Here is a 69,823-nt window from a genome sequence, read left to right on the forward strand (position 1 = left end):
ATAGCTAATGTAACCCCAATATTTAAAAAGGGCTCCAGGGGCGATCCGGGAAACTACAGACCGGTTAGCCTGACTTCAGTGCCAGGAAAAATAGTGGAAAGTGTTCTAAACATCAAAATCATAGAACATATAGAAAGACATGGTTTAATGGAAGAAAGTCAGCATGGCTTTACCCAGGGCAAGTCTTGCCTCACAAATCTGCTTCACTTTTTTGAAGGAGTTAATAAACATGTGGATAAAGGTGAACCGGTAGATATAGTATACTTGGATTTTCAGAAGGCATTTGACAAAGTTCCTCATGAGAGGCTTCTAGGAAAAGTAAAAAGTCATGGGATAGGTGGCGATGTCCTTTCGTGAATTGCAAACTGGCTAAAAGACAGGAAACAGAGAGTAGGATTAAATGGACAATTTTCTCAGTGGAAGGGAGTGGGCAGTGGAGTGCCTCAGGGATCTGTATTGGGACCAGTACTTTTCAATATATGTATAAATGATCTGGAAAGGAATTCGATGAGTGAGGTAATCAAATTTGCAGATGATACAAAATTGTTCAGAGTAGTTAAATCACAAGCAGATTGTGATAAATTGCAGGAAGACCTTCTGAGACTGGTAAATTGGGCATCGAAATGGCAGATGAAATTTAATTTGGATAAGTACAATGTGTTGCATATAGGGAAAAATAACCCTTGCTATAGTTACACAATGCTAGGTTCCATATTAGGCGCTACAACCCAAGAAAGAGATCTAGGCGTCATAGTGGATAGCACATTGAACTCGTCGGTTCAGTGTGCTGCGGCAGTCAAAAAAGCAAACAGAATGTTGGGAATTATTAGGAAGGGAATGGTGAATAAAACGGAAAATGTCATAATGCCTCTGTATCGCTCCATGGTGAGACCGCACCTTGAATACTGTGTACAATTCTGGTCGCCGCATCTCAAAAAAGATATAATTGCGATGGAGAAGGTACAGAGAAGGGCTACCAAAATGATAAGGGGAATGGAACAGCTCTCCTATGAGGAAAGATTAAAGAGGTTAGGACGTTTCAGCTTGGAGAAGAGACGGCTGAGGGGGGATATGATAGAGCTGTTTAAAATCATGAGAGGTCTAGTACGGGTAAATGTGAATTGGTTATTTACTCTTTCGGATAATAGGACTAGGGGGCACTCCATGAAGTTAGCAAGTAGCACATTTAAAACTAATCGGAGAAAGTTCTTTTTCACTCAACGCACAATTAAACTCTGGAATTTGTTGCCAGAGGATGTGGTTAGTGCAGTTAGTGTAGCTGGGTTTAAAAAAGGATTGGATAAGTTCTTGGAGGAGAAGTCCATTACCTGCTATTAATTAAGTTGACTTAGAAAATAGACACTGCTATTACTAGCATCAGTAGCATGGGATAGACTTAGATTTTGGGAACTTGCCAGGTTCTTATGGCCTGGATTGGCCACTGTTGGAAACAGGATGCTGGGCTTGATAGACTCTTGTTCTGACCCAGTATGGCATGTTCTTATGCTCTTATGAGTTTGTGTTGCTGGGTGAGTGCTGGCAGTGCTGTTATGGTGGGGCAGGTTTGCTGTGCAGGTGCTGAGGGTGTTTTTTGCAGGGTTTTGTGTTGGGTCACAGAGTGTGTGTAGTGGAGAGAGTTTGTGTTGCTGGGTGAGTTCTGGCAGTTAGTGCTGTTATGGTGGGGCAGGTTTGCTGTGCAGGTGCTGAGGGTGTATTTTGCAGGGTTTTGTGTTGGGTCACAGAGTGTGTGTAGTGGAGAGAGTTTGTGTTGCTGGGTGAGTTCTGGCAGTTAGTGCTGTTATGGTGGGGCAGGTTTGCTGTGCAGGTGCTGAGGGTGTATTTTGCAGGGTTTTGTGTTGGGTCACAGAGTGTGTGTAGTGGAGAGAGTTTGTGTTGCTGGGTGAGTTCTGGCAGTTAGTGCTGTTATGGTGGGGCAGGTTTGCTCTGCAGGTGCTGAGGGTGTATTTTGCAGGGTTTTGTGTTGGGTCACAGAGTGTCTGGTAGTGGAGGGAGTTTGTGTTGTTGGGTGAGTGCTGGCAGATTTACTGAGGGTTTGTAACTGGTGGAGGTTTTCTTTATTGCATATAAGCCCTTCCAGTTTGTTTGTTTTTTGGTAGCATCTTGGTAGCATCTTTATGGCCAATTTAAAACTCCCAGATATGTCTTGCTCTCTTTCTCCCAGACACACATACAGTGCAGATCAGGCTCTCTCTCTCTTCTCCCTCTCTGTCGCGCGCTCACACACACACACTGACTGCAGATCAGTCTCTCCCCCTTTCCTCACTCTGCTGTTCACTCTCTCTCCCTCTCTGCAGATGTCTCTTTCCCTTTCTGCTGATCTCTCCCCCTCTCCCTCTCTGATCTCTCCCCCTCTCCCTTTCTTTCTCTTTGCTTTCCAGTCTGTCTTCCTCTCCTGCTGATCTCTCCCGCTGTTAATATCGCTCCCTCTCTGCTGTCTCTCCCCCTTTCTCTCTGCTCTCTCCCTCTGCTGATCAGTCTCTCTCCCTTTCCCTCTGCCGATCTCTCTCGCTCTCTCTGTTAATCTCTCTGCCTTTATGCTGATCAGTCTCTCTCCCTCTCCCTCTTTGCTGATCAGTCTCTCCCGCTCTCTGCTGATCAGTCTCTCTCCTTCTCTCTCTCTGTTAATCTCTCTGCCTTTCTGCTGATCAGTCTCTCTCCTGATCTCTCGCCCTCTTTGCTGATCAGTCTCTCCCTCTCACTCTCTCTGCTGATCGCTCTCCCTCTTTGTTGATCAGTCTCTCCCTCTCTCTGCTGATCTCTCGCCCTCTTTGCTGATCAGTCTCTGCCTCTCTCTGCTGATCTCTCTCCCTCTTTGCTGATCAGTCTCTGCCTCTCTCTGCTGATCTCTCTCCCTCTTTGCTGATCAGTCTCTCCCTCTCTCTCGTTTAGTCTGTCCCCAAACAGCTCTTGCCAGGTGACACATGCCGGGCCATGTGCTGCCAGCCCTCCCCCGGGCCGCGCCCTCCCCCTCCTTCTCGCCGCTCCATTGGCCGCCGGCGGGCCGAGCCCCTCCCGGCCCGCTCCCTATTGGCGGAATCTAGGTCAGGCCCCGCCCCCTGCCATGGCCCTGCCGCATGACTTCGCCACACGGGGCAGCTCCAGCCGCCCAGCCCAGGAGCATGCAGATGAGGGGGCGGGGCCGGCCGCTGATTGGCCCAGGCCGCAGCCCGCAGCAGCATCCGCGGCCCCTGGACCAGTGTGCGGCAGCACCATGGCGAGCCCCGGAGTTGGCCAGTGCCGTGCGGACCACCGGTAGCCCGCCGTATCCGGATCCTGCCTGGCATTTGGCACGTTAGGGGGGAGGGAGATACGTTCTTCTTGGGAGGTGGGGGGTCCCGAGATGGCCAGGCCGGGGGGCCAGCTGAGCGGAGGGGCCGGGGGAGAGCGGCCCCAGGGGCCGGGGCTGGTGAATCTGAAGAGCCTGCTGCAGGGGGGGGCCCTGAAGGGCCAGGAGCGCAGAGCCAAGGAGCTGGCTGCGGGTGAGTATGCGGGCGAGTGGCATGGGAGGGTGACAAGGAGGGCTGGCATGAGTGGGGAACAGGAAGGGGCACACACACAGGACGTTGACAAGGGCTGGCATGGGAGAGTGGCAGAGGAAAGTAATGGGGCTGAAAGGAGAGGGTGACATGGGGGCTGGTATGGGAAGGTGGTATAGGAGGGTGACACATGGGGCTGGCATGAGAGGGCATAGAAGGGAGACATGGAGTGGTGGTATGGGAGGGTGGCACATGTTGACACAGGGGGGCTGAGATGAGAGGGTGACAGAGTGCCACATGAGGGTGACATGGGATGCTGGTTTGGAATGGGAGAGGAAGCTGACACTGGTTGCTGGTATGGGAAGGTGGCACAGGAGTGACATGGGGCTGGCACAGGAGGGCGACACCGGGGGCTGTTATGGGAAGCTGGAACAGGAGGGAGACATAGGGGCCTGGCAGGAGAGGGTGACACAGGAGGGACTGTCAAGGATCGAGCTGCCTCCGTTTGTTAGTGCCTCCGTGGCTGCTGGCATGTCTGTCCCAGTATCCTGCCAGTCTGTCTAAGCATGGCCCTCTTTGCTTGCTCCCTTGTTCTGTGTTCCTGTAATCTCTCGTTCCTTTTCATATGCATGTCTCTGTTTCTGTCCTGTCCTTTTATTCTAGCCTCCTCTCCCTCCATGCACTGGAATCTCTCTGTCTGTCTCTCCCCATCTTTGTGACTGTCTTGCTGACTGCTTTCCACTGATCTGCCTGGCCTTTTCTCCTCCCAATAGTCTGTCTCGGTATGCCTCCTCGGAAGTGTCCTGTCTCTCTGTGTGTCTCTTCCATGTGGCCTGCCTCTTGCCAGGAGTTCGGCCTGTTTTCCCTCTGTGTATCTTCTGCTTCTGATCTGGGTTTCTCTCAGTCCAGGAAAGGGGGCTGTCTCTTCCCAGTGGTTTGTCTGTCTCTCTCTCTCAGCCTTAGCCACTGGCTTTCCAAGGGCATGCCCGGGTGTCTGTCTGACTCTGTTATGGGGGAGAGAGAGGACCATGGCTGTGAGGATTAGCCCAAAATCCTACGGCTTTACCTGGCCACAGCTGCTCTCCTAGTGCCAGGTTTGTGACTAGCACCAGGGGCCTCCATCAGGCCTGGCACAAGGATCCAGGAATGCTGGCAGATGTTGGCATGGCTGCCCCAGGCATTAATTAAATATTGCAGAGTTGCCACAGGTGCTGGGGGGCATTGCTGTAGCCTGTCACTTTTCCCCATTGTTCAGACCCTCCGCTCTACTGTGTCCCGGCCTTGCAATGTCCTCTGTGAGTCTTCTTCTTAATTCTCCTTTCTTCTCCTCCTCCTCCCCTTCATTCAGCGCCGCAGGCGGCAATCTCTTTTGCTAGACCTGCAGATGGATTCAGAGGCGCGTATTCAGCACCATTTGTCTGGCTAAGTTCGTGCACAGATGGCGAGCTTGGAAAATCCTGCCACACATTATTCGGCTTGCTAGGGGAGGTTTCAGGGCAGAGCTGGTTGTCAACCAAATTAATGTGGACTTTCGGCATTGTCCGGCTAACGTAGCCAACTAACTTCAGCACAGCTAACTTTAAAATAGCGCCAGAGAGCCATTGACTATCCCGACAAAGTTAATCAGATAAGTTTATCCAGCTAGTAAGCTGGACTGCGGCTGAAAATGGACCTCAGTATTTCTATGTTCTTTTAAAGGGGAGGGGGATAATAGATGTGCGGCTTTTATTCTGGCCACATCTTGTGTTTTTAAGACTTTCCGTCCCTGGGTTCGCTATTCAGCTGTCCATGCTGTATTCATGTTTTAGGTATATCAGTGTGACGCCTGCATGGGGCTCTGATGAAGATCTGCTCTTCAGCTGTCTGTGCTGTATTCATGCTGTATGTGTTTCAGTGTGACGCCTGCATGGAGCTCTGATAAAGATCTGCTCTTCTGCTGTCTGTGCTGTATTCATGCTTTACGTGTATCAGTGTGACACCTGCATGGTGCTATGATAAAGATCTGCTCTTCAGCTATCCGTGCTGTATTCATGCTTTACGTGTATCAGTGTGACGCCTGCATGGGGCTCTGATGAAGATCTGCTCTTCAGCTGTCCGTGCTGTATTCATGATTTACGTGTATCAGTGTGACATCTGCATGGGGCTGTGATGAAGATCTGCTCTTCAGCTGTCCGTGCTGTATTCATGCTTTACATGTATCAGTGTGACGCCTGCATGGGGCTCTGATGATCTGCTCTTCAGCTGTCCGTGCTGTATTCATGTGATGCCTGCATGGGGCTCTGAGGAAGATCTGCTCTTCAGCTGTCCGTGCTGTATTCATGCTTTACATGTATCAGTGTGACACCTGCATGATCTGCTCTTCAGCTGTCTGTGCTGTAATCACATGTATCACCATGAAAGCTGTACAGTCAGGGATGAGAGTGAGGGTCCATGATGAAGATCAACAGAATAGCATCCCTCCCTCCAACCCCCCCCCCCCCCCCCCCCCCCGCGATTTATATGTTGGTACCTGACAAAGCATTCCAAATAGACTGAATTTGAAATGAAATAAAGGTGAGGGCAGGGAGAATTCTCAGACTTACCAACGTTACGGAGGAAGGATTTTAAACATTTTCTTTTTAATATCAATGGAGTGAGGAGGCCTTTGGGAGCATAGGTGAAGCCTAGTGATGGGCCAGAGGCGGAGTGGGGGAAGCTCTCCCCAAGATCCGAGTGCCATAGCATCAGCTACCAGGCAGTCCGGCCGGCCACCCCTCTGTGTCTCTTTGGGAAAATCCCCAGGACTCAGAGTGTCTCGGGGTTTCGTGGGCGGTGAGTTGTTGCTTCTGCAGGGGGGAGGCGAGGTGGCTCAGCCACGTGTGGCGTGCCCTGCCACCGTGTGCCTGACTTACATAATTCGGGCGGTGCACGACTGGGCCTGGGAGGTGGAGGCGAATGCCAGGAAGGAGTTTTCACCAAAAATATTACAGCGCGGCGAGCAAGTTGCCAGGGCTGTTTGCCTAACCTTCTCGGGGAGGGAATGCAGCCGTAGGGATTCCGGTAACCCCAGGTGAACCTGGAGGGCCTGATCCAGTCCTGGCTTTCCCACTCCTGTTCGCAGTGTATTCAAGTCTTGGTGGTTCTTACATTCCTGCACCCTCACTCCGCTCTCTCTCTCTCTTACCCACCCCCTACCCCCTCTCCTCAGGTGTCACAAAGGATCGCAAAGCGGAGGAGGAGGCAGGAGGCCTGCGGCCCTTGCAGTGCGCCTTCCTGGGCTCGCTGCTCTGGGAGCGCACGTTGCCCTTCAACGAGATTGAATACGTGGACCTGGATGAGTTCCTGCTGGAGAACGGCTTGCCCCCGAGCCCGCCCCACCACCAGCCCTTCTCGTCCGCCAACCTCACGCCGCCCCCGTCCAACCAGTCGGCAGCAGAGCTGAGCCGGCCGGCTTCATGCGCATCTTCCATCTCAGCCTGCCCTTCACCGGTGCAGGGGCTGACAGGAGCTGAGGCAGAGCTTGGCGGCAGCAAAGCAGGTAATGCCTCATTCAGGCCGTGCACCAGGGGCTCAGCTGTAATCCCCGGCTCTGTCACTGACTCTCTGTGTGTGATCCTGGGGGGAGTTACTTTATCTCCCTGTGTCTGAGCTCTAATCCCCAGCTCTGTCACTGACTCTCTGTGTGTGACCCTGGGGAGTCACTTTATCTCCCTGTGCCTCAGCTCTAATCCCCCACTCTGTCACTGACTCTCTGTGTGTGACCCTGGGGAAGTCACTTTATCTCCCTGTGCCTCAGCTCTAATCCCCGGCTCTGTCACTGACTCTCTGTGTGTGACCCTGTGGGAGTCACTTTATCTCCCTGTGCTTCAGCTCTAATCCCCGGCTCTGTCACTGACTCTCTGTGTGTGACCCTAAGAGGGGGTCACCTTATCTCCCTGTGCCTCAGCTCTAATCCCCGGCTCTGTCACTGACTCTCTGTGTAACTTCTCACCAATGCGAAAAGTCCGGCTGACGAAATTATCATAGCTCAGAGGCAAGAGACACAGCAGGGCCCTGCAGTAGGACCAGGATCTGAAGAGAGAGTCCCGGGCTCCAGCTTTCAGACTTTGCTGTGAGAATCCCAATACTGTGAGTTTTCACAAGCCTCCGACCAGCACACGCAGATTTGAAATGGATAATAAGCTTCCCAATCTGCTCTTGGTAACACCAAGAACGATTGGAACTAAAACCTCGCCCCAGAAGTAGAGAGGCAACCCAGCCAGAAAACCGTTGTGGGTCATGTGAGGGGGATAGAGGCCATATGAGGCCTAAAGCAGAGGGGCAGAGCACAGGAATTCAGAGCAAAATGGAGGGTGCCCTGCAGGGGCAGTCATCAGGCAGTGTTAGTGCAATGTGGCACTGGTGGGGCAGTCATCAGGCTGTGATAGTGTGGGGTGGCACTGGTGGGGCAGTCATCAGGCTGTGATAGTGTGGGGTGGCACTGGTGGGGCAGTCAGGCAGTGTTAGTGCAGGGTGGTACTGTAGTGGGAGTCATCAGGCAGTGATAGTGCGGGGTGGCACTGGTGGGGTAGTCATCAGGCAGTGTTAGTGCAATGTGGCACTGGTGGGGTAGTCATCAGGCTGTGATAGTGTGGGGTGGCACTGGTGGGGTAGTCATCAGGCTGTGATAGTGTGGGGTGGCACTGGTGGGGCAGTCATCAGGCTGTGATAGTGTGGGGTGGCACTGGTGGGGTAGTCATCAGGCTGTGATAGTGTGGGGTGGCACTGGTGGGGTAGTCATCAGGCAGTGTTAGTGCAATGTGGCACTGGTGGGGTAGTCATCAGGCTGTGATAGTGTGGGGTGGCACTGGTGGGGTAGTCATCAGGCTGTGATAGTGTGGGGTGGCACTGGTGGGGCAGTCATCAGGCAGTGTTAGTGCAGGGTGGCACTGGTGGGGCAGTCATCAGGCTGTGATAGTGTGGGGTGGCACTGGTGGGGCAGTCAGGCAGTGTTAGTGCAGGGTGGTACTGTAGTGGGAGTCATCAGGCAGTGATAGTGCGGGGTGGCACTGGTGGGGTAGTCATCAGGCTGTGATAGTGTGGGGTGGCACTGGTGGGGTAGTCATCAGGCTGTGATAGTGTGGGGTGGCACTGGTGGGGTAGTCATCAGGCAGTGTTAGTGCAATGTGGCACTGGTGGGGTAGTCATCAGGCTGTGATAGTGTGGGGTGGCACTGGTGGGGTAGTCATCAGGCTGTGATAGTGTGGGGTGGCACTGGTGGGGCAGTCATCAGGCAGTGTTAGTGCAGGGTGGTACTGTAGTGGGAGTCATCAGGCAGTGTTAGTGCGGGGTGGTACTGTAGTGGGAGTCATCAGGCAGTGTTAGTGCGGGGTGGTACTGTAGTGGGAGTCATCAGGCAGTGTTAGTGCAGGGTGGTACTGGTGGGGTAGTCATCAGGCAGTGTTAGTGCAATGTGGCACTGGTGGGGCAGTCATCAGGCAGTGTTAGTGCAGGGTGGTACTGTAGTGGGAGTCATCAGGCAGTGTTAGTGCAATGTGGCACTGGTGGGGTAGTCATCAGGCAGTGTTAGTGCGGGGTGGTACTGTAGTGGGAGTCATCAGGCAGTGTTAGTGCAATGTGGCACTGGTGGGGTAGTCATCAGGCAGTGTTAATGCAGGGTGGTACTGTAGTGGGAGTCATCAGGCAGTGTTAGTGCAATGTGGCACTGGTGGGGCAGTCATCAGGCAGTGTTAGTGCGGGGTGGTACTGTAGTGGGAGTCATCAGGCAGTGTTAGTGCAATGTGGCACTGGTGGGGTAGTCATCAGGCAGTGTTAATGCAGGGTGGTACTGTAGTGGGAGTCATCAGGCAGTGTTAGTGCAATGTGGCACTGGTGGGGTAGTCATCAGGCAGTGTTAGTGCGGGGTGGTACTGTAGGGGGAGTCATCAGGCTGTGTTAATGCAGGGTGGCACTGGTGGGGGAGTCATCAGGCAGTGTCAGTGCGGGGTGGCACTGGTGGGGGAGTCATCAGGCAGTGTTAGTGCAGGGTGGTACTGTAGGGGGAGTCATCAGGCAGTGTTAGTGCGGGGTGGCACTGGTGGGGGAGTCATCAGGCAGTGTTAGTGCAGGGTGGTACTGTAGGGGGAGTCATCAGGCAGTGTTAGTGCGGGGTGGCACAGGTGGGGTAGTCATCAGGCAGTGTTAGTGCGGGGTGGCACTGGTGGGGTAGTCATCAGTGTGATTGCTCTTTGAATACACCCCAGCATGCTTTGAGCTCTTTTCTCTCACCTTAATATTCGCTGGTATTCCTTGGGTTTCTTTCTGGGTAGGGTAAGGTTTGCCCCATTGCAAGCACGTTGTTCCTGACTGCTCGTGCCCCCCCCAGTGATGCCACCCTGTACATATCTGGCCTTGATGTCAGCTGCAAACCTGGCACACCTGGTGCAGACTGCTCTCGGACCCCTGCCTTCGCCCCTCTTATTGCCATGAAGAATGGGGCGTTAATTCCTCCAGACCCCAGCCAGGCCCTCACCCCACGTGCAAATGTTCCCCCTTCAACCCTTGTCCCTCTGATGGGGAGGGGAGTAGCACATTGCAAGCTTTTCCTGAACCCCAGCAGGCCCATGCCGACTCTGAATCAGCATTCCCCCTCCGCTGGGGTGCAGCAGCAAGCGGGCAGGCTCCCCCCTCTGATGGACGGGGCGCGAACGCCTGGACCCCCCCCCCCCCGGTCCCCGTCCAGGCCTGGAACGGGAGGGCCGGCCTTCCCCCACCCGGGGATTGTGCGGCTGTCCACGTGCTGGTGCCGCCTGGGCTGTCATTTCCCTGCACGTGTCGGCGCTGTCGGAGGGCGGGGGATCAGCAGATGGTAAAAGGACTTAGCCCGTTGCCCCCTCCTGCCCTCAGCAGGAGGAAGGGTCCCTGGGGGGACGGGGGTGGGTTAGAGTCTCTAAGAAGGCCTCCTGCTTCTTTCTTTCTCCCCCCTCCCTCATTCCTCCATCTCCCCTTCCCCCCGTGCCTGCCCACCCCCGGTGGCACGGCAGGATCGGGCCATGGACAGTGAAGGGGAAAGCCACTTTTTGAGTAACCCTGAGGAAAGGCTCCCTTTCTCTGCTGTGCTTCTCCCTCCTCTGTATAGAAGACGGCTTGGTCACCCTACGCTGATAAAGGGTCCCTGGCACGGGGGTGGGAAGGGCTCCATGATTCGGCCTCACCCTAGCCCTCCCTTGGATCTGAACACTCCTCCTGTAACTCCGGTGCCTACAAGTGGAGGGGGTGGATGGGAGCTAAACGTAAATTATTGATATTAGCCCACTTACAGGTGACCAGAGCAGGGCCACAGGGAGAAGATGAGCTGGAGATGAGAACAGAGAGCAACTCCATCAGGGATCATTCACACAGAGCCAGGGATTAGAGCTCAGAAAGAAAGAGAAATAGAGACTCCCCCCCAGGGTCACACACAGAGAGTCAGTGACAGAGCCGGGGATTAGAGCTGAGGCACAGGGAGATAAAGTGACTCCCCCAGGGTCTCACACACAGAGACTCAGTGACAGAGCCGGGGATTAGAGCTGAGGCACAGGGAGATAAAGTGACTCCCCCCAGGGTCACACACACAGAGACTCAGCGACAGAGCCGGGGATTAGAGCTGAGGTACAGGGAGATAAAGTGACTCCCCCCAGGGTCACACAAAGAGTCAGTGACAGAGCTGGGGATTAGAGCTGAGATACAGGGAGATAAAGTGACTCCCCCAGGGTCACAGAGAGAGTCACTGCAGAGCCGGGGATTAGAGCTGAGGCACAAGGAGATAAAGTGACTCCCCCCAGGGTCACACACAGAGAGTCAGTGACAGAGCCAGGGACTAGAGTGAGGCACAGTGACTCCATCCCAGGGTCACACACAGAGACTCAGGGACAGAGCCGGGGATTAGAGCTGAGGCACAGGGAGATAAAGTGACTCCCCCCAGGGTCACACACACAGAGTCAGTGACAGAGCCGGGGATTAGAGCTGAGGCACAGGGAGATAAAGTGACTCCCCCAGGGTCTCATACACAGAGTCAGTGACAGAGCCAGGGATTAGAGCTGAGGCACAGGGAGATAAAGTGACTCCCCCAGGGTCTCATACACAGAGTCAGTGACAGAGCCGGGGATTAGAGCTGAGGCACAGGGAGATAAAGTGACTCCCCCCAGGGTCACACACAGAGAGTCAGTGACAGAGCCTGGGATTAGAGCTGAGGCACAGGGAGATAAAGTGACTCCTCCCAGGGTCTCATACACAGAGAGTCAGTGACAGAGCCTGGGATTACAGCTGAGGCACAGGGAGATAAAGTGACTCCCCCCCCCCAGGTTCACACACAGAGAGTGAGTGACAGAGCCAGGGATTAGAGCTGAGGCACAGGGAGATAAAGTGACTCCCCCAGGGTCTCATACACAGAGTCAGTGACAGAGCCTGGGATTACAGCTGAGGCACAGGGAGATAAAGTGACTCCCCCCCCCCCAGGTTCACACACAGAGAGTCAGTGACAGAGCCTGGGATTAGAGCTGAGGCACAGGGAGATAAAGTGACTCCCCCAGGGTCACAGAGAGAGTCACTGACAGAGCCTGGGATTAGAGCTGAGGCACAGGGAGATAAAGTGACTTCCCCCAGGGTCACACACAGAGACTCAGGGACAGAGCCGGGGATTAGAGCTGAGGCACAGGGAGATAAAGTGACTCCCCCAGCGTCACAGAGAGAGTCACTGACAGAGCCGGGGATTAGAGCTGAGGCACCGGGAGATAAAGAGACTCCCCCAGCGTCACAGAGAGAGTCACTGACAGAGCCGGGGATTAGAGCTGAGGCACAGGGAGATAAAGTGACTCCCCCCAGGGTCACACACAGAGAGTCAGTGACAGAGCCGGGGATTAGAGCTGAGGCACAGGGAGATAAAGTGACTCCCCCCAGGGTCACACACAGAGAGTCAGTGACAGAGCCGGGGATTAGAGCTGAGGCACAGGGAGATAAAGTGACTCCCCCAGGGTCACACACAGAGAGTCAGTGACAGAGCCTGGGATTAGAGCTGAGGCACAGGGAGATAAAGTGACTCCCCCCAGGGTCACACACAGAGAGTCAGTGACAGAGCCTGGGATTAGAGCTGAGGCACAGGGAGATAAAGTGACTCCCCCAGGGTCACACACAGAGACTCAGGGACAGAGCCGGGGATTAGAGCTGAGGCACAGGGAGATAAAGTGACTCCCCCAGCGTCACAGAGAGAGTCACTGACAGAGCCTGGGATTAGAGCTGAGGCACAGGGAGATAAAGTGACTTCCCCCAGGGTCACACACAGAGACTGAGGGACAGAGCCGGGGATTAGAGCTGAGGCACAGGGAGATAAAGTGACTCCCCCAGCGTCACAGAGAGAGTCACTGACAGAGCCGGGGATTAGAGCTGAGGCACCGGGAGATAAAGAGACTCCCCCAGCGTCACAGAGAGAGTCACTGACAGAGCCGGGGATTAGAGCTGAGGCCTAGAAAGACTGGGGAGGAGACTTGCACCGTCCACAACAATAGATGCTCTCCATTCGATGAAAGGACAACACTTCCCCCAGGGTGAGGCCCTTGTACAAACACATGGGAGACCTATAAATAAGACCAGAAGAGTTGTCAGTTATTAGGCTCAGGGTTATCTCTCTTGTATTAAAGGGGGGTGGAGGGAGCTTAGCCCAGGTAAATTGGTGCTCTGTGAGTCAACGTCTCGCTGCGCGAGCGAGCCAGCGTAAGCGCCGGTTACATCAGAGCTGGAGGCCCCTCCCGGGCCGAACTGGATTGCTGTGGGAGGGAAGCGGCTGTCTGCACGCTCAGGCCCACGTGCTGCCTTCCCTGGGCTGGCCAGGCAGGTGGATCCCGGGATTTCCAAACCGCACCAGCAGTTTCGGACACGTCACCCTGCCCCTCCCCTCCCCAAGGCTTGCAGTGCAGTTGTGGTGATGGGGCAGGAGGTCTCTTCTTTCCCGGAGGGGGGGGGGGGGGGGGGGCGTCCTTGTCCTGGAGGGATCCCAGTGGTTGTCCTGGCATGGTGCATGGCAGAGCGCTCTGGTAGGTGTGTCTGTGTGCACAGCGTTACCCAGGAGCTGGCACTCCCTCCTCCCCCACAGAATTTGGGACCTCACAGCAATTAGACCCATTCAGCTGATTCTCCCCCCCCCCCCCCACTCTGAACGTGCCCTCCCTCTCTCAGCTCCATCCAATTTCAGGTGCCTAGTCACAGCCCCCCCCCCCCCACCCCCAATCAGCTGCTGCTGCTCTGCAAATGGGCTCCCTACCCAACCTGATGAGAGGGGATGCAGACATGAGACTCTCAGCACAGGGGCCTGTGTGGGGGAGATGATAGGCTGGGAGGACTGCGAGGCTCCCAGCTCGGGGGATGGAGTAGAGAGGGTGACAGGCTGTCAGCTCAGAGGGCTTGGGGAAGAATGACAGGGGAAGCTGGAGGTTGACAGGCATTAGAGGCAGTCAGCTCAGGCTCCAGGGGCTGAGGGGTGGGATGAGAGTCTACAGGCTCTGGGTGCTCCTCCCTCACCTGATGCCATTACAGACATCACTGATGGCTGCTGAAGAGCTTTCTTTATTTACACCTAGAGATATACAGCTGCTGTGTATGCTAAGGATGGTTAGGGTGCATGTATATATGCGTGTATTTGTACTGCAGGAGTGTGTCTGTGCACACTTGGAAGTGTGAGCCTGCATATGTGTCTAGAAGTGTGTGTGCGCACGTGTGGCTAAGTGTGCCTGCATGTCTGACTATAAGTGTGAGCTTGTGTGTGTGCATGTATCTTTGAGCATGTGTCATTTTGCATGTATGTGTCTGCATGCGTGGCTGAAAGTGAGTGTCTGTGAGTGTGTCTGCCTGTATGTGTTTGTGGCTATAAGTGTGAGCATGTGTCTGTCTGTGTGGCGGTCTGCGTGCGTGGCTGTGTGAGTGTGTGTCTTTGAGTTCGGCTTTTTGCGTGTATGTGTCTGCGTGTGCGGCTGAAAATGTGCGTGTATGTCTCAGTGTATGTCTTTGCGTGTATATGTCTGTGTGTGTCTGTCAGTGTGTCTGCCTGTTTGCGTGCATGGCTGCGTGTATCTGAGCATGTGTCTTGTGTATATGTCTGCGTGCATGGCTGAAAGTGTATGTGTGTGTGGCTATAGGTATGAGCATGCGTGTGTCTGTATGTGTCTGTGTGCTTGGCTGTGTGAGTCTTTTTGTGTATGTATCTGTGTGAGAGCATGTGTCATTTTACGTGTATCTGGCTGAAAGTGTGTGTCTGTGAGTGTGTCTGCCTGTGTGTATCTGTGAGCATGTGTCATTTTGCGTATATGTCTGCGTGCATGGCTGAAAGTGTGCGTGTGTGCTATAGGTACGCGCATGCGTGTGTCTGTGTCTTTTTGTGCATGTTTATGTGTGTGAGAGCATGTGTCATTTTTACGTGGCTGGGGCTGAAAGTGTGTGTCTGTGAGCGTGTCCGCCTATGTGTGCATGTATCTTTTGGCACCTATGTGTCCGCGTGCATGGCTGTGCGCATGTGCCTGGGAGCGCGCGTGTGGCTGTCCGCGTGCGGCGCCCGGGAGCGCTCTGCTGACTGCACGTGCCGTCCCTGCCTCGCTCAGGAATGCGCTGGGCCCCCCGCCAGCTTTGCTGCCACATGTTCCAGTCTCTGTCCTCCCCACAGGCGCTCTTAGCCCTAGCCTAGCACTTCCCTCCCCCTCGCGCTGGCATGCCTTGCCTTCCCCGTCTTCGCCCTAGTGCCTGCTTATCAGCCGACGGCTTGGTCTGTTTCCAAAGTCCTTGGCGGGGGAATACATTTCTTGATGCAGTGACCCCTCTTCCCCTCGGTCTGACTCTTTCTGCACTGTTACTTTTGCAGTCCCAGAGATAATATCTCAGTGTATTTTATTTTATTTTATTTTTTAAGGAAGGAAGTCATATTTAGAAATAAAATAACCCCTCCCCAGCCCTATTGGCACATTGTGGGAGAAATGGCAATACCGACCCACTCTGCATTTTGCTGGTTCTCTCCCTCCCCCAAGGTCCGGTGACGCCGGTTTCCCGGGACTCCAGCAGCCCTGTCGACCCCCAGGCCATGGAGGTGATGATGACGTTTGACCCCGACCCGGCGGACCTGGCCTTGTCCAGCATCCCGGGCCACGAGACCTTCGACCCCAGGAAGCACCGGTTCACGGAGGAGGAGCTGAAGCCACAGCCTATCATGAAAAAGGCGCGGAAGATCCATGTGCCGGATAACCAGAAGGTGAGGGAGTCAGGTGCTCGCCTCTTAGGATCTGCTTCGTCTTTTCTTTTTACATCACTTGGGGCGTCTCAGGGTGGCAACCCGTGTCCAGCTCCTCAGGCCAAGATGATGTCCTGAATTTGAATCTGAGAGGCAGACACAGAGCAAGAGGGAGATGCAGAGAGCTGGAGAGAGAGAGGCGTAGCAAAGAGACAGAGAGGAAGGTCTGTGCTTTACAGTCACTGATTAATAAGAATGTAAAGAAAAGGAAACACGCCCGTGCTGGAGAACAATTGCATGCTTAATTGACTTTCCAGAAGCCTTTGATTGTATCTGACACCCTGGCCCCAACCTGAATTTACTGCAAGCTGAAACTGGGGGGGGGGGGGGGGGGAGGGGACCTACCATATCCTTAAATCCAGGTATTCATCCCTCAGCTGCACAGACAGACAGACAGCATCAGGCTGTAGCCTGAGGGCCGCCTCCCCCTTCCATTATTTCCATCAATGATCTCCCCACCCTACTGGAAAGATCCCTCAACCCCATGACAGAGACCTGCAGCAATTACTAGACCTGGAAAAGACAAAATCTGGCGAGTCTTCAGAAAAAGACAGAGAGTCTCCAAAACATTCAAATTTGACCTTAATAATTAAGTAGTAGAGCACATCCCAGCCCACACAGATCTTGACATCACAGCAAGTGCATCTGGAAATAAAGATGCAACAAGAAAAAGCTTTTAAGAACCTTACGCAGAACAAATACAACCCCCCCACTAAAACCACTATTCATATTATTCAGTAGCATCATTTAACCAAGACTTTTATAGGAGAGGGAAGTCGGGGGTCTATACAGAATAAGATGAAGCCCAGTAGGAACCTTGCACCTCCAGTTTTGTAACAGACCCTCCATGTCCACAGGAACTCCCCTATTAATGGGTGTAGAGCACAACGAGATTGTTTCCCTTATTACTCACCCTACAAAAAAAAAAGAATATTCACATTCTGGGGTCATTTCAGTAATAGGGACACAATCTCTCTGACACAACAGAAAACCGTACAAAAAAACACTCTCAGCTTCTGCAGCACAAACCTGCCCCACCATAACAGCACTAACTTCCAGCACTCACCCAGCACCAACCCTACCTAGGAAAAGGCAGCGCTAGGCCCTAGAACCCCAATACACCTCCTACTTGGAAGCAGAACCAGCCGGACTGTGACAGATCCCTGCACAGAAACTCCACACTAGCAGCTTCCCTCCCCTTGCTCACACATGCAGGACACGGACAGACCCTTACCCAACACAGAATAAGAATGAGAACGGTGCAGATAGAAAATGAGCAGGAAACCCCCAGAAGCCCAACTCTGCCTGCAGTGCAGCCCTGGGGAAAGAGAAGCAGAAGTGTATTTCCTCATGCACTGAGAAAAGAGAGAGAAAATCCAGGACTTCCCACCCAGGAAGGAGCAGGAAAAACTGCATCTGATCCTGGAGGAAAGAGGAGAAACAGCAGCCAGAGCCGCAGAATCTGTGGGGTCCTGCCACCGGGCAAGAACCGGGATCTGAGCAGGGACAATGCGGACCAGCAGCAGAACCTAGAAACTACTTATTAGGCTTTCTGCACTTTGTCATTTTCGATGACTGTTATTTATCACTACATTCATTTTTCTTTCTTTCTTTCTTTCTTTCTTTGGACTCTTTTATATACCAAAGTAATCACTTTCAGTCCTATTCACGAGCATTTTCATGCATTAATGCAGAATGCACCTTTTGATTAGGGACACGGATAAACTTTGAGGCCAAGAAAGTTTCTTGAATCTGATGGAGAGACAGCCGCAGAGATGCAGAGAGGCAAAGGAAGGTGGAGCTATACAGAGTGATAGGCATGTCAGAGATATTGCAGAAGGAGAATACCCGGTGGGACACCGTGATACCAGTGTGGCAAGGCAGATCAAATCGGTGGAGGGGAGTCACTCTGCAAAGGAGGCCAGTCAAGCGGGATAAAAGTCCTGCGGGCAGCAAAATGCACCGGGGAATCCTTATGGATAGAAACTCCATGGGTGATGGGTAAGAGGATAGCAGTGGGGGTATACTACCCTCCACCTGGGCAAGATGAAGAAACAGACTGTGAAATGCTAACTGAAATTACATTTGGAAACAGTAATAATGGGAGATATCAATTACCCACTTGTTGATTGGGCAATGTAGCACAGGGACATGCTAGAGATGTTAAACTTCTTGACTGCTTCATGGAGCAACTGGTCCTAATAGCAAATGGACCGATACAGTACAGCGTGCTCCGGCAGAGCGCACTGTTAACCCACATTTGGACGCGCGTTTTCTACGCGCTAGCTTTACCTCTTATTCAGTAAGGGGTAATAGCGCGTCCCCCCCCTTTCCCCCCCCCGAAGCTAATAGCGCCCGAAACATGCAAATGCACGTTGATGGCCCTATTAGTTATTCCCACGCGATTCAGTAAGTAAAATGTGCAGCCAAGCTGCACATTTTACTTTCAGAAATTAGCGCCTACCCAAAGGTAGGCGTTAATTTCTCTCGGCACCGGGAAAGTGCACAGAAAAGCAGCAAAAACTGCTTTTCTGTGCACCCTCCGACTTAATATCATGGTGATATTAAGTTGGCGGTCCCAAAAATTACAAATAGTTAAAAATTAAAAAAAAAAAATTAAAATGGGCCCGTGGCTCGAAAACTGGACACTCAATTTTGCCAGCGTCCGGTTTCCGAACTGATGGCTGTCAGTGGGTTTGAGAACAGACGCCGGCAAAATTGAGCGTCGGCTGTCCCTAGTGCCTCTTTTTACCGCGGGCCCTAATTTAAATAAATTAATTTACTGAATCGTGCGCACAGGAGAGTGGCCTGTGCACTGCGATTTTTACTGTATCGACCTGAAAGAGAGGGGCAGCTATTTTAGATCTAGTCCTCAGTGGAATGCCTGACCTGGTGCAAGGGGTTACACTGTGGTAGGACTGCTAAGCAATAGTGATCATAATGCAATCTAATTTGACATAATCACTGAAGGGAGGCCATTTAAGTAAAACAACTGTAATAGCATATAGCTTTAAAAAGGAAGATTGACAGAATGAAGAAATTAGTTAGTAAAAAACATAAAAGAAGTGGTTGCAAAGATTTCAAGTTTGCATGAAATGTGGACTTTTGTTTAAAAATTCCATCTTGGAAGCCCAGATAAAATGTATTCCATGCATTAAAAATAGTTGAAGGAAGACTGATTGACAGCCAGCAAAGCTTAATGGAGAGGTGAAAGAAAAGGTACAGGGGGGGTCTGACTCAAAATGACACATCTTATGTTCTTATGAGACACACACACATACAAGAGACAGACATGCAGAGAAGAGTGAGTTTACCAGGATGGGGTCCAGTTTTTGTTATCACCAATCAGAGAGTTTCCGCCGCTGGCACCGCTCAGAACTGACCCCTTCATCGCTATTTTTCTCTCCCTCCATCCCACAGGATGAAAAGTACTGGAACCGGCGATGCAAAAACAACGAGGCGGCCAAGAGGTCGAGGGATGCCCGGCGGCTGAAGGAGAACCAGATCAGCGTGCGGGCGGCCTTCCTCGAGAAGGAGAACGCGGTGCTGCGGCAGGAGGTGGCACACATCCGCCAGGAGCTCACGCGCTACCGTTCCATCCTCTCCAAGTACGAGACGCAGCACGGCGCCTTGTGAGAGGGGAGTGGGGGGGGTTGCCGCCCCCAGTGACTTTGGGAGAGGACACGTACACACGCACCCCCCCCTCCCCTCCCCCTCCCCCTCGCCACCACACTGCTGAAGACTTCACCAGTCTCTCGGCTTTGAGAACTTGGGGGACAGAGGAATGGGTATGAAAAGTGAAGGAAGGGGGTGCAACTGGAAAGAGATTGGGGGGGGGGGGGGGGGGGAGGGAGAGATTTTTTCTCTAATCAAGGCCTGTACTGACACCAGCATCCCCTTTATCCTCCTTCACAGCACGTCGGCTCTCTCACCACCCATTCCTTGTGCCCCATAGACGCTTCTCTTTCCCAGGAATGTGGGTGGCGGGGGTATACGGGGTGCACGTTGATACCCACCGCCTCGCTGGCATGCTTACAAGGACTCTGAACCCGGCGGGTGGTGGTCTGACGTACTCGGTGAACCCGTCTGCATGGCCACCTTCCCCCCCCCCCCCCCCCTCTGATCCTCTCCCCTCCACGTCCTGAGACCCTGTTGGCTGAAAAACGGAGAAGCAGCAGCCTGGGGAGATGCACCCCGAGAGTCGTGAGGCAAGCAGATGGGACTCGAGTGGTCCGTATTCAGAGGTGGTCCCGAGGGTGGGACCACCCCTCTCCCCAGTTGAGTTATGTATTGGACTGCCTCCCTGAATTCAGCGAGGGAAGTGTACTGGTTTACAATCCTCATCCAAACACGCCTGATGTTTTGGTTCTGGTCATCATCGGGGTGGGGAGGGGGAAGTGGGGGAGAGCGTGGGACCGCTCCAAACACAAAAACGCCAAACTTTCGTGAAACAATCGGAAGAGTTCCAAATTGCTCCAGCCCTTCGGCTCCCGCTGCCCTCCCCACCAAGCCTGGCTTTAACACGGTGGGTGGGGATCCCACCGCTACCCTCCAGAGCTGGAGAACAGCCGTTAACCTACGGCCATGCGTCACCCGCTTGCCGGGGAAAGTGCCCACGTGGGAGGGCGGTGGTGGCACCAAGCCCTGTCTGGGAAAGGAAGACCTGCACTTGTGACAAACCTGTTTAGGGTCCCCTTCTCCCCCATCCCTGCAGCTAGCAGGAACAGGTGTAGAAATGACCCCCATCTCCAGCCCATGGGGCATGAACTGGATCGAGGTGCTTTAACTGTACAAGACCTGGCCTTGGACCCTGAGCCAGACTAATCACAGGGGGTAGGGGAGAAGGGAGGGATGGAGGGTTGGCACGGCCAAGAGCTAGCAGCTGATTCCATGCCCTCGTGCCAGAACGATGCTGGTCCCGGTTCTACCCCAGCTGATCCAGTCCCAAGAAACCTGGACTGGATCAGCCCGTCCTGTGACATATGGAGCTAGAACCTGTTCTTGAACATGAGAAATTGCCATGCTAGGTCAGACCAAGGGTCCATCAAGCCCAGCGTCCTGTTTCCAACAGAGGCCAAACCAGGCCACAAGAACCTGGCAAGTACCCAAACACTAAGAAGATCCCCTGCTACTGATGCAATTAATAGCAGTGGCTATTCCCTAAGTCAACTTGATTAATAGCAGTTCTGTAAGCTGCCATACAAGTCCACATTCCTACCACGAGTGCCACCAAAGTGCTGGAGGCCACCGAGAATAAAGCATGGGCTAGCGACAGGACCACATGAGGGGGGGGGGGGGGGGGGGGGGGGGGAGAATGCAGACAGAAGCTCCCGCTGCATTGGGATTCACTTCTCCATGCCAGGGGTATTTATCAAAAGAACAAATTACCATCTCATTTGAAGGGAGGGGTCCAAGCAGCTGGTGCCTGCCAGATGTGTTATTGGAGGCATAATCCACACACCTCAGGGGTAACAGGCCCTGGAGAACAGTCACTTCCTCTCCGCCTGGATAGTCCCATGGTTGGGTCGGCATTGCTGCCCGTAGCAAGAAATCCAAGACTCTGGTTGCCCCAGTGACATTCGAAATTGGGTGGTTACAGGTTTGGCAGGTGAATTCTACACATCCAGGGTGGGGGGGGGGGGCATTCCCATTTCTGTGATGATGAAAACAGGCGCCCTTCCCTTCAAGCTATGTCATGTGCCATAAGAAAAGGTGGTAAAAGGCCACTGACCCCCCGTGTCCGAGCCTGGTGTGAGGGGATGCTCTTCCCTGCCAGCCCATACTGCCCCCAGCATGGCTGAGGTCCACTCCGCTGTTCAGAGAGGGCACATGCCATTTAAGAGCCCGGGGGCACTTTTCGAAGGCGCCACGCTGACATCCCACATGGGTTTCCGATACACACGCGTGCCCACCCTTCGTAACCAGGACGTCAGACCGGTAAGGCCTGGGAAGCATGCTCGTTGTCCAAGGTGAAGGCATCACCTGCTTTGAGTCTCCTTTCTCTTCCCGGCCACCGCCCTTGGTTGGCGGGGTTCACAGCCCACGGAGACCCACCAGGGACTGGCTGCCCAGAGCACCGCGTGGCCAACCTGCGCCTACGACAGCAAACCCGCAGCCGGCCGTGATCTCCCCCACTCCTACTGGGGGGGGATGGCCATGCGCTGCGATGCCCGAGCTCTGGCCTGCTCTCTCATGCTCCTACCCAATCTGGTTTTGCAGCCTCTAGACCGCAGAATGGACAGACGACAAACCACTGGGAAGAGCCAGGCGGCTGCAAAGTGACTTTTGATTCCTGGGGGATGGGAACAGAGTTTTGTTTTATATGCGGCCAAAGTTTAGTGTCTATAAAAAAAAAAAGAAAACTATATTTTTCTCTCCCATACTAATGGTTTGGTTTTTTTCCATATTATGAAGCAATAAAGAAAAAGCAGGGTATACAAAACAGAGCAGGCCTTGGGGAGGAAGGGATGTGTTTAGCTATTCAGGGCCTGGCTTTCACTTATTTTATTCGCACGGAGCTTTCCTTACTCTGGTGGGGGGGGGGGGGGGGGGGGTCGGGTCTGTTCGAACGGTCGGAGCGGAAAGGACCGTGGGCTTCGGTGTGCGTGAGTTAAATATATTACGTATACAATTTCACTTTCCTCATGAAAAACTGTCCCATTCCGGAGATGCCCCAAGCCCTCCAGCCTGAGGCGACACTAGTTTGGGGATAAGAGGAAGGAGTTAAGGGGGGGGGGGGGGGGGGGGGGGAGAAGGGCTGCTGATCGCAGGCACACGATTGGCCGGCCTTCTTCCTGGTGCTTTCTCATCTCTCATGCATTAAAAGCTGGCTTTTGCACTGAATGGGAGGTAAGAGTTGGAGGGGTTTTTAAAGTTCTGTTTTTAAGGTGGACCCACTGGCTGAAATGTTCTCTTTTCCTAACTTTGTGTAAGATACTTTCTTTCTGTGACTAACACTGTTGAATAGTGGTATAATGTCCTTGCCAGCCCAGAAACTTAGCCTTGACGCTCTGGTACTTTTGAAAAGTAAAAAAAAAAAGAAATATTTTTAAAGAAATATTCCAGATATGCTTGAGGAAAAAAAAAAAAGTGCGAGTGCTTCTGTATTCTTCTAATTATGTTGCTGGGTTTTTATGTTGGCCCTTTGGAGTTTGTCTAATGGAGATTTTTAAAATTCTGTTTACAATTGTACAAATACAGAAAAATTATATATATATTAAAGAAAAAATGACAACAGAAAGGAATGGGGTCTGCAATTCTGAATCTTTTCCTTTTTTTCAGAAGGGGGGGCAGCAGAGGCTGTCAAAAAAAAGTGGTCACCTCATCCAGGCCTGGTTTTTCCTCCCCCATGGAATGCTGGGAAATGTAGTCCTGTCTGGTGGGAACTACATCTCCCTGCCCTTTGAGGGGGGCGAAACCAGGCCTATTATAAATTCAGTGGCTGTAACTTTACCCGCTCCCAGTTCATGATCCTCTTAGTCAGAGGAAGGACAGGCTGCAGTGAGGGGGGGGGGGGGGGGGTCAGTCACCGAGAGGCGGCTCCAGCCCCCACAGTGCATATAGGGAGATACAGTTCCTACTTTTCTTAGAGAGGACTACATTCCCTGCATGCAATGGGTGGGGAGAATAGAAGTAGGAGGAGGTAGCGTTAAAAACCAAGGGTCAGCTCAGCCCATCTGATGACACCCCCCCTTTACAACCAATGCCTCTACATCCTCCAGTGCCTGAATCTGAGGGGGAGGGGGGGGGTGAGGGGGGTCAGACGAACAGATACAATGGGCTTGTGCTTTCCTTCACGGCACCGTTCTTCCCTAACAGCAGTGCAGAGCTGAAGAGAAATATTTGACAGCACCCTCCCACCACCGGTTACAGCAGTTATACACCTTCAAACACTTTTTTTTTTTTATTTTTAAATTACAAAGATGACATACAGCAGGCCAACACAAGATGCTGGCATTCAGCCCTAAAACTATCAGTAGTAAGGGGTTGGTTTGGTTTTTTTTTTGTGTGTTTGTGATTTGTAAAGTTTAGATTGAAGAGCAGCTGGAATTCTCCAAGAGGTATTTTTACAGATGCAGTAGCATATCCACAGTTTCCAGCTGGTAGACACCCAACTCCATGCAGGAGCCCGGCTGCCCTGCCCACTAGCCCTTTTCTAGCAAGATGAGAAGGGCAGGCAGACAGGTGGGGGGGGGGGGGGAGAAGAAAAAAAATAAGTAATCATCAGAAGATTGTGCCCTTGCAAGGTTTAGGCACTTTAATGATAGCAACGGTGCTACTGTGCTGTTTGTCAGCAGGGATTACAAGAATTAGATTGAATTTTTTTTTGTGGGAAAGGAGCATCTTGCCAAGTCAGGTAGGGTTGGAGGAGACCACATTACTTGTCCCATCCCCCCTCCCCCATTTAACTCGCAAAAAAAAAAAAAATAAAAAAAACAGCTGAAAAGCTAGAGAGAGGTGAAGGCCCTCACCCTGCATGCAACAGGCCTGTAAGGAAATCATTTCTTTTGGAGCTTGTTTCAAGGGGCTGGAAGCGGGGAGCAGAGGCTGCCTTCCAAAGGCCGAACAGGAAGTATGCAGGGGGGACACTGCCGGGATCCTAGCAGCAGCCGCTGCTCACACTTAACACAAAAATTAAAAAGGACGCATTTGGAGCATGGGGGGGGGGGGGGAGGGGGGGTGGTGGAGTTTAGTGCAAACCTTTTCATTGCAGAAACATTTACAAAACATCAAAACAGCAGCAGCAGCAAACAACAGGTACATTTCCTGGAAAAAATTAAACCTTCACATCTTGATGTATTGCATTGCCTTCCAGTCCCCCCCCAAGCTGCTGAGGGCTCCACGCATACTAAAAACGCCCCTGGAATGTGAAGTGGCCAAGGCCGACTGAAACCCACCTAATGCGTTTTTGGACGTGGGAGCCGGATGCAGCCGGCACAAGGGTACAATCCGGGTGCTCTCCTTGTTATTTTGGGGGGGGGATTTATAAGCTCAGTAGTGCAAATGGCTAATCAGTAAGAGGGCAGGGGCAGGAGTCGGCATGGCTCAGTCCTCCTCAGTCCCTGCCCCCCCCCCCCCTCAGCAACGCAAAACAAAGCACACACTCGCGCCCCCCCCCCCACCCCCCCTCCTGAAGAATTTCCAGGGGACAGGAAGCAGAGACCTCAGTCTATGTTCCCATAGCCAAAACAATTATAGTTTCCCAAGGAGCCATTGGCTGCTCTGTAGCTTCCCCCCCCCCCCCCCCCCCCCCAGAGGAGTCCCTCAATGTTACAAAAGCCATCAGAAGACCCTGCGAAGGTGCCGGCTCTGGCCTCCTGCCTCCAATCTCTAGGAGAGGAGCAGCCCCACGACTTCTGGGCACTGTACCCACCCCTCGGCCTTCTCCACCTCAGGGCACAGCTTGAGAAGGGGAAAAAAAAAACAACAACAAAACGCTTGCACGCAAGCCGAGGGGGGCCTGCAATCCCGTCAAAGGTCCCGGGTAAAAAACAAAAAAAAAAAGAGCACACGGGTATTGTTCTGACACACGAGACTGTCCGGCCAGGAAGCAGCTGCTTCCAGGAATAAAGCTGGAAACTGAGAGATATTTCTGGTCCCGGGGACAAGGGGGGGTGTGGGAACATGAGAGGAGCATCTCCCAAACCGACAACCTGCGGGAATCCCCTCAAATGCCTGGGGAGGGGGGGGGGGGGGGTCTCACTGGCGTTCCCTTCCTAGCTTCACAGAGGAAGGAGGCGCCGGGCTCCCGGAAAGCCCTGGCAGAAGGAGGCGCTCTCTCGCCCTTCCTCCCTGGCCGACTTTCATTTCGTATTGCTTGGACTGGCTGGAGCCACAGGAGGAGCGGGAAACGAGGTGGCCCCCACCTCAGAGTCTTCCCCTGCCCGTGAACGCAGCGCGGGGCAAGGTGTCTAAGCCACCCCTCCCTAGCCCGGTTATTATAGCGCGGTCTCGTTTTTTTTTTTCTTTTAATTCCAATCCCAGCGGGTGCTGTCGAATCTTCTGCACGGTGGACTAAAGACACAAGGAAAGGAGGCTGCTACTGCTAACCAAAAAAAGGAAGGAACCCCCCCCCCCCTAGTGTAAGGGTGACCGAGGCCAGAAGAAAAAAAGGACGGGCGCCTCGGTGCCAGGCTGGCCAACGAGACATCGCGCTTGGACTCGGGGCTTAAAGGCCAAACCAAGCAGGGCACCCCCCCCCCCCCCCCTCCCCCTTTCTCCCACCGTACCTGGATGGGTCATGGTAATTGTTCGCGCTGCGCCGACGCCCTGGATCGGTCAGCGCAGCCCTAGATGAAGAGCCCGGCCGCCCGGGATCCTGCTATCCCAGGGCGGGCGAGGTGAAGCCACGGCGTGCAGCTGGGCAGTTTTCAGTCAGCGTGGAAACCCCCTTTCCCCTCCACGAATATAATCCGACTACTGTCCCACCCCAAGCCTCGAGTCATTCACAGGAAAAAGGAAGCCAGGGCCCCGAGGCAGCAGCAGCAGGAGGAGGAGACGACAGCTCGATGAGGGGCGTGCGGGCGGGAGGCTAGAAGGTGGACACCTTCACTCTCGGTGTCCCCGTGATGAGGTTGCACAGCCGGCGGTGGACCTGGCCTTGGATGGGGCCATACTCCACCCGCTCCCCGTCCACCGTCAGGATGCCCTTGCTGGTGAGGGGCTCCAGCCGGAAGGCGCGGACAGGCACGTGGGTGAAGTGCGGATACTCCAGCTCGAAGTGGCTCCCGCGCTCCATGGCCAGGAAGAGGCGGACCATGGCCGCCCGCGAGATGCCCGCCTTGACGAAGAAGAGGTGGATCAGGCCCTCGCCAAAGGAGGCAAAAGGCGCCACAAAGAGGTCGGCGCCCAGGTGGCTCTGGTAGATGGCCAACACCAGCACGAAGTCCGCCTCCAGCGTCACCCAGTCGCCGGGCACCGGTTTGTCCAGGGGCACCAAGAGATCGTCGGGGGGACCCCACATGTGTCGAGCTGTACCAGGTGCCATGGCAGGGGCGGCAGAGGGAGGGGCGCTGGGCACGGGGTCAAAGGTGAAGCTGTCCGAGTCCAGGGCAGCTGGGGAAGGGGAGGCTTCGAAGCTGGGCAGCTCCCCGGTGTCCGTCACGGAGGCGGCAGAGTTGCGCTTGGTCACGACATCGCGCTCTTCGCACAGCGCCATGTCGGAGACGGTGCGGTGCAGCGGGGCGTGCCGCTGGAGGTTGGCCAGGCTCCCGTTGGCGGCCAGGGTGATGCTGCGGGAGACGGGGCGGTGGCCGTCGGCGGCCGGCAGGTAGGAGAGGCGGCCGCGGTAGGTGCGGAGCGAGGCCAGCCGCACGGCGGTGCCCAGCGTGAAGCGGGCCGAGCCCATGTGGCGGTACTTCTCACTCTCAATGTCCACGTCGGAGATGAAGCCCCAGGCCACGCTCAGGAAGGAGAAGGAGCGGGCGCCTGAGCAGGTGGTGACAGAGACCAGGTCCATGGGCTCCATGCCCCCGTGGCACAGCAGCAGGGTGCAGTTCAGGAGCAGCTCCAGTGCCAGAGCCTGCCCGAACCTGTCAGGTGGGAAAGAAAGCACATGGGTCACTGAAGCTGCCCCCCTGACACAAGGGCCCATGCCCCTGTACAGCTCCACCCCGATATAACCCCCTGCTCCCTCCAATAAAACACAGTGACAGCAGAGCTCATACGCTCGCCCCCCCCCTCCCCCACTGTAGCACAAGTACTCATTACTGACAACCGGAGAGCTTCCTCTCTGCATGCCAGGGGTAACTCTCTGTCCTCTTACCCGCCACTGAAGTTGACTGCTCCGGCGAGGGCGTTCCCAGATCCGCACGGGAGGATCCCAACTGGCGTTTTTATGGCTTCTTCCCAATCCGGGCGCTCCATCAGACCATTAATGACCTGCGCAAGGTGATAACGGAAGGTGTCAGCTCCCGGCGGACGTGTAAACCCATCCGCAGAGAGAGAAGGAGAGCGGGATGAGAGAGAAACTGAGACAAGGCAGAGAGGGGGGGGGGGGGGGGGGGGGGAGAGAGAAAACTGAAGTAAGAAAGAACGAGAGAAGGAGACACACGCAGAGCGAGAGCTCTCTGTGAGCGAGGGGGGAAGTCAGGAAGCCAGAAACAATGACGAGAAACAAGACGGGCGCTCAGAAAATCATCTGGGGTGTGAAGACCTTCAGGGGCACCGTGGCAGGGAACTTTCCAACCTGCCAGGCTGCTTTGGGCATCAGAGCCTGGCAGTGCCGGGCATCCGGGGGGGGGGGGAAGTACGATATGGGGAGACGGCACCACGTCGGGTCAGCAAGCCGTTCTCAGTAAACCCTGGCAGGCTGGGGCAAGAGGCGGAAGCTGCCAGGGCCTCTCCGGCGAGGGAGACGCAGTCACGGTCAGAGGTTTGCATGTGCTAGGGCCGGAGTCGGAACGGCTACAGTGCGGAGGAATCCGATCCAGGGCAGTGGGGTAAGCGAGGAGAGAGAGAGGAGGCGGGCAGCTGGTCGTCACCTCATACAGGAGCCCGTCTCCGGAGACGATGATGATCCCGTCCCATTCGTCCAGGCTAAGGCCTTGCACCAGCTCCCGGGCATGGTTCTGCCTCTCTGATGGCGAGAAAAAAAAAAAAAAAGAGAGAAAAGTCGTTGTGAGGGAGAAACGGCGGCAGGAGGGGGGGGGGGGGGGGGGGAAGCTTTGTTTATACCAAGGCAGAGGCAAAGGCTCAAGGCAGCCACAGCTGTTCAGGACAAGAAAAACTTGCTGGACGGCCCTCCCACAAGTGGCCTTCTGCAGGAACAACCTTGGTCTTAAGAGGTCAACCAAGGCAGTGATTTCACATGAGAAACCATTGGGGGGAACAGAACAAAAAAAAAATTCATTAGTAGCTGGTGATCTCTCTGGAAAGTGGATTTACAATCAGAGTTCAGCTTCCAAAGAAAAACAGTCTGCAGCCATGCACAAGATTGCCACCCTCCCTGTGGTGCTGGAGCCAGAGGCCTGAGGGTCCCCCACATCCGCTCATAAGAACATAAGAAGTTGCCATGCTGGGTCAGACCAAGGGTCCATCGAGCCCAGCATCCTGTTTCCAACAGAGGCCAAAACCAGGCCACAAGAACCTGGCAATTACCCAAACACCTAGAAGATCCCATGCTACTGATGCAATTAATAGCAGTGGCTATTCCTTAAGTAAACTTGATTAATAATAGCAGTTAATGGACTTCTCCTCCAAGAACTTATCCAAACCTTTTTTTAAACCCAGCTACACTAACTACACTAACCACATCCTCTGGCAACAAATTCCAGAGCTTAATTGTGCGTTGAGTGAAAAAGAACTTTCTCCGATTAGTCTTAAATGTGCTACTTGCTAACTTCGTGGAGTGCCCCCTAGTCCTCCTATTATCCGAAAGTGTAAATAACCAATCCTCCTCTCACCTGTCTGGATGAGGTTGTAACTGATATCGGCTTCCGAGATCATGGGCAGAATGTGGGCGTGGCAGTGCTGCAGGGCCAAGCCCCTGCCCCCCTGGGGGTTCACCAGCAGGAGCAGCCGACGGGGCCGAGGCAAGAGGCCGGGGTCGATCTCTGGAAGAGACGAGAAGGGTGATCAGCGGATACAGCAGAAATAATCTCTCCCCCCCCCCTCCCCCAAACCAGTGATGCATCCTGCACGATCACGGGCCAACCCCCGCCCCCCATTCCTTCCCACAAAACGAGCTGTCCCAGCAGAGCCTTATCAGAAAATAAGTGCCCTTTGGCCTTCCCCAGAGGCCTTAAGCAAGATAAAAACAGTTTCATCTTCGAGGCAGAGAGATACCCGATTGCTGAGGTTTAGCTGTATATCAAGATAAAAGGTTGGGAGAGTGAGGCTAGCACCCAAGGCAGAGAGGGAACGTCGTCTGAACTTCCTGTAGCCAAAAGCTAAAATTTATTAGCAGCAAAGAAAAACAAGTGAATGGCTTTGGGGTTCTTACCGGTCTCGCTGCCGATGGGGACCCCCAGCAGCAGGCACTTGATCGCCACCACCCACCTCTCTGCCACCGTCTGGTTCCGGGTGTAGTCGGCGGACCCGTCCACCCGGAAGGTGCGCACAGCCCTCTGCCGCGTCCGGCCCGACCCCACCGTCACCTTCCTCTTCTTCTGCGGGTAGGCGTAGACGGAGAAGTAGGCCACGTGCGCCTCCGTGGGCGTGCGGCTGCGCAGGGCGTGACACCCCGCCACCTCGCGCAGGGCTACCACCGTGCGCTGGTCCGCGTCCTCAGGCTTGGGCACCAGCCGCTGGATGTGGAGGGCGGCATGGGTCAAGCTCAGGGCGTAGCGCTGGCCTTTGGAGGGGTGGCCGCCAAACTCCCCGTGCAGCAAGGTCTCCGCCGTCCCCACCAGGTACCTGCCGACCTCCATGGCCGTTATCTGTCCCCCCCCTTCCTCCCAGTGCTCAGTCAGTCAGCCAGGCCAGCTTCTGGACAATTCACCAGCGTGGCCATGACTCAGCTCTCACTTCCTCAATAGCAAGGAAGCAAGAAGGCCGCTTCTAAACAGAGACGTAATTCAATGTCTGGACTTCTGTAAAGCACGACTCAGCGTCTGCATCAAACCATTACATTACAATTTTATTTTTTTTCCCCCCAGATTTTGTCTTCCTTGTGGCCTTGTCTTCCAAGGCTCTTGATTTCATCCAGGACCGCCTCCTTAGGTCTTCAGATGCCGGGCTTCATGACAAAGTCAGGGAAGACCTGGTGAATGGAGACATTGAGAAGTTGGAAGGTGTTTCGGTTTTTTTTGGGGGGGGGGGGGGGGGAACAAAGACTTTCCCTAGTCACAGAAAACTGCTTCTGTGTAGCCCTAGCTTGTTGATTCTCTCCTCCCCGACCCTTTTACAGCAGACAGTAAGAGAAGGGCTGTGCTTAATACATGGGACCTATCAAAAGGAAGATATGGGGGTGGGGGGGGGGGGGTGGCATTCGTAAGTCAGCTGGACCTGAACATTCCACTAGGGAGAGGGGCCAGATGTTAAGAATCATCCGAAAACAATGCCATACCTCAGCTTCCAAGACCACGTAGGCGAGGTGCATGTGGTCCCAAAAGCTCAGGTATACTGGTCTCATGCGGAGTCCACTCACCAAGAGAGTGTCTAAGCTAGGGAAACAAGAACACCAACAAATGATGCAAGTTTTCAGGATTCCCGAGTTCCCTTCATCTGACAAAGGATCAGAGAAAGCCGGGGCTGGGAGGAACCACAGGTCCTCATCTAGCTATGGTGGGCACAAGGGGTAAAGGATCCTCAGAGGTGAGGGCCAGAGAGGGAGAGCCAGGGACAGTGACGGGAGAGTGAGGGAGTAAAGCCTGGGATGGACAGAGAATCCATACTTGAGAAAAAGTGAAGGGAAAGCCAGAGATCATGTGAGGTCTCCGACACTGCAACAGGAAGTAAACTGGGTAGACTTCCCTTTTCTGGGCCTAAATAAAACATTCTTTCCACTTTTCAAGGAATCACATTAAAATGTCTTTAACCATTTGCTAGTCTTATAGAAAACGTTATTACTTCTGCTTAACTTCTTGGACTAATTTTACTTTTGGTCACTAATAAGATACACCCTTTCAAGCGATTGGGTGAAAAGTAAGAACAGAAGTGTCTAGGATGAGGGAATCTGGGCATCCAGGAGAGAGCATTTTGGGGTCCAGGATGCCACTGGGAAGGCGGGATAAGCATTACCACATGCTTCAGGGTCCGTTTATGACAGCAACGAATTAAAGTCTGTTCAGCAATACTAGCCTTGACCTTCCCCAAGGGCTCTGGGTACCAATTTCTCACGCAACCCAATTCCATCAACTCTCCCTGACCTGAGTGAGACCAGAATCTTCTTGATGTTTGTCCTATGCCAATATATGAGACCACATAGATGCTCCCCTCCCCTCATTTCTTCAGAATGAGTGAGTGTGTGTGTGTGGGGGGGGGGGGGTGCTCCTCACCTATGTGTTCTCAAAAGCTCACACCCAGGATTGGAATAACAGTACATAGCAGAAGCATCAGAGGGCTTGCACCCTGAAAAGCTCCCACTTCAATAAATCAATTCGTCTATAAAGGTGCCACTCGCCGCCGTGTCATATTTTGCTACTACAGACTAAGTTTTTGAATGAAGTGAGGTAGCAGAGGCCAGCAGATAAAGAAAGGCCAAGTGGCCCACGGGCCACCTTGTCAGTCCTGTCTCACCAACCCATGCCAAGGATTCTCTGGGACCGCGGTGCCGCTAACCATGGCTCAGTGATAAGCAGGTGAAGGAAAGGCCCCAATGGACAGGGGTTTTTTTGCCCACCCCAGCCTCCTTCCCTCCACCAGACCCACTTACCAATCTCCCCCAAGCATCTCCAGGAGATGCCATCATCCTAGGGAAGGGGGACCCAAACTCAGAAGCAATTTAATTATTTTTCCCTCAAAAACACAACAAAACTCTCAGCAAATTTCTGGAAACTCTCTCTTACTCTCCCCCAACGTTCAGGATCTCCCTCCTGTCCTTGACCTCTTCTCTTTCCCCTGACTCTTACCCTCTTTATCTCTCCCTGTTGGTTTGGCTCTACCTCCTCTCTGTATCTTCCCCTCTTCTTTGTCCCTCTCCCTCTTTTCTCTGTGTGGATTTCTATGTTCCCTGTCCTTCTCTCTCTGTGGGTCTCCCTCTTCCCTGACCCTCTCTCTCCCTGTCGATTTGGTTTTTCTCCTCTCTGTAGGCTCTTCCTCTTCCCTGTCCCTCTCTCTCACTGGCTCTCCCCCTCCTCTCTCTCTCTGGGTTTCCCTCGTCCCTCTCTCCTGTTGGTTTGGCTCTCCTTTCTCTCGCTTGCTGCCCTCCCTCTAGTACCTTTCTCAGGCAGTCTCCTTCTCCCCTCTCACTCTCCGTGGCTCTCACTCAGCCGGAAATCGAATCGCGCACCTCTCGGTTCGCCCGCTCCCACCCTTCCCAGCGCCTCGCCCAATCAGCGGCCGTCTCGCGACCCCCGCTGGCCAATCAGCGCTTTCTCGCCCTGCCGTTTGTTTCGCCGGGTTGCCTTGGTGCGAATCTCCGGGTTAGGAGGGGTCGGCTCGGTTCGTTCTCGTCTCGCGTGAGCGCGGCCGCCATCTTTGCTGTGGGCGGGGAGGCGGTGGGCTGGGTTGTGGACTTTTCTCAAGAACTGCGGCGGCTCGAGCCCCCGTCGTTTTAGAGGTTTTTCTTTTATGGGGAAAGTTCTCGGAAAGCTTGGAAAGTTGAGCTTTGTTTTGAAGGAGAGGTTCTTAAGCGCGGGGGCGGCCATCTTTAGTGTGGGCAAATCATGACTTAGTAAAATCTTAGTGGGTGAAGCGTAATCACGAGAAAGTAGCCGTAGGTTTTTTTTCCCTTAACTTTATTAAGGGGTTGTACAAACAAGCAGTTACAGCGGGGGAAGGGGATGGGTATATAAGAACATAAGAAATTGCCATGCTGGGTCAGAACAAGGGTGCATCAAGCCCAGCATCCTGTGTCCAACAGAGGCCAAAACCAGGCCACAAGAACCTGGCAATTACCCAAACACCAAGAAGATCCCATGCTACTGATGCAATTAATAGCAGTGGCTATTCCCTAAGTCAACTTGATTAATAGCAGTTAATGGACGTCTCCTCCAAGAACTTATCCAAACCTTTTTTGAACCCAGTTACACTAACTTCACTAACCACATCCTCTGGCAACAAATTCCAGAGCTTTATTGTGCGTTGAGTGAAAAAGAATTTTCTCCGATTAGTCTTAAATGTGCTACTTGCTAACTTCATGGAATGCCCCCTAGTTCTTCTATTATTCGAAAGCGTAAATAACCGATTCACATCTACTCGTTGAAGACATCTCATGATCTTAAAGACCTCTATCATATCCCCCCTCAGCCGTCTCTTTCCTCATAGGGGAGCTGTTCTATCATTTTGGTTGCCCTTCTCTGTACCTTCTCCATCGCAACTATATCTTTTTTGAGATGCGGCGACCAGAATTGTACACAGTATTCAAGGTGCAGTCTCACCATGGAGCGATATAGAGGCATTATGACATTTTCCGTTTTATTAACTATTCCCTTCCTAATAATTCCTAACATTCTGTTTGCTTTTTTGACTGCTGCAGCACACTGAGCCGATGATTTTAAATTATTATCCACTATTATGCCTAGATCTTTTTCCTGGGTGGTAGTTCCTAATATGGAACCTAACATTGTGTAACTACAGCAAGGGTTATTTTTCCCTATATGCAACACCTTGCACTTGTCCACATTAAATTTCATTTGCCATTTGGATGCCCAATCTTCCAGTCTTGCAAGGTCCTCCTGTAATGTATCACAATCTGCTTGTGATTTAACTATTCTGAATAATTTTGTATCATCCGCAAATTTGATAATCTCATTGGTTGTATTCCTTTCCAGATTATTTATATATATATATATATATATATATATATATATATATATATATATATATTGAAAAGCACCGGTCCAAGTACAGATCCCTGAGGCACTCCACTGCTTACCCTTTTCCACTGAGAAAACTGACCATTTAATCCTACTCTCTGTTTCCTGTCTTTTAACCAGATTGTAATCCATGAAAGGACATCGACTCCTATCCCATGACTTTTTAGTTTTCTTAGAAGGCTCTCATGAGGGATTTTGTCAAACGCCTTCTGAAAATTCAAATACACTACATCTACAAGTTCACCTTTATCCACGTTTATTAACCCCTTCAAAAAAATGAAGCAGATTTGTTAGGCAAGTCTTCCCTTGGGTAAATCCATGTTGACTGTGTTTCATTAAACCATGTCTTTCTATATGCTCTACGATTTTGATCTTGAGAATAGTTTCCACTATATTTCCCGGCACTGAAATTAAGCTCACTGGTCTATAGTTACCCGGATCGCCCCTGGAGTCTTTCTTAAATATTGGGGTTACATTGGCCACCCTCCGGTCTTCAGGTACAATGGATGATTTTAATGATAGATTACAAATTTTAACTAATAGATCAGAAATTTCATTTTTTAGTTCCTTCAGTACCCTAGGATGCATACCATCTGGTCCAGGTGATTTGCTACTCTTTAGTTTGTCAATCTGGCCTACTACTGTTGCGCCCGTCGGTCACAGATGGCTGCGACCTCTGTTGATAAACTCTCTTTTCCCTGCACCAGCAATTCTGGGAAGAACGGTGGCCTCCACTTGCAAACACCGCCTTCCCCGGTGTCCCCGGGATGGCGTGGGCAATTCCATCCGCCATCTTGAATTGGAGATTACCTAGGGCACGTGCGCACGCGCCAGGCCCTCTCTTATACACGTCATGGCGGGAACCTCGGGGGCGTCCCCTCCGCATGACGTCACTCGCCAGTGTATTTAAGCTATCCGGCCTATGCTTCCTATGAGTTAGCAAGGACTTCCTTCCTGCTGAATTCCACTCCACTTGGAGATGCTTCACTATTTGCTACACTGAACTGGTCCTGATCTCCAGGACTTGGACGCTTTAGGTACCCGCTCCTCAGGGGCCTTGTCGCGTTCTGGCTATCCGCTCCTCGGAGGGCCTTTCTGCCTGGAGAATCCATCTACTCTTGGTTGGGACCCAGCCTCGTTCAGCCTTGTGAGTACCCTTCACGTTTGTTACCATCTTGCTGACGGAACATCCGGTGTACCCTGTGCCTCGGGCCACTACCGTGCTTGCCTCAGCAAACCATCTTCTACACTTCAGAGTGAGTACCTTCATCTACCCAGCTCTGATGTCCTCCTGCACTTTCCTTATCAAAGACAGTACTGATTCTCGGCGTACCCCGTGCTGCGGGCCACTACTGGATCTACCCTGAGAAGTGTATTATCTGGAGGAGGAGTTCCCTGGGGTACCCTGCTCTGCGGGCCACTACCAGGGATATCATCACTGAGCAACCTTACTACTCTGGACTGTGTCTTACTTCTCACTCAGTGGGTACTTCACCTACGTTCCAGTCTAATAAAGTCTCATTACTATCTGTGTCCATCTCAGCTGAGGCCACGCCTATCGTAGTGAGTCCCCACAGGGCTCCTCCCTGTGGGTGGAGACAACTCTCACTATGATCCAGGGTCCACAACCATACCAGAACATAACACTGCATCTTCCAGGTTCACAGTGATTTCGTTCAGTTCGTCTGACTCATCACCCCTGAAAACCATCTCCGGAACTGGTATCTCCCCAACATCCTCATTAGTAAACACTAATGAGGATGGCAAAGAATTCATTTAGTCTTTCTGCAATGGCCTTATCTTCCCTAAGAGCCCCTTTAACCCCTCGGTCATCTAATGGTCCAACCGACACCCTCACAGGTTTCTTGCTTCGGATATGTTAAAACATTTTTTTATTATTGTTATGAACTGCTGCCCGCGGGTTCCCCCGCGAGCAGACTCACTCACCATGCAGCTGCCTTCTTCACCCGACGCGGCAGGACGCCGCCGTTGGGCCTCCAACGCGGCTGGAGCCGCGGTCTTGCCTGCCCCTCGTGGCCCGGAAGCCGCCCCAGATCATCATCTTCACCGCGGTCTTTCTGCCCCTCCCTGCGGGGCCGGGACTGCCCCCGATGCCATTACCATCTTCGCGGCGCTAAGGCCGCATCCCCGGGCCGGAGTGGCGGCTGGAGCCGCTGCCGACGTCAGGGCCTGCGTTCAGGCCAGCCCTGCCTTCTCTGCGTCTCTACGTCGGTGCAGGCCGCTGTCCGCGGTCCTGCACAGCTCCCTGCTGCTTCTTAGGTGCCGGCGCGCGCCTCTCTGCATGATTTAAAGGGCCAGGCACAGGAAGTGTGCTGGCCCCACCTAGGGAGTGGACTTCCTGCTTGAGCCCTATAAAAGGGCTGTCTTCTCAGTCTGTCATTGCCTTGCATTGGAGTGTCATCCCCTCTGGAGGCTCCTGCCTGCCAGAGCCTTATAAGGTCTTCTGTTTTTCGTGGACCTCCTCGACTCGTCTGCCTTGTACCACGTCTTCATGTCTTGATGTCTTGCCTGAGGTCCCGGTCCATGTCCTGATGTCTCGTCATGATGTTCCACCTCCTGATGTGCCTGCCTTCCAGGATGTTCTTCCCTGCATCTTCGTCTGGTGCTCCTGAGCCTTCTGATCCTGTAGGCCTGTTCTCTCGGATGATGTGTGCCCAAGAATGGGGTGGCCTGCAGGTGAGATTGTCCCTGTGCTCCTGAGCCTCTGTTCCCGCCAGCCATAGATGGAGCTTCGGGTGACATCGATTCCGTCATTGGAGTTCCTCTTTGCCTGGATCTTCCCCGCGCTTGTCCCGCTCTCCTCGTAGTCCGTGACCAGCCTCCAAGGGCTGTGTAGGGCGCGTAGTGGGACAGGGTGGTCCGTGACTCAGTCCCTCGGGTGGCCTGAGTAGGGCACCCTGAGAGACAGTGCAAATGTCCTTCCTCCCAGCTGTTGTCAAGAACCAAGTGTCTTCGTCAGTGATGCCGTCGCATCAACCAAGTGTCTCCATCTGTGATGCCCTTGCATCAACCAAGTGTCTTCGTCAGTGGTGCCGTCGCATCAACCAAGTGTCTTCGTCAGTGGTGCCGTCACATCAACCAAGTGTCTTCGTCAGTGATGCCGTTGCATCAACTAAGTGTCTTGTCTACGATGCTGTCGCATCGACCATAGTCCTGTCTACGTGTCAAGGCCCGTCTGCCCTCAACCTCAGGCCGGCCTGCTGCTCCATGCTGTTCCTCGCAGCAGGTCCGAAAGGGCTCGGAATGGTCAGAGGACCATTCAACTTCCAACGTCCTTGGGTGTTGGCCTTGGGAGCTTGCAGGCCTGGCAGAGGGTTAGCCCGTTAGCCATCGTGGGACACGCCGTCAACCCTCGGCCCGGCCCTGAAAGTCTGGGCTCGGTCCGAGGCCCAAGGGCACACTAAACCATCAGAGTGTAACAGAATGCAAGGCCTTAGAGGCCGTCCTTCTCAACAAATATGAGTTTTTGCCTCTATGGCCAACTTCATTTCAAATTCTCTTAGCCTTCATTATCAATGTTTTACACTTAACTTGACAATGCTTATGCTTTTTCCTATTTTCTTCAGATGGATCCTTCTTCCAATTTTTGAAGGATTTTTTTTGGCTAAAATAGCCTCTTTCACCTCACCTTTTAACCATGACGGTAATTGTTTTGCCTTCCTTCCACCTTTCTTATATCTATCTATCTATCTATCTACCTATCTATATATATATAGAGAGAGAGAGAGAGAGCGCGCTAACCAGTCTTACTTTTAACCTCCCACCTCAACCCCCCCCCCCCCCCCCACCTTCAGTGTCTGTAGATATAATCTCTGCTCTATTTTTAAGAAAACTAAGAGCTATAAATCCATGCATGCAGTATTGGATTAATCTGTCCCTTTTGACTTGAAATTGTTTGCAGTAGCAATTAGGAAGGGCAGTGGGATTAAAACTTATTTATTTTATGTATTTAGGAATTTTATATACCGTCGTTCCAAAAGAAGATCACAATGGTTTACAAAAGCAACATTCATATTCTGGGTCAGCACACCAGCAAATCCATGTTAAGTAGGGGCTGGGACAGTAGTTTGGAATACATACGTTCCATTTCAATAACCTTCACGTATTAGTAAGTTGACATAATACACTTTACATCGCTTATTACTTATTTCTCATTCTAGCAGCCTTATCCATGATTTTTGATATTGAAGTTATCTGCATATTGAACCTGGCTCAGACTTTCCTGAAAAAAAAAAGACCAATTAAAGTTTCCAGATGACAACCCCCCGTCCAGATCTGCCAAGTTATTCACTTTCAGGAGGGAGACTTTTTTTTGTTTGGCCAGTCCTGGGTTGGAATGTGCCTGCTGGCTCTTGTAGTCCCTGATTCTACACATTGCTAGCGCAGCAGGTACAGGAAGGCCCAGAAATCCAGGACAGGCCTGAAAGCATCCCGCCTACGAACAGGCTGACATGACCGCTGCGCCACTCCTGGTTTTTGCTAGGGTAGGTGAACGGAGGAGATTCAGTATCTGGTCCGCGTTCGTGGGGCATTCGAGCGGCCTTTCTAAACTGTGGTGAGAACCAGGACTAGCTCACCCTACTCTAGGAGAAATGATACGGCTGCCGTGTTGGTCCACTTGAATGCGTCGAAATCAAGCTGTCACCTTCTGCTCACCCTTCAGTCTCACGTCCCCTCCACCCTTCCCCTCTACTTCCCCTCCACTTCCCCTCACCCTATCATTGGAGTGCCTTTTCTGATTTCCCTAGATTTTCTGGTAAATGTCACCTTTTGCTCCTTCTAGTCTGACTCAAGGGAGGGAGGAGTATTGAAAGCTAGTCCAAAAATATTAAACATTAACAAATGACAAAACCAGTTCCTAGGAGATATGGAGTCAACTGGTAAAGTCAGGACTACATTCACTAAGATGGGGTAAAAATAAACCACTTCGGCATTAGAGTATTTAAAAGCATTTTACGTATACATTTTGCTTTTCACCGGTGCCACCACATTTTTTATTTTTCTGTAACATCCACACGTAATGGGGTGGCCGTTTTATTTCACAAAAATGTATCTTTTACGTTGGAAAAATCCTGTGCAGATAGTGAAGGTCGCTATAGTATGGTCAAAGGTCAACTATTTGGAAAGTTGGTCATTATAGCATCTATCTACACCTTGAACCAATATGATCATAAGTTTTTCGCCAACTTGATGACCTATCTTTGTGAGCTTGGACCAGCACCTAGCATATTAGGCGGCAGTTTTAATTGTGTGAAAGATCCCATATTAGATAAATGTTCTAACTCCCCGTTTAGTAGATTGGGCGCAGGGAAATGTATACAATTTTTATATGACAACATATCTATTGGATATTTGGAGGGAACTACATCCGGAGGAGAAAGATTATACCCACTGTTCTAAAGCGCACCCAGCTAAATCTCGAATTGACTATATTTTGATCTCTGAGAATCGGGTGGATATTTTGATCTCTGAGAATCGGGTGGATAAGGCAGATATTGGGAGTTGAGTAATATCTGCTCATTGCCCAGCGTTATGTAGAACAGGAGACCGGCTCTGCGATGCACTGGCCTGAATGGTTTCGTGCGGACCCAGACTTTAAGAATTAGCTGCTGGGAAAAGTGGCAGTACTGTGTAGATACTAATTTTCAACATAAAAGATAATTCAGTACTGTTTTGGAGAACGGTCAGCGCCGTTCTCAGAGGCGAAATAATTAAGTACATAACATACAAAAAAAAACAAAAAAAGACAAAGGACTACATCTATTCTAGAACTTGAAAAGTGGATGACGTATTATAAGGCGCAATGGAATAGGGACATTCAGGTTTCGGAATGCCCAGCGTATTCTGAACGATCTTTTACATCCGACAGCCGCTGGAGCGATGTTTGCATTCACGCATAAAATATTTCAGTATGGCATCAAGCCTGGACACGTTACCCGATCTAGCTAAAGCTCAATTCCATCCGAAATTCATTAGTAATATCACAGACAAGTATGGAGCTAATGCTACAACTATTATGCAAATCGGGGAGGCTTTTTGCCAACAGCTTTATAGTGCAGACACGCCGGCTTTAGCTAAAGGACAGGAGTTCCTGGCCGACTTGACGTCGCCTCAGCTTACTCAGACCCAGTTGGATGGGTTGAACAGTCCATTTAAAAAAAAAAAAAAAATTTATGGTTTATTAACACAACCATAGAAAACAATATATTACATACAGTAGGTAGAATTGGAGCCGACTAGGTGGTTGGTCCGTCGTGTCGTAACAGAGTGTCATCACTTACAGGAGATCAATTTGCATAATCACTGTCAGTTATGTAACATATACCATTACGTAATAAAATGTAATAAAAAGAGTTGAACATTAAACTTTGGCTTGTCTCTTGTAATGCCTACGTTACCTTCTCATATAGACCTTATGGTGTGAATTTTCTCTTATAAGCCTATCCACACACCCCCCCCCCCCCCTCCCGAAGATCAACTGGAGTCGCTATGGTGTGCTGTACAGAATAGGCTACCGTGGAAAGTCTATGGGGTAAGTGCCCATAAAGGAAAGCTGAGAGAAGCTTCAGGCCAGTAGTTATTTAGGGGGATCACTCTTGGAGTGAGTCGCACTGCTAGCCTTCCAGGTTACATAAGGCTGCCATACTTTGACAAAGCTGTGAAGGCGGTCACTGCGGAGGGCTGTTAACTTTCCCGTATGAAGTATATTAACTAATCGGATGAGGACCTGGCGCAGAGACGGTGTGTCGGCCTTTCCCCACCACAGAGCAAGCTCGCATTTGACAGCAGTGAATGGGTGATGTATCCAGCGCTGGGTGAGGGTGCCGCCGTCTGTGAAATGAGCATACAGCAAGCATACTTTGGGCTCGCTGGGAACTTTAACATGGGTAACCATATAGATAAAATCAATAACAGCCATCCATAGTCGCTTACCCTGTGAACACCCCCCACCACATGTGTAGGTAAGTCCCAACCTGGCCACATCCTTTCCAGCACAAGTTATTCAGTCCCCTAAACATTTAGCTTAGTTTAGCTGGGGTTAGGTACCACCGGTACAGCACCTTGTACCCATTCTCTGTGAGAGTTGTTGATACTGAACGTCTACTGGCAGCGCTAGAAATGTGGTCCCATTCCGCATCTTCTAGGTTCATCCCCAGATCGCGTTCCCACGCCCTCTGAAACGCTACTTTACCTTGAACAGTCCCCTTAATGAGGGTAAGAATTGTGGTACTTGGTTTAGTGATCGTGTCGGGAGCACCAGTTTTCAAAGAGGGATTTCCCCTTCAGCAGTTCGAGCCCCATAGGGTCTGCAGTAAAATAATGTCGAACCTGGCGGTGTGCAAAAGATCGGCATCTGCCAAACGATATTTACGTTGTGGTTCAGGAAATGGCAGCATGTGCTGCCCATCCCACAGCTGTTCCCACTTATATAGCCCCCTTCTTCCCCCATCTAATAATCTGACCAGGCTGGCACCCCGGTGGGAATAATTTATCATCTAGGAATGATGTCAGATGATAAACTGGTTGGTCACCCACCAACCTCATTTTCCACTCGTCCCAGACTTGGGATATTAACTGTATGCGTGGGGACAAATCTTTATAGTCTATCCGGCCCCTCTGCCGCGCCCGGATATGTAGGGGAGGCCCACCCCCGAACGAGGGATGCTATCCGCGCCCAAGGTTTTAGTGGCCCCCCCTGGTATGCCAATGTAAAAATGCACTCGGCTGAGATGCCACAAGATACCAAGCCAAGTTAGGTATCTGTAGCCCCCCTCCCCATGTAATTTCTCCCGATAAAGAGTGTCTGGGTGGCCTTCTCTTCCATATCAGTCGGAATAATTTACGCTGCCCTTGGGTCAGAGTAAGGTCAGGTACCGGTATGGGGAGAGTTTGAAAGAGATAGCACGAGACGAGGTAGGAGAATTCATCGTAATTATTGCGATACGCCCAAACCAGGAGTATGCCCCCCCCCCCCATCCCAACGATTCGAGTCCCCCTGCAAACTGTTGAACAGCGGCGCATAGTTCAAACGGTAAAGATCGTTATATGAGGCCCCTCTCTTCACCCCAAGATATTTCACCCAGCCCTTTGCCCCTCGGAAAGGTGGGTTATTAACAATAGCCCCCAAATGAGCCTGATTTACCGAGACATTTAGAAGCTCCGACTTGTCCTCATTGACCTTAAAACCCGAGACCCCCGCCCCCATATGCCCGCAAACCATCTAATAGCGTAGGCAGCGATTGCTCGGGATCTGTAATCGCAAAGAGCGGGTCATCCGCGAACAAGGCGATTTTGTATTCATCACTCCCCCCACCTTTAATCCCCGCACCCCCTGGGTTAGTGCGATCCCGGGCCGCGAATGGTTCTAAAGATAGCGCAAAGAGAAGGGGGGGGATAGGGGGCAGCCCTGTCTAGTGCCCCTTTTCACAGGAAACGGTGTCACATAGTCTCCATTTATCTTTAAGCTGCCCCTAGGGTTCTCGTATAACCGCCGAATCCAACTAATGACATCGGGACCCAAATTGAATTTAGCAAGTACCGCAAACAGACAGGGCCCGTGGACCCCGTCAAAGGCCTTCTCGGCATCGACCGCTAAGAGGACCAAAGGTGGGCCCACTTGTTTCGCCCTCCAAATCAGTTCTAGGACCCTCCTCACATTATCTGAAGCCAGTCGACCCGGAACAAAGCCGCTGCACTGGGCTTCATGAATCAAAGAGGGAGCAACTGTAGCCAACCTGGTTGCCAATATTTTTGCTAATAATTTGAGATCGATATTGATCAAACACATTGTTGCGACCGTCGCTGCCCGACGTCTCCACTCCGCCCTCCTTACCTCTTTGGCGACTCCCTCCGGGGCTGATGGAGGTTTGGCTGCCGCGGCGTCATCTTGCCGACCTCCTCCGGCGTTCCCGGAGCGGCTAAACGCTGCCTTCCGCCATGTTCTCCTGAGCCTAAGAGCGTGCGCGGCACAGCCCCGACTCAAGTACCAGCAGTGGCGCGAACCTCAGGGGCGTCCCCCTGAGATGACGTCATCATCTTCGGATATTTAAAGGTCTTTCATTTCGCTAACTTATCGAGTTAGCAAAGGGATTCATACCTAGCTGCCTCCAGGTATTGCTGCGGATGGGATTCGCTCTCCGCATACCTTGCTACTCTGCCTCCTCGGACTTTACCAGGGGTACCCGCTCCTCGGGGGCCTCGCTCTCTCTTTTTTACTTTTCAGGTCGCAGTCTGGAACCGGTACTCGCTCTTCGAGGGCCCACGTTCCCGGACCTGCTACCGAATACTACTTCTGCCAGGAAGTCACCGCTGCCTACAACACCAGTGAGTTACCATCGCTCTCTCAGAGCGTTCCCTGGAACCAGGTACTCGCTCCGAGGGCCTACTTCATTCCAACTCCTGGGCTGCTTCTAAGAGACTATTGTGTGAGTGTTACCGGCGAGGTTCTGTTCCTGAACTCTGCATACCCTGCCTACTCACTATATTCAGTTTCTCTACAGCTCAGTTATCCAGGATCGCTGTTCCAGTATCTGAGGTACTACAGCTCAGCCGGGTTCTTCCAGCTCACTACTGCCACCTCTTGTGGTTTTCTAAAAACAGTTTAATAAAAAAACTAACAGGCCGACGGAGCGCACTGTTAGCCTGCTATTGGACGCGCGTTTTCCCTTACCCCTTATTCAGTAAGGGGAGGAAAACGCGCGTCCAACCAGCGGCACCTAATAGCGCCCTCAACATGCAAATGCATGTTGATGGCCCTATTAGGTATGCGCGCGCGATTCAGAAAGAAAAATGTGCAGCCAAGCCGCACATTTTACTTTCAGAAATTAGCGCCGACCCAAAGGTCGGCGCTAATTTCTTCCGGCACCGGGAAAGTGCACAGAAAAGCAGTAAAAACTGCTTTTCTGTGCCCCTTCCGACTTAATATCATGGCGATATTAAGTCGGAGGTCCCGAAGAGTAAAAAAAGTAAAAAAAAAAAAAAAATTGAATTCGGCCCGCGGCTGTCGGGCTGAAAACCGGATGCTCAATTTTGCCAGCATCCGGTTTCTGAGCCCGTGGCTGTCAGCGGGCTTGAGAACCAACGCCGGCAAAATTGAGCGTCGGCTGTCAAACCCGCTGACAGCCGCCGCTCCGGGTCAAAAGGAGGCGCTAGGGACGCGCTAGTGTCCCTAGCGCGTCCCTAGCGCCTCCTTTTCCCCGTTTCTACCGCGCCACCTAATTTGAATACTGTATCGCGTGCACCGGTGAGGGGCCGGTGCGCGCGCCGGGAGAGCGGGCGTTCGTCCGCTCTCCTGCGGACTTTACTGAATTGGCCTGTTAGTGTGTGTCTGTCTCCCAACTCTGAGCCTGACCGGTGGTCCCTCTAGGGATCTTCCCCCGGGGGCGTGGTCATCTACTACCGGCCCAAGGATCCACCCACAACCATCATGAATAATAACAGAAATAGGACGGTAGGACCCACACTGTGTGGGGTCCCTCCCACTTTTGGCCAGGGTAGTTGTGCCCGCCAAGTTCGCTTCAGGAGATAGCGAGCCCTCTCCTTGTAGTGCATTAAACATGGAAAGCAGAGGAGGTATTACCACAGCATGAAATACCTTATAAAAAGTAGCTGTTTATCCATCGAGCCCCGGGGATTTGCCCGCCTTCAAGCCTTGAATCACTTGGTACAATTCTGCATGTGTGATCTCTGCATTAAGGAACCCCCTGCGCTTCTTCAGAGAGAGTTGGTAGCTCCACCCCTTCTAGGTAAGCCTCGATACCCAAGTTGCCCACCGCAGATTCGGAGGCATAGAGGTCAGTGTAAAAGCTAGCAAAACGAGCACCAATATCATCATTCTGGTATAACACTATCCCCGAAGCATCCCTTATCTTGGTGATATGGGTTTGTGCAGTCCTTTCCTTCAATTTGCGAGCAAGACTGCGCCCTGCTTTATTCCCAAATTCGACATGTTGCTGGCGTACCAGCTCCATCTGGAACGCAAACTTCACCAGATCTAAAGTATGAAGCTCTCTCTTAGCCGACAGGAGTTCCTCAAATTTGCCAGGGTCAGAGGTGCGTTTGTGGTTTAAGACCAGATGGGCAATACGATGGAGTAACAGGGATCTTTTTGCATCCCTTTCTCTTTTTTGAAACCTAGCCCGGGAGATCAGTTTCCCTCGGACTACCGCCTTCAAACAATCCCAGAAGATGCCAGGTGAGATGCCCTCTGTGTTGTTAAATTCTAAATACTCCTTTATATCTTCGGATAGAGAGTCAACCAATTGTTTATCGGTTAGCAGATTATCATTCAGTCTCCAGTAAAAGTTTCCGGGAGTCTTGGCGGGTACCTTAATTTCCAACCAAATGGGTGAGTGGTCTGACCAAGTAAGGAGCCCAGTGGTCGTGTCTACAGTCGAATCCACCAGGCCTTTATCAATAAGGAAGAGGTCTGTACGAGAATAAGTGTGGTGGGTGTGGGAGAAATAGGTGTAATTACGCTGTATGGGATTACGTAGGCGCCAAATGACCTCCAACCCTCTAACCGAGATTAAATGTTTAAGGGCGCATCTCTGCGCCTTAAGGCCACTTCCTCCATCACCTGAGTTATCTAAGTAGGGGTACCTGGAGAGATTAAGATCCCCTCCCACTATCACCTGTCCCTCTGCCCACGTCTCCAAGAACGATGATATTTTATAAAGGAACGCAATGTGGTCAGCAGCATAAACAAGGTAGAACCAATCACAATTTTTAGGGCAATACAGCTGCCTTCTGGGTCAGTCAGGCTATCCTTACTGGCGAACACTAGGGTGCGGGCAAAGAGGATACCCACCCCACAATATTTCCTTTTAATCGGGGCGGACGCCAGATATTGGGTGGAATAATACTTTTCCCAGAACATGCGATCAGTGCGCTTGAGTAAGTGAATTTCTTGACAAAAAATAATATCCGCCCGCCCCTTTCGTGCCTCTTGGAACAAAGCAATTCTCTTGTAGGGTGAGTTAAGCCCCTTTGTATTAATTGACATTATCTGGATTCCTGCCATGGTCGGTGTACCAGAATAACTAGATCCCGACCCATCAAGAACCTCAGACTCCTAGCCATAATTCCCAGCTTAGATTGCCAACGCGTATGAGCAACACCAAGTCCCTCGCCTCTCGTAGCTGCTTTCCCCCTCCCCCCTTTAAGTAAACAAGGAGGAGCCCACAGCCAACCCCAAGTGGCCTCCATTTGGAGAAGCAAGTGTGCGCCACCATCCGTAACCCCCCTTCCCCCCTCCCGTCCGGCCCCTTCCCCATCCCGCTGCTTCTCAATAATTTTACGGCACTGTTACTGTTACGACTGTCGCTGCCCGACGTCTCCACTCCGCCCTCCTTACCTCTTTGGCGACTCCTCCCGCGGTTGATGGACGTCTGGCTGCCGTGGCGTCTGCCTGCCGTCCTCTCCGGTGTCCCCGGTCCGGCTTGGGCGCTGCATCCCGCCATGTTGTTCAGCTGCCATAGGGCGCGCGCGCCGTGCGGCCCTGCTTCTTATTCCTTCTTTGGCGCGAACCTCAGGGGCGTCCCCCTGTGATGACATCACGCATCCCGGATGCAAAAGCCTACTCTGTTTGCAAGCTAATCGAGTTAGCAAGGCGAAGGGACTCATTACGGTGAAGGGACTCCTTACGGATGGGATTCGCTCTCCGTACCTTGCTACTCTGCCTCTCCTTAATTGGACTTACACTATCGGGGTACCCGCTCCTCGGGGGCTCTCTCTTTTCTTTCAGGTCGCTGTCTGGAACCGGTTCTCGCTTCTCGAGGGCCCATGTTCCCGGACTCGTTGCCTGAGCTCACTTCTGCTTGGAAGAAATCGCTGCCTACACCATCAGTGAGTTACCATCTCTATTCTCTCAGAGCTGTTCCCTGGAACCAGGTACTCGCTCCTCAAGGACCTGCCTCTATTCCAGCTTCTGTGTTACCTTCCGGGAGAAACCGCTGTGTGAGTAACTTTACCAATGAGGCTCTCTACCAGAACCCTGTGTATGCTCCACTGTATTCACTATCTCAGTTTCTCTCCACTACAGCACAGCCATAGAGGGAATCGCTGTTCCAGTATCCTGAGGAACCCTAGCCCAGCCGGGCTTCATCTCTACTCACTACTGCCACCTCTGGTGGCTTCTCAACTCTGTCTAATAAAAGATAATTCTGTGTTGTGTGTCCCAAAGCTGAGGCTGACCTGTGGCCCCTCACGGGACTTCCCCACGTGGGCGTGGTCATCTGCCACAGTGTCCAAGGGTCCACCCAAAACCTTACAAACAATAACAGTTACAAGCCATTAAAAAGAAACAAACAATGTCCCCAACAATATAAATGTAATACTAACTCAAAACAAGATCTCCAACTAGGTGGATTTTGCCTCCGAGCCTTCAGACATTTTCCAAGAGGACGGCGGTGACAAATATTTCATCCAGGACAGCCACCCAGTTGTAGAGATCCGCTAGAGTGGCGATGGAGTCTTTTTCCCTCCCTTGTCTACACGCTGTCAGCGAGGTGTTTCGAATCGAGGATATCTGGGTCTTTCGCTGTGCGAGGCAGTGTCCGTTAGAGGGACGCTCACATCTGTCACCTGTAGTATGTCCACCGCCTCCTCTGGGCTCAATCTGCGGGGAACGTGGGCTGGTACTGGCAAAGTTCCTGTTAGCCTCTGCTCCCAGCCAGCCTCGCCTCCCGACGGTGGGGACCTGTGGGGCTCAACCCCGCAGATAGCGCCAACCCCACCTCGGGGCAAGGGTCCACAATTTCTAACAGATTGCCAAGTCCATGGACCCGTTGGAGGTCTCTGCAATATAGGCCATCCCTGGTCTGGCACAAAAGATCATTGAACAACAAAATATTTGGGAAACTCTCGCAGCAGCAGTGGAAAACCTTAGCACCCGCCTTGAGGCCGCCGTTACGGCAAGTCCATCATCTCCTGCTTCCAACTCCTAGGCTCCCATGCCAGTCTCACTGCCAACCGTCCCGCTTCCGGCGCCTCCACGCTTCTCTGGAAACCCTCTGTTGTGCCGGAGTTTTCTAAACCAATGTAATATGCACTTCTGCCTTCAGCCAGCCTTCTTCCCAGAGCATAAGAACATGCCATACTGGGTCAGACCAAGGGTTCATCAAGCCCAGCATCCTGTGTCCAACAGTGGCCAATCCAGGCCATAAGAACTTGGTAAGTACCCAAACACTAAGTCTATTCCATGTTACCATTGCTAGTAATAGCGGTGGTTATTATCTAAGTCAACTTAATACACCAAGACCACTTACATCCTATCTCTCTTGGATGGTAAGGCCTTGGCCTGGGCCTCACCCCTGTTGGATTGTGCAGATCATATCCTCCAAAACCTGCCCGGTTTCCTTGCCCTATTCCGTTCGGTTTTGATGACCCGGGCAGACAGTCTGCGTCTGGATCCACGCTCCTCCACCTCCGGCAGGGCACCAGATCCCTGGTGGACTATGTCATAGAGTTCTGAACCTTGGCCTCGGAACTGCACGGGGGTCCGGACTGTCTTAGATCCATCTTTTTCGAGGGGTTGAGCTCTCGAATCAAGGATGAGTTGGCGGCCCGCAAACTACCTTCATCCCTGAATTCCCTTATTGACCTCACCGGGCGGATCGACTGGCGTCTCCAGGAACGTTCACAAGAATTACAAGCTATCAAGAAATCTGCTGCGGGCTCTCGCAGCATCCGACGCTCTCCCTCTCCCAGGATGGATTCCGCTACCCAGGCCAAAACTGGAGAGGATCCCATGCAATTGAGTCAGGGTAGGCTTACGCCCGAAGAATGCCGCCGATGCCAGCTATCCGGCCTTTGCCTATATAGTGGTAAATCCAGACATGTCCTGGCCGCCTGTCCTGTGCGTCCGGGAAACTCCCGGGCCTAGGTTGGGCAGGAGGACTGCTTCTAAGCCTGACTTCTCCATCTCCTCCATTAACCCTTCCGGTCTCAATTACGGTGAGCAATCAAGAATTCCATACCCTGGCTCTTGTAGACTCAGGAGCCGGGGGAAATTTCATCCTGAAACAGCTGACGGAACTGTTGTGGACACACCTTGTGGCTACGTATTCCGTGGTGAATGCGTGCGGGAAAGCCCTGAGAAGGGGCGTAGAGACCTGATCACTTGCTCCTGTGTAAGTGTGAGCCCCCGGTCTACAAAATAACTCAGAGAGGAGCCCCAAGATACCCCAAGGATAGGAAAGCAAGTGCGAGCTTGGACACAGTTCGAACTCATGAAGAATTGAACGGAACAGGGAACTCCTGGTCCGAAGAGCTAAGAGTCAGAGTTCATAGAAGAAGGAGGATTCCTGGAACTTGGACTAGATGAGGACTCCTGGACATGGATGAAGAAGAGGTGTACTCTTGAAGATGAAGATGAGACGAGACTCTTGGAGAGGATGAAGAGAGACACTCTTGAGTACGAAGACAGACAAGACGAGACTCTTGGAGATGGTGAAGAGGAACACTCTTGGGTACAAAGAAGAGATGAGGCTCTTGGAGTAGAGAAGAGACGAGGCTCTTGAAGTTAGGGAGTGCTATCCCTCAAGGCGCCCTACACAACCCAGAGGCTGGTCGCGGACCACGCTAGGAACGGGAAGAGCACCAGACAGAGAGGAGTCGGGCAGCACTCAATGAAGTCCAACGGAGGGATTCCAATCTATCAAGCATAGACTGATTGGAGAGTCTGGGGAACGCCAAGATCGTTGACGTGTTCTCCAGGATAAAGAGGTGTAGTGAAGAGAGAGGTATGCAGAGGGCAGTACCTCAGAGAAGCCATCTTGACATCAGGAAACCTGGACATCTGAAGAGATGGATGACAGCAGGAATGGGCCTCTGCTTAGGGTAGGATCTGGAAGTCTTTGATAGAAGAAGACGGATGAACGTCTGGATGGAGGACGTCAGGACACCAGGACATCTGGAACTCAGAATAGGTGGACTTCTGGACGTCAGGACATCGAGACATTGGAGCGTCAGGGACATCTAAGAATAGACGAGGGATCCCGAGGCTTGTGGAAGGAAAGCCTGAGACTGGAACATCCCACGAGAAAGGTTGACTCCTGCCGCTGAATAGGAGCAGCGTGGGGCTGGATCTGCCCCGAGGAAGAGGAGACGGCATTGGCGGCTCCCTGCCGCGAAGAGGAGTCGGCAGGAGCACTCGGGCCGCGGTGAAGGGAATCCCCACGAGGGGATTCCCCTGAAGCGGAGGAGATCCAGCGGCGGCACAGGCCACGAAGAGAAGAGATTCCCTGCGGGGGGGATTCCCCCGAAGATGGATGGAGGCGCGACTCCAGCCATGCAGGAGGGCCTGTAGTGCGGCAGCAGGCCGCGAAGAGAGGAGTCAGCGTGGCTCGGTGGCAGACCAGGCTGCAGAAGAGAAGGTAAGGCCCTGTCCGCGGAGCAGCCGCGGGCAGGGGCGCAACAGGAACTTCTTCGGATCCCTACAGTTTGTACCCTGGTCCCTCTGCTCCTCTCATCCATTCACAGTGAACCCTTGCCTGGACAGGTCACCCACACCATGGTTCCACTCCATCTCCGTACTGGGTCCCTACATGTGGAGTCCATCACTTTCCATGTTCTGGACAAAGCCACTCATCCTGTGGTCCTAGGCTTGCTGTGGCTACAAGAGCATACCCCCCAGTTCAACTGGGCTACTTTACAGCTCTCCCACTGGGGACCCTCCTGCCATTCTAAGTGCTAGGAGCCTGTCTCGCCCCGGCCTTGTCTCAGTACCTTGCTCCATCTTCCAGGCCTTCCTCCTCAGTATTCAGCCTTTTTGGATGTGTTCTCCAAAAAGGCCGCTGACACTTTGCCACCACACCGTGCCTACGATTGCGCTATCAACCTCCTACCCAACACCAAGCCTCCCCGAGGCAGAATTTACCCGCTCTCGCTTACCAAAACCCAGGCCATGTTGGAATAATATTGAAAAAACAGAATTTATACACCTTGAACGAAAAACAACTGAATTAATCCAGAATCCCATCAAACTCAGAAACAATGAGATAGTGGAACTAACTGAAAAAACTCGAAACCTAGGAGTAATAATTGACAATGAAATCAACCTCAAACAACACATATCACTGAAAGTCAGAGAGGGATACGCGAAACTAATGGTCCTTAGAAGGCTAAAACCACTACTAACCCAAGCGCACTTTTGAACTGTTCTTCAAGCGCTTATTTTTGCTAGCACAGACTATTGTAACACACTCTTCCTTGGATTACGACAATCAACACTAAGACCACTCCAAGTATTACAGAACTCTGCAGCCAGAATCCTAACTGGAAAAAGCAAAAGGGACCACATCACTCAAACTCTTGCCGAATTACACTGGCTGCCAATCGAACAAAGTACAATTTAAAACACTTTGCACAATCCACAAGATAATTAATGAAGAAAATACTGATTGGTTAAACACTGCATTAAGACTACATGTTCCCCAAAGAAATCTCAGATCAGCAAATAAAGCCTTACTAACCATACCCTCCGTAAAGACAGCTAAACTGACACAAGTAAGGGAGAGAGCACTGTCATTAGCCGGCCCTATATTATGGAACTCAATGCCATCCGAAATAAGACTAACGAAAGAGCGAAAACTCTTAAAAAAAAGCTTAAAAACATGGCTTTTCAAAAAGGCCTTTCAAAGTGAGAATGGGAAATAGGTAATACTAAGAAACAAGAAAAGGACTTATACTCACAAGCAAAAGTCACTTGAGAACATGTGAGTTTTATTTTTTATTTTATCACACTTAAGTATTAAGTTGAAGAATTACAGTATACCGCATCTACGGTTAGCCCTGCCATTCTAAGTGCTAGGAGCCTGTCTCGCCCCGGCCTTGTCTCAGTACCTTGCTCCATCTTCCAGGCCTTCCTCCTCAGTATTCAGCCTTTTTGGATGTGTTCTCCAAAAAGGCCGCTGACACTTTGCCACCACACCGTGCCTACGATTGCGCTATCAACCTCCTACCCAACACCAAGCCTCCCCGAGGCAGAATTTACCCGCTCTCGCTTACCAAAACCCAGGCCATGTTGGAATAATATTGAAAAAACAGAATTTATACACCTTGAACGAAAAACAACTGAATTAATCCAGAATCCCATCAAACTCAGAAACAATGAGATAGTTCTCCACAAGAGCCCGTGCACTATCCATCGCCGGGCCGACCCTTTGGAACACAATGCCAGTTGAACTACGGCAAGAGGAATGCCTGAAATCCTTCAAGCGGAAGCTTAAGACCTGGCTATTTGCCAAAGCATACACCTAATCTCCACTCTGCCTTTCCACCGCCCCCCTTTCGGTACCCCACTTTTGCCCCATCCTTCTTCTTTCCGCCCCCTTCTCCCCTCTTCTCCCCCCTCTGCTCTCCACTCCCCCCCTCCCCCCCTAATATTCCCAAATCCCTTTTCTCTCAGTTCTCTCAACATTGTACATATGTATATATTTGCAATTCTTGTTTAATATTTAATGCAATTTATCCCACGTTCTCTTACCCCTTTATTCCCTTGTTAACATGTTTTATCTGTTCCATGTAAAGCGCCATGCATGGCGTATATTTGCGTTACACTGTGAACCGATGTGATATCCTGGATGAATGTCGGTATATAAAAATTTTAAATAAATAAATAAATAAAGGGAATTTTATTACACTTTACATATAGCTTATAATATTGACTCATGTATCCGAACAACTGCGGCACCCTCTGGTTAAAATTAAATCCATTCTGAACTTATTTATGTGCCTATTTGTAAACCGTTGTGATGGTATATCACTAAACGACGGTATATAAAAGTTTTAAAATAAAATAAATAAATAAATACATACATACATCCGCGAGAACATGGCCAAGGGGTTCATCCGACACTCCAAGTCTCCCGCCGGAGCGGGTTTTTTCTTTGTAGGGAAAAAGGATGGGACGCTCCGCCCCTGCATTGACTACCGGGGCCTAAACGAGATCACTATGAAGGTCCGCTATCCTCTACCCCTCATCACAGAACTTTTTGAAAGGCCTCAAGGGGGCCAAGATATTTTCCAAGCTGGATCTCAGGGGAGCCTATAACCTGGTCTGCATTCAAGAGGGTGATGAGTGGAAGACGGCTTTTAATACCAGGGACGGCCACTACGAACACCTCGTTATGCTGTTCGGCCTTTGCAACGCCCCAACTGTCTTTCAGAACTTAATGAACGAGGTCTTCAGGGACATGCTATACCGGTGTGTCGTGGTATATCTCAATGACATCTTAGTTTTTTCCAAGGACCTGCAAAGTCATTGCCGAGACGTCGCCTGCGTTCTTCAACGTCTCCGAGATAACCAGCTGTTTGCGAAATTAGAGAAATGGGTCTTTCGAGCAGGAGACTGTCCCTTTTCTTGGATACATTGTGCCGAGCCAAGGCTTCAGAATGGATCCTGCTAAGTTGAAAAGCATTCGAGACGGGCCTCCGACCTCTACAGAGGTTTCTTGGCTTTGCCAATTATTATTGGTCCTTCATCCATCACTACTCCTCCCTGGTAGCGCCCCTTACTGCTTTGACCCGCAAAAGGGCAAACCCATCTCAGTGGCCATCTGAGGCCGTTACTGCTTTTCAGGACCTCAAAGCCTCATTTCTCCGAGAGCCCTGTCTTCGACATCCTGATCCCAGACGTCCATTCATCGTGGAAGTCGCGCCTCCACTGAGGGAGTAGTCTTAAGTCAGTACTCTGTTAATCACACCCTACATCCATTCTCCTTTTTCACCAAGCGCTTTTCTCCAGCTGAGCGTAATTATGCCATAGGAGATAAGGAGCTTCTGGCGATCAAGCTAGCCTTCGAGGAGTAGCGTCCCTGGCTTGAGGGAGCATAGCATCAAATTATCGTGTATACGGATCATAAAAACCTCGAGTATTTGCACCGGGCCCAATGCCTGAACCATTGTCAGGCCCGCTGGTGGCTCTTTTTTACCCGTTTTAATTTCCTGCTGCGCTACCGGCCCGCCAATAAGAACGGCCGGGCGGATGCCCTCTCGAGGTCCTTTGATCCTGAAGATATCCCAGATCCTCCTCGGCATATCATCGACACGGCTAAGGTCATGCTGGCAGCCACATACCCGGTCCCATCTGGGAAGACGGTGGTTCCGCGCCGGCTACGCCGAAGAGTTCTACGCTGGGCCCACGACTCCCTCATCGCAGGACACCCCGGGCAGTCCAGGACCTTGGCCACCCTCCAATGCTTTTATTGGTGGCCAACCATGAGGAAGGATGCACAGGACTATATGGAGTCGTGTCCCACTTGTGCTCGCCACAAGCCCCCGGTGGGATGTCCCTGGGGCCTGTTACAACCTTTGCCGATTCCTAGTGAACCATGGACCCACATAGCGACAGATTTTATCATCGACCTTCCGCCCTCCGGTGGCAACAATACCATCTGGGTCATTGGTGACCGCTTTTCTAAAATGGCTCACTTTGTTGCCCTGCCTGGCCTTCCATCGGCTCCACAGCTGCCCAGCTATTTATCCGTCATGTGTTCCAGCTTCATGGGCTTCCTAACCACATTCTATCTGACCACGGAGTTCAGTTCACTGCCCGTTACTAGAGATCTCTGCAGAAAATTCCATGTCACCTTGGATTTTACCTCTGCGTATCACCCCCAGGCCAATGGGCAGGCAGAGAGAACCAACAGAACACTCAAGCAATTCCTGCATGCTTATGTTAATCTCCGGCAGAACGACTGGGCAGAATTCGCACTAAATTTGCATTCATCTTCAGCCACCAGCTCCTCACCTTTTCAGGTAGTCTACAGATGCCAACCACTTCTTCCTTTTCCTCTGTCTGTTCCTTCACCAGCGGCTCAGGCGACCGTCCAGGAACTGCATTGGCTCCGGAGAGGTACGAAGCAATTACTGCGTAAGGCAGCTGAAAGGGTCAAGAAATTTTTTGATGTTCATCACTGAGCGAGCTCTCAGTTTGAACTGGGCGACAAGGTGTTGCTCAGCACACGGTATATCCGTCTCAAGCTTCCGTCTACACGCTTCGCACCTTGGTACATTGGTCCTTTCCCGGTGCTCCGTTGCTTGGGTTCAGTCACCTACCAGCAACGTCTTCCACACTCGCTTAAGATCCATAACTCCTTCCATGTATCCTTGCTAAAGCCCCTGGTACTCTCCTGGCCCTCCAGGAAGCCGCCTGAGCCACAACCACTTTCATCTGAAGCTGATGTGGTATACCGGGTACAAGATGTTCTGGATGTGTAGAAGCACGGGAAAAAATGGGAGTACTTACTCTCATGGGAAGGCTTCGGGCCGAAGAATAATTGGGAACCAGCCACCAACATTCTAGATAAGGACCTCATCAAGCAATTCCATGCCACCCATCCTCAGAAACCGAAACCCCTGGAGAGGGGGGCCTAGGAGAGGGGGTACTGTTACGTCCATCGGCCGCGGCTACCTGCGGCCGGCTCAACGCACCTCATGTCTGGCTTGGCTCTTTACTCCCAGTGTTCTTGCGGCTGCAGCCAGTCACTGCTGCCGTGTCCCTCCTGGCTTCCTGTGCTCCACGTGATGGCTGGGATGCCGCCGACCAGCATTCCGACCCTGGGCCTCTCTAGGTGTGTGCCATCTCTCCTTCCTTTAAAGGGCCAATGGCAGAAACTTCAGGTTCGTCCCCGGCTGATGACATTAGACTAAAGAGGTTAGGACTTTTCAGCTTGGAGAAGAGACGACTGAGGGGGGATATGATAGAGATGTTTAAAATCATGAGAGGTCTAGAACGGGTAGATGTGAATCGGTTATTTACTCTTTCGGATAGTAGAAAGACTAGGGGGCACTCCATGAAGTTAGCATGGGGCACATTTAAAACTAATCGGAGAAAGTTCTTTTTTACTCAACGCACAATTAAACTCTGGAATTTGTTACCAGAGGATGTGGTCAGTGCAGTTAGTATAGCTGTGTTTAAAAAAGGATTGGATAAGTTCTTGGAGGAGAAGTCCATTACCTGCTATTAAGTTGACTTAGAGAATAGCCACTGCCATTAGCAATGGTAACATGGATTAGACTTAGTTTTTGGGTTCTTGCCAGGTTCTTATGGCCTGGATTGGCCTCTGTTGGAAACAGGATGCTGGGCTTGATGGACCCTTGGTCTGACCCAGTATGGCATTTTCTTATGTTCTTATGTTCTTATCACTGCCCTGGGATATTTAAGGACTACCTCTTTCCACCACTAGCTGACTTGGCAACAAGTTCTCTGGCTCTTAGCTGGTGCTTGCTCCAGTACTCCGGCCCTGTTGTTCTTGTTCTACAGATCCCTGCTCTTCTCGTCAGTATCCTGTTACTGCGGTCCTGCTCCTGGGGGCCTTGCTCTGCACTTCTATATCTGGGACCCTGCCTCGGTGCTCCCGTGCCTCAGAGCCTGGCTCAGTGCTTCTACATCTGGGACCCTGCCTCGGCGCTCCCGCTCCTCGGGGCCTGACTCAGCGCCTCTACATCTGGGATCCTGTCTCTCTGCTACTACTCCTTGGGACCTGGCTCAGAGTTGCTACATCACGAGACCCAGTCACTGCACCTTCACTCCTTGGGGCCTGGGACAGAGCTTCTATGTCACGAGATGCTGTCTCTACGCTCCTGCTCAGGACCTGTCTCAGCGCTGCTACATTCCAGGACTGTGTCTCTGTGCCCCCACTCCTCAGGGCGTCCCTCAGCGCTTCTACATCATAGGATCCTGCTACTGCCCTGCCACACCGCAGGCAGTGTCTTAACGCCTCTACTCTACTAGAACCTGCTACAGCGGATCCCCCACTCTAGCCCTGCTTCAGCATACCACGGTACAGGCCTCTGCTCCTGCACTTCCTCTCCTCGGGGCCTGCCCTACGCGGTCCTGCCTTGCTGTCTCCGGAACTGCTGTAGCATCTCATCCCTTGGGGCCTGCTCTCTCTCTCTCTCTTCGAAAGGTACCTCGACCTTGGACTGAGTTTGACCTCTCTGACAATCCCTGCTTCCAGCCGCCTGCTCCCTCCGGGACCAGCCACACAGAGGTTCTCCTAAGACCAGCCGGCCCCGGCACCCAAGGGCTCAACCTGCGGGGAACGTGGGCTGGTACTGGCGAAGTTCCTGTTTGCCTCTGCTCCCGGCCAGCCTCGCCTCCCGACGGTGGGGACCTGCGGGGCTCAACCCCGCAGGGAGCGCCAACCCCAACTCGGGGCAAGGGTCCATGGTTTTCAAATTTGCCCTTTTATAATATGGCATGCAATTTGAAGATGATGAGGGAATGGTTTTTGGCGAAGGCCTGTAGTTCATTAGTAGAATTTTGGAAGAGATATTTGCAAAGCCGTGTGGTTTATTTTACTTATTACATACTCGCCATGAGAAATTATCAGCTTACATCTCGCAATCACTGATGTTAAAGCACTAAGGAAAAGCTGGTGCTTTATTAGACACCATCTAGATCTCCCATGGGAGAAATGTTACTGCATTCCTCTGATGGGCAATCCTCAGTTTGTCCCAGGTTCAATGGATAATAAATGTATTATAAATTTCATTTCTTGAGCACAAAAAGGATTATATATGTTCAATCATGTATTGATTTACAGAGACATATTCATTTGACCATTGTTGTTTACATTTTCGGAACACTGACTGCTTTGCTTATATGCAATTGAGAAATTATATTTTCACTTTAAAACAAGCTCAGGATATTAGTCTGACAAATGGTTCATTCCAGCGGCTGTTACATTTATTTGTAAAGAAACATATATCTATTATATTGCTGTATAAATTTCTCCATGCAAGTTGGAAATAAGAGTAGTAACTGCCGCTCCGTGCAGGTTACCCCCATGATTCTGTTAAGGGTAGTAACTGCCGCTCTGTGCAGGTTACCCCCATGTTTCTCTTAAGGGTAGTAACTGCCGCTCCGTGCAGGTTACCCCCATGATTCTCTTAAGGGTAGTAACTGCCGCTCCGTGCCGGTTTAGCTTGTATTTATTCCCATCCTCTAGCCTTTTAGGGATCCACAGTGTTTATCCCATGCCCCTTTAAAAGCTAAACCGGCATGGAGCAGCAGTTACTACCCTTAAGAGAAACGTGGGGGTAACCTGCATGGAGCGGCAGTTACTATCCTTAACAGAAACATGGGAGTAACCTGCATGGAGCAGCAGCTATTACTCTTAGCAGAAACATGGGGGTAACCTGCACGGAGCAGCAGTTACTACCCTTAAAAGAAACATGGGGGTAACCTGCATGGAGCAGCAGTTACTACCCTTAAAAGAAACATGGGGGTAACCTGCACGGAGCGGCAGTTACTACCCTTAAGAGAAACGTGGGGGTAACCTGCACGGAGCGGCAGTTACTACCCTTAAGAGAAACGTGGGGGTAACCTGCCGTGGCAGAATTACATTGGCAAGGTTTGCAACAACACTTAACCTCAGTGATTGTTATGCCATTTCCAGCTGCCTTTTGTCTCATAGGTCGTTGACTCTAATATCAAAAAAGCTGACAAGTTATTTTTAGGTAAAGGATGCCTTATAGCTCTTAAGCTTTTGCTGGTAAAATGGTTGGATACTATGGTCCCGACTTTTGAATTTTGGGGACTGTTCTTGCTTGATTTATACTTACTGGAGTAAGCGGAAACAACTTATTTTCCAGCAAGTATGGAAAAATTGTTGGACTCATTGCCACAGATCTGAAACAGAAAACTTCTTCTCCTTTTGTTAGTGTGGTAGAAGAATATAATTTCTTATTTAGCGGTCATCAAAAGTTCACAGTAATGATCTATGTGTTTATTTGTTAGTTCACTCCTTGAGTGTAGCTTGGTCCCCTCATTACTGGTACTTGCTTTTCTTTTTCTTCCATCTTATTCTTATCCCTCCTGTGCTGTAGGTTGGGGGTTTTGTTATGGGGAAGGGGGTATATTTGTTGACATCTGTGATCTCTATTATATATTTCAGTTATATTGTCATTGATGTACAACATTTATGAAGATTTCAATAAAAAGATTATAAGAAACCATTTTGCTTTTAATACAATTTTGGAGCTTTTGAAAGGAGGAATATATAAATCAAAATAAATAAAAAAATAAGTGATAAAAAAAACCCTCCTGCAATCACTAAAGACCTTTTAATTATAGGGCCACGTCTAGTCCTCTGGAATTCTATGACCCTCGGTCCTCCAACAGCTCCCTTTCCCTTTACATCGCAAGCCAGCACCAGCGAGCTGAGCCGGCCAGAGCGTACGCGCTGCCCTTCCGCTCACTCCCATAGTTCCCCGCGCGCCAAGCCACTTCCTTTTCCTTTCCGCCGGGGGAAACCGCCGCAGCAGCCGTCATGGTAAGAAGAGGCCCGGTTGTCAATCCGCTGCCATCTCCTCCCCGTAGTCCCGCGATGGCTGGCACCGAGTGCTCGACCGGCGCCTCGGGGCCTCCGGTTACCCGGGTGGCCCGGTATCGGGACGGAAGCGGTCTTAAATGGAGGCATTTGTGGCTCACCCTCTGCCTCTTTTCCTATGGCCGCCGTAGTTGAGCGCAATAACATTTTACAGCCCCCCCCCCATGCAGTAAATCCAGGGTCTGAACCTCTCCTCTTCCCCTGGGGTGGGAGGTGGCGGGTACTGTCCATCTCAATAAAGAGATTACCCCTTTCAAAAAAAAACAAATAAGAAGGGGGGGGGGGAGAAGAAACCTTTCCACTGCATAAGAAATTAGAAGGAGCTGACCTATGCAATTCATTTTTGCGGGGTTGGGGAGAGTGTTTTTCCACCTTTTAAAAATGCATTGGGGGGAGGGTATTTAAAAATGTTTTTCTCTGGGGGGAGGAGGGAATGGGCTGCTATTATGAAAACACTTTCCTCTAAAGTCTTATGTTTGAGGTGGGGTTGCTTATGAGGTGTTTTTTTTTTATTTGGAGGCATGTGTGTGTGCAGATTATTAATAAACAAATAGTTTTCCTTTTAAAACTTTTTAACTGGCATGCATGTGAGCCCTTTAATAAAAACAATAACAATTTCACAGTAGAAATTTTATTTGGGAGGTGGATGGAGTTGATTATTTTTTCTCGAAATGGAGGGACAATTGCAAAATTTGGATTTGTAGCACAATGATGATGATGATTTTTTTTTTGGTACTAGGCCTGCTTCAGCATAATTACACCCAGGTCTGCTGGGAGCTTTAGCTCTGGTGTTGGCCACCTAATGATTGATGTTCGGTGGCCTTCCTTGTTTATACATGTTCTGTGTAAGACCTGGAAGCAAGAATGGCTTGGTTTTAATAAGTTGAAATAGCTGGATGTGGGGCCTGATCATTTCACCTTGATTGGGGTTGGGAGGAAAAAAAACAAGTCAGCAAAAAGAAAAACTTGCAGTAAAAAAATCAGGGATGAAGATGGTGGATTAGGTTGTGCTTTGAGACCTGTGGTGGTTTGTAGTATGCACGGTTGGAGGAGAGGAGAGAGGATGTTAAAAGTTTAATGGGAAAGTGCCAGTGGAGGTCTACAGAGGCAAGGTGACATGAGGTCTGTGATGCGTTCAATTCAGGGCATGATTGCAGGATCCTAATGCCCCTATCCCAATGTGTGAGCGTAGGGAGGTTAAGTGACTTGTGCAGGGTCATATACTGAGTTTATGGGAAAGGGAATGGAACAGGGTGAGGGCAACTTGAAGGCCATGGGAAAGGATATTTATGCACTTTTTTTTTTTTTTTTTTTTTTTTTTTTTTTAAGAGCTGCTTGATGTGGTTTTGTATCTCTGTTCTCATGGTCTCCTTTCTCACTGCTGTGTAGGGAGTGGATATTCGTCACAACAAGGACCGCAAGGTGCGGCGGAAGGAGCCCAAGAGTCAGGATATCTACCTTCGGCTCCTGGTTAAGGTACGGCTGCCTCTTAATTCTGCCGTGTTTTGTGCCTAGCGCCCTTTGCCTGAGGGGATTGCCAGCCTTGGGGATTCGTGTGGGTGTGCTGTGCCTTTATGGTTAGCGACCAGCTCCCAAGGCACCAGGATATGGCTGATAACGGGGCCTGCTCTAGGCCTTGGGTGGAACCGCAAGGCCCAAATGTTTGCAGTGGGGGTTTCTGACCATGTCTTGTGTTTTTTTTTTTTTTTTTGCACTGGCAGCTCTACAGGTTCTTGGCCCGGCGCACGAATTCCAAATTCAACAAGGTGGTACTGAAACGTCTCTTCATGAGCCGTGCCAACAGGCCACCTCTCTCCTTGTCCCGCCTGGTGAGTACAGGAAGGAACATGTTGATTATAGAAGTATTATTTTATCCAGGCATGCATTAGTAGCACACGTGCAGCCACCTCCGAGGTGCGAGAGCAGACTGCATGACACCTACCGGAGAGAATAAATATTGTTGTCCGGTTTTATTTCACAAACTGAGGCTCAGGAAGATAGTGACTCACCAGAGGGTCACACACAAGGGGAGTTGGGGATGAGCTGTAGATTTAGAGCCAAGGCAAAGAGATCTCTGCTGGCCAACGGTATATAAAACACTCAAACAAGATAGTCTGTGTTCTGACGTAAGCCGCATGCTGTGGTTTTCATTCTCACTGCTCTTGCTTTCCCCGATCTCCTTCCACCACCCTTCAGATTCGCAAGATGAAGCTCCCAGGCCGGGAAAGCAAGACGGCCGTGGTGGTGGGCTGCATCACCGATGATGTGAGGATACACGATGTCCCCAAGCTGCAGGTATTGATGGGAGTGGGGAGATGAGACCGGCCCCTTTTCCGTCTTGGGCTTCAGAGGGGCTATTTTGCACCTGCTTTTCTCATCTACTGAGGGTCCTGCAGCCACCCATGACTTTGCAGAGGGGGTGGGGGCTGGTGTCCCAAATATTACTTTCAAATATTGCAACGTTAAGAAACATCTTAATATTATTGGGTCCAGGTATGGATTGACTTTGTCAGGGGTTTCCTTGGAGTGGTTGCTGCTTTCATACCATATTATCCTCAGAACACAGTGGAAGGCCAGTGGAGTTCAGGTTTATTGGGCCACAATTTATAGCCCCCCCCCCCCCCCCCCCAATTTCTGTAGCTCTTTACGACTGAGGCATGTCACCGGGTCATCGTTCAAAAAAACCAAACCCAAGCCATTGAAAACCAAATTCTTGATGGTGTCAGGTGTTCTGCAGTGAGGGAATGGGAAGGGGTTTATTTCACTGAAGAGTTGTGTGTGTGTGTAACACATGCTAAGAATACAGAACTGGTGGCAGCAGTGGGATTGAAACATGAGCCTCAAGGTCTCAGCTGTTGTGATTAGTATGGGGAATGCAGCCAGACTGTGAATATTTATTTTTTTTTTAAAACAATTTTATTTTTCCCGTGCCTCAGCGAGTCGGTGCTTGCAAATCTTTTTCTTGAAATGTAAATCTCACTAACACGCACGTCCCGTACTTTAAAGCTTCGTGCTGGTTAACGATGTTGGGAAGGGGTAGGATGGGGGTGTGTGTGTGGGGCAGTTGAATTTGATTTGGGTATTAAATCGCCCCCTCTCTCCCACCCCCAATAGGTGTGTGCCCTGAAGGTAACCTCAGGGGCTCGCCACCGCATTCTGAAGTCTGGGGGTCAGATTATGACTTTTGACCAGCTGGCCATGGCCGCCCCCAAGGGACAGAACACTGTCCTGCTGTCAGGTGAGTTCCTCTGCCTCCCCTCTATCTTGCCTCCGTTCATATCCTTTCACCTTAAAGCCCCTTGCTGCGTAATACCGGTTGTGTTTCTGGGACAGTCCGATGCTCCTGCAGTTACAGGCTCCTCGTCACCACTTGGATGTTGGATTTTAGAGCAATGTCTGCCGGCTCGGGGGGACGTGCATGGTCTTATCCCAAGCTTCCTCCCTCCATTTCCCCCGCTGGATTAGCGTTTCTCTGCTGCTCCGAATTGCTTTAGTGATGCTTCACATGTCCTCCTGTCTTCACATGTGGGGGCTGGAGGGGGGAGGCTGTGTAGGATTGCAAGGGACCTCAAGAAGTCGTTGACAACCCCTTCTCCTGCCTTACTTTCAGGGCCACGCAAAGGTCGTGAAGTCTACAGACACTTTGGCAAAGCACCTGGTACCCCGCACAGCCACACTAAGTAAGTAGGATAGTGCTGCTCACCTGCACTGCCCGGGGAAGTCAAGCCTCGGCCCAGCATGCATTATGGGAATCTTTGTGTGAAGGGGTATTTAGGTCACGAAGATCGGATAATGCAAAAAGCCCTCTTATTAAAATGTGCCCGACTCTGGCCGAGTTTGGCTCTTTAATCAAGAGCTGCCTCAGGGGCAATAAATGCTAGCAGGACTTATTGTGCGTCTGCAAAGCTGAGGGCAAAATATCGTGCATCCACTGTTTCATCTAACCGGTTTGATCATGAATCTCAATTTGGGAACGTGTGGTTGTGCCACGTAGCATCACTTTCGATAATCGCTGCGTTCAAGTTGTATCCTCAAAACACAGATTGGGCATGTGTGACTGCGGAACGTTTCGTTGAAGATTCGGCCGCAAATTCAGCAGCGATCATCGAAAGTGATGCTACGTGGCACAACCACACGTTCCAAAATTGAGATTCATGATCAAACCGGTTATATGAAACAGTGGATGCATGATATTTTGACCTCAGCCTTGCAGGCCACAATAAGTCCTGCTAGCATTTATTGCCCCTGAGGCAGCTCTCGATTAAAGAGCCAAACTCGGCCAGAGTCGGGCACATTTTAATAGAGGGCTTTTTCCATTATCCGATCTTCATCATCTTTACTGCTACACAGCCAACTGGATCGGCTTCCGACTTGTTTTCTGGGGTGTTTAGGTCTTCATTCAGCTGTAGGATTACGCCTTGTTTAATCTCGCCGCTAGAGGTTAAACACTGTTAAAAGTTTCTGTCTTCTGATTCAGCACACGGGCTGCAGATCTGCCAGACGGGGGCAAAATTCTAACTGGGAAGTAAAAACGGGGGCATACAGGAAAGGCAGAGCCAACGCAAGGCTTGCACTCGGCCTGTGTCCTTGGTATAGTGGTGCTCTCTGCAGAGCAGCGCCAGAGTCCTGTGCATTTTAAATCTTGCCGCTTGTTTTCTGATGAGCTCTGTTACTCTTGTCCAGTGGTGGCACACCTTGTAGCTATGGGACGGGTAGGTTCTCCGAGAACCATGGGGGAGGCTGTTTGAATCCCCGGCAGAGGAGGGTGCCTGCTCCCAGACTGACCGCTTACGTGTTTCTCTCTCTCTCCTCCTTAGGCCTTACGTCCGCTCCAAGGGCAGGAAATTCGAACGTGCCAGAGGCCGCCGAGCCAGCAGAGGATACAAGAATTAAAAGAGCCGCCAGTCTATTGCTTTGTATACAATAAAGAGCTAGAAATTTCAGACATGTCTGTCAGCGTGAGCGTTTCTCTCAAATGACAAGTGTTCGTATCGATGCAGGAGATGGTGCTGGGTCATCGCAGCAGCTCGGTGGGGCTAACTTAAAGGGGCAGTTTTGTGCCTTTGGTCATGGTCTGGTTCGGTTTCAAATTAACTATAGTTTCCGCACTCTCTCTCAGCCTAGTGCCACCGTCCTTTAAACCCTTCTGCTCCTCAGCTGTAGCCATGGCACAGCTGTGGCAACTTAGAGGATCTGCAGAGGTTGTCAGTGTGGCCCAAGCAATAGATAAAGGCGGGCATTTCTGTCTGAGCCGCTGCGAATTACAGTCACCCGGGGGACTTATCAGTTCTTGTCTAAAGCTGGGAACACTGCAGTAATAATCATACGCTGCATGTCTAGAAGAAAAAAAATTCTGTATAGCCTTTGGCTGGGGGTGGGGTGTTTTTTTTATATTGGTTTTTCAACTTTTCTTTAAACACTTGAGATGCAGAACTTCGGATCGGTGTAAGACACAGCCTTATCGTAGGTACATCACTCAGACACGCATAGGAACAACTTGAGTGGAAGAACATATTGTCTTAGGAAGTCCCAATTCTGGATATGGTAAATATGGCCAGTGGTCAGCTTGCTGCTGTCTAAGAGTTAAAGATGAAACACCAGGGCTTGCCCCCGGAAACTCTGTGTTCAACCTAAAGTGTTTCCTAACTTATGGATACATTTAAATCTGTGAACCCAACTTTTACAAACCAATACTCTTATCCTACAACCCCCTCCCTCCCTTTGGCTTTCTGTTTTAGTGATGTCACCTAATATCTATTACCTCTGAGTGATCTGGCGGGCTGGCCCTTCGGAATAAGAGTCGACTCGTGCACTTTTAGCAGTATAGGTAACGGGCGAAGTCTCGCTAGACAGGTCGTCGCCCTTAAATTTTGCTAAGGGTCCGTTTCCTCTGCTCCCGTTCGCTGTATTGTTACTGGGGGAAATATATTTGGAGAAGGCCGCCCACGCGCTCTGATTAAGATTGTGCTTTCTGAAGGAGGCGTTTTGTGCTACCACATATTCAAAAGGCGAATAGGTGAAGCATCTTTTGGAAGCAGTGTTGGCTAGCTGGGCTTTGATCAGTTTAACCAGTGGGACAAAATGACTCTCCGTCCCGCTTAAGGAATAATGTGTCTGCTGCTTGTAGCTGGGCCAATCGGGCGTTCCAAAGAGCCATAAACGGGGGAACATAGGCAATGGAGTCTGCAGTATCCGCTCACATTTCCCTTTGATGGCTTCCCCAAAGGATATGACACTCCCAGAAACAATGAACTGAGGTACCCTCCATCATCTGGCACTTTGGACACACTTTAGAATCCGCAGTTTTCGTCTGATAAGCTCGGGTTGGGGGAATCTGCCATAAAAACTTATAATAAGATTCTTTTAGAGTAACACTGTCCGATATTGCTGGTAGGCTGGTAAAGAAAAATGTTTTTGAAGTCTGGGAAGGATAATCAGAACTTTGGCCGTTCCGTCCCATTTTGTATAAATCTCTTTTAAGGCATTGCTTTCCCGTGCTTTTTATAATCGCTTTGCTAAACTCTGAGCTAGAAGGGCATTTAGTCATCCCTTCTCTCAGAATCTCCCGGAGAATTCGGGGAATTTTGTAGCTGATAGGTCTTACTTCTAAGAAAATGTAGCTGTAGCCAGGCGTAGGCTTCCGAGTCAGGGATTTGGTATCGTCGTCGTAATGTGGAGAATGCTAATATGTCCTCAGAAGAGGGGTCGTATAGCTGATACAGATATATGAGGCCCTTCTTTTGCCGTCTCTGAAATATACTGGCAGCCAGGCCTGGCGGGAAAAAAGAGGATTGTTCGCTATAGTTCTCAGTGGGAAGAGTCGAGAGGGGTGCTGGCAGTATATACACAGCTGCCACCAAGCTCGTCTACACGCGTGTAGTAGCAGCGGAGATTTTAGAGGAGTGGGAAGAAGCTGTGCGTCTATTTGGAGAAGAGGGTTAAGTGATGTGACTCCGTACCACTCTAATGCATGTCACCCCGAACCGACATCTGATTGAGAAAAAAATCCAGTCTCGCACATAGCGTAGGCAGCACGCTAAGTTATAGTATTGGAGGTTAGGTAAACCCAGTCCTCCTCCTTTCTGGTGGCCTTATCAGAATGGTTTGTGACAGCCTAGCCCGCTTGCCCTGCCATAGATAATGTCTCAATGCCTGCGAGAAAAGTTTATGATCCCTTTGCGTCATCCAAACTGGAAGCATTTGCAAAATGTATAACCATTTAGGGAGGAGTTATCATTTTGAATAATTGTATCCGGCCCATTAGGGATAACGGTAAAGAGCTCCAGCGGGTTAAAGTTGTTGTGGAGTGTTTTAGCAACGGTTGAATATTTGCTTTATATATGTCGTGTATGTTTAATGGGATTTTGATTCCTAGATATTTAAGTTGATACAAAATTATTCAGAGTAGTTAAATCACAAGCGGATTGTGATACATTACAGGAGGACCTTGCAAGACTGGAAGATTGGGCATCCAAATGGCAGATGAAATTTAATGTGGACAAGTGCAAGGTGTTGCATATAGGGAAAAATAACCCTTGCTGTAGTTACACAATGTTAGGTTCCATATTAGGAGCTACCACCCAGGAAAGAGATCTAGGTGTCATAGTGGATAATACTTTAAAATCGTGGGCTCAGTGTGCTGCAGCAGTCAAAAAACAAACAGAATGTTGGGAATTATTAGGAAGGGAATGGTTAATAAAACGGAAAATGTCATAATGCCTCTATATCGCTCCATGGTGAGACCGCACCTTGAATACTGTGTACAATTCTGGTCACCGCATCTCAAAAAAGATATAGTTGTGATGGAGAAGGTACAGAGAAGGGCGACCAAAATGATAAAGGGGATGGAACAGCTCCCCTATGAGGAATGGCTGAAGAGGTTAGGACTTTTCAACTTGGAGAAGAGACGGCTGGGGGGGGGGGAATTGATAGAGGTCTTTAAGATCATGAGATGTCTTGAACGAGTAGATGTGAATCGGTTATTTACACTTTCAAATAACAGAAGGACTAGGGGGCATTCCATGAAGTTAGCATGGGGCACATTTAAAACTAATCTGAGAAAATTCTTTTTCACTCAACGCACAATAAAGCTCTGGAATTTGTTGCCAGAGGAGGTGGTTAGTGCAGTTAGTGCAGCTGGGTTCAAAAAAGGTTTGGATAAGTTCTTGGAGGAGAAGTCCATTAACTGCTATTAATCAAGTTTACTTAGGGAATATCCACTGCTATTAATTGCATCAGTAGCTTGGGATCTTCTTAGTGTTTGGGTAATTGCCAGGTTCTTATGGCCTGGATTGGGCACTGTTGGAAACAGGATGCTGGGCTTGATGGACCCTTGGTCTGTCCCAGCAGGGCAATTTCTTATGTTCTTAAGTTCATTGGTCACCCATTTCAAAGGGAAGACGCCCTGCCAAAGCTGCTGTACTGTGCCCGTCAAACCTCTGATTTGTCCTGGTTTATTTTGAGACCCGCAAAACATCCAAATTGATGTTGTAAAGATAGGACTGCTGGCAGGTATGTAAGAAGGTCCGTCAGAAAGGCCATTACATCATCTTCAAATGCTGCCACAGTAAACATACTGGGTGGATTACCAAAATCTCTCACGTCTGGGGAGGCCTCTAGTTGGCGAAGTAGCGGATCAATTGAGATGATGTAAAGTAAGGTTCACAAGGGGCAGCCTTGCCAAACTCCTCTCTGGATAGCTATGTCACCCGATGTGCTTCTATTTGTGATTATACGGGAAACTGGGTTATCGTATAGAAGAGAGATATGCTGTAGAAATTCATCTCGAAATCCAATCGGCGAAGAATAGAGAATAAATACGTCCAGGACACACGCTCAAACACTTTTGCTGAGTCAAAGCCGATAGCCAAGGCCGGTATATTTTGAGATTGGCAAATGGCATATGCCGTTAACAATGGTGGCGTTTGCTTTCCGGCCTTTAACAAATCCGACTTGGCTAGGGGAAATAAGAGACGGGAGTATGATATTTAGCCGCTCAGCTAACACTTTGGCTAAAATTTTGAGATCACAATTGAGTAAAGATATAGGTCTATATGAAGCAGGCGTTAAAGGATCTTTGCCCGGCTTGGGCAGCATTGGGATGTGGGCTGTATTAAAACTTGTAGGAAATGCTTGTTGTTTTAATCCAGCAATGTAAAAATTAGTCAATGGTGATGCGAGCTGGGCACTAAGTATTTTATAGAAATTGTATGAAAATCTGTCAGGACCTGGGGATTTCCCCGCTTGCACGGAAGCGATTGCCTGAAGCCCCTCAATAGTCTGAATTGGCCTATTTAAGAAGTCAGTTTGAGCTCTGGAGAGAGTGGGGAGAGTTAAGTGCTGAAAGAAGGCCTTTTCCCTCTTCCCTTTCTATAACAGGTTCTGCTCTATACAACATTTCATAGAAACATTTAAATGTTTCACTGATGTCTGCTTGTTTGGTAGTTATGTCACCTTGGGGTGTTTTCATACATAGGATGTGGGATTTTTGTCGTGCGGTTCTTACCAGGTTCACCATAAGCTTCCCCGGCTTATTCCCAAATTTAAATAGAGCACTTTCCCCACGTCTCGATGCATATTGTGCTCGGAAGTGTAGCAAGGTGTTTAGGCAGCTTAACCGTTGATAGAAGGTTGTTCTGTTGGATTCTGATGGGTTCTGATTAAGGGCCATTTTGGCTTGTTTTAGTTCAGCTTCTAATTTTAAAATATCATTGGTCAAGATTTTAATGTGGGAATGTACGTATGCTCTGATGTCTCCTCTTACAACCGCTTTCCCAGTTTCCCAGAACAGTTGGGGGCTCAGTGATATGGCGCTGGTTAGTGGAAAGGAAATCTTGCCATTTGTCTTTGAGAAATATTTGAAACTTGAGGTCATCCTTGAGGTAAGAAGGGAACCTCCATAAAGAAAAGGTAACTTCAGGGCGTAAAGATACGGAGCCTGGGGAATGATCGGAAATTGCTAGGGTTTCAATGTCTGCTTTTTGGATACGCGTGAAAAAATCTTTAGCACCTAAAATGTAGTCTATGCGGGACCTCGAAACGTGTGTAGTCTCTTTCTTCGGGATGGTAACGGACGGTCTCCATATGTCAACCAGGTTAAGATGTTGACATAGGAAAGCAACGCCTTTTTCCTGTGTTTTCCCATGTGCGCGGAGCTTTTGGGTTGGTGCTGGGGTTTTTTTGTCCAGAACTGGGTCAGCAATGCAATTAAAATCCCCTGCCATAAGGAGAGAGTCCCATGTAGATGGGTAGTGATAATGTTTACCAATGTCACAAAGAATGAGT

The 69,823-nt window shown here is 50.9% G+C and overlaps 3 protein-coding genes across 3 annotated transcripts; 2 read left to right on the top strand and 1 right to left on the bottom strand.

Moving 5' to 3' along the window:
• Positions 1-3,102: 3,102 nt before the first annotated feature.
• On the top strand, positions 3,103-22,874 carry DBP (D-box binding PAR bZIP transcription factor). The gene is made up of 4 exons (XM_029584698.1): positions 3,103-3,500; positions 6,685-7,014; positions 15,500-15,720; positions 19,180-22,874. The coding sequence occupies exons 1-4, from the start codon at positions 3,362-3,364 to the stop codon at positions 19,393-19,395; spliced, it is 906 nt and encodes a 301-aa protein (XP_029440558.1). The 5' UTR covers positions 3,103-3,361; the 3' UTR covers positions 19,396-22,874.
• Positions 22,875-23,647: 773 nt separating this feature from the next.
• Positions 23,648-32,676, bottom strand: SPHK2 (sphingosine kinase 2). The gene is made up of 6 exons (XM_029584697.1): positions 32,579-32,676; positions 29,702-30,460; positions 29,163-29,312; positions 28,242-28,336; positions 27,524-27,639; positions 23,648-27,290 (listed from the first exon to the last, which is right to left on the bottom strand). The coding sequence occupies exons 2-6, from the start codon at positions 30,126-30,128 to the stop codon at positions 26,291-26,293; spliced, it is 1,788 nt and encodes a 595-aa protein (XP_029440557.1). The 5' UTR covers positions 30,129-30,460; positions 32,579-32,676; the 3' UTR covers positions 23,648-26,290.
• Positions 32,677-59,330: 26,654 nt separating this feature from the next.
• On the top strand, positions 59,331-64,488 carry RPL18 (ribosomal protein L18). The gene is made up of 7 exons (XM_029585500.1): positions 59,331-59,482; positions 60,929-61,015; positions 61,261-61,368; positions 61,736-61,834; positions 62,654-62,777; positions 63,150-63,219; positions 64,357-64,488. Exons 1-7 carry the CDS (start codon positions 59,480-59,482, stop codon positions 64,430-64,432), a joined length of 567 nt encoding a protein of 188 aa, XP_029441360.1. The 5' UTR covers positions 59,331-59,479; the 3' UTR covers positions 64,433-64,488.
• The last annotated feature ends 5,335 nt before the right edge of the window (positions 64,489-69,823 follow it).

The sequence above is a fragment of the Rhinatrema bivittatum genome, chromosome 19, assembly GCF_901001135.1.
Source record: "Rhinatrema bivittatum chromosome 19, aRhiBiv1.1, whole genome shotgun sequence".
NCBI classification, from domain to species: Eukaryota; Metazoa; Chordata; class Amphibia; order Gymnophiona; family Rhinatrematidae; genus Rhinatrema; species Rhinatrema bivittatum.

What these genes read in the sequence shown, in the direction of transcription:
- DBP (XM_029584698.1), top strand. Translation starts at nt 3,362, where the DNA reads ATGGCCAGGCCGGGGGGCCAGCTGAGCGGAGGGGCCGGGGGAGAGCGG. An exon ending in AGCCAAGGAGCTGGCTGCGG is followed by an intron (nt 3,501 to 6,684) that starts GTGAGTATGCGG and finishes CCCTCTCCTCAG; the next exon opens with GTGTCACAAAGGATCGCAAA. An exon ending in GCTTGGCGGCAGCAAAGCAG is followed by an intron (nt 7,015 to 15,499) that starts GTAATGCCTCAT and finishes CCCTCCCCCAAG; the next exon opens with GTCCGGTGACGCCGGTTTCC.
- SPHK2 (XM_029584697.1), bottom strand. Translation starts at nt 30,128, where the DNA reads ATGGAGGTCGGCAGGTACCTGGTGGGGACGGCGGAGACCTTGCTGCAC. An exon ending in TTACAACCTCATCCAGACAG is followed by an intron (nt 28,337 to 29,162) that starts GTGAGAGGAGGA and finishes TCTCGCCATCAG; the next exon opens with AGAGGCAGAACCATGCCCGG. An exon ending in GAGACGGGCTCCTGTATGAG is followed by an intron (nt 27,640 to 28,241) that starts GTGACGACCAGC and finishes CACCTTGCGCAG; the next exon opens with GTCATTAATGGTCTGATGGA.
- RPL18 (XM_029585500.1), top strand. An exon ending in ACCTTCGGCTCCTGGTTAAG is followed by an intron (nt 61,016 to 61,260) that starts GTACGGCTGCCT and finishes TTGCACTGGCAG; the next exon opens with CTCTACAGGTTCTTGGCCCG. An exon ending in CTCTCTCCTTGTCCCGCCTG is followed by an intron (nt 61,369 to 61,735) that starts GTGAGTACAGGA and finishes ACCACCCTTCAG; the next exon opens with ATTCGCAAGATGAAGCTCCC.